This window comes from Anopheles maculipalpis, chromosome 2RL (genome assembly GCF_943734695.1).
Source record: "Anopheles maculipalpis chromosome 2RL, idAnoMacuDA_375_x, whole genome shotgun sequence".
Classification (NCBI taxonomy): Eukaryota; Metazoa; Arthropoda; class Insecta; order Diptera; family Culicidae; genus Anopheles; species Anopheles maculipalpis.
The window spans coordinates 3,797,457-3,868,977 of record NC_064871.1 but is presented as its reverse complement, the minus strand read 5'-3'; the positions used below and the strand labels follow the sequence as shown (position 1 = coordinate 3,868,977).

The 71,521-nt window shown below is 44.0% G+C and overlaps 4 protein-coding genes across 4 annotated transcripts; 2 read left to right on the top strand and 2 right to left on the bottom strand.

Moving 5' to 3' along the window:
- Positions 1 to 869: 869 nt before the first annotated feature.
- On the bottom strand, positions 870 to 12,897 carry LOC126556553 (histone-lysine N-methyltransferase ash1). Its single transcript, XM_050211851.1, has 7 exons — positions 12,662 to 12,897; positions 11,838 to 12,576; positions 3,334 to 11,335; positions 2,125 to 3,257; positions 1,835 to 2,038; positions 1,301 to 1,372; positions 870 to 1,129 (listed from the first exon to the last, which is right to left on the bottom strand). Exons 1-7 carry the CDS (start codon positions 12,883 to 12,885, stop codon positions 962 to 964), a joined length of 10,542 nt encoding a protein of 3,513 aa, XP_050067808.1. The 5' UTR covers positions 12,886 to 12,897; the 3' UTR covers positions 870 to 961.
- Positions 12,898 to 16,664: 3,767 nt separating this feature from the next.
- LOC126556996 (lysosomal alpha-glucosidase-like) lies at positions 16,665 to 19,566 on the top strand. Its single transcript, XM_050212609.1, has 3 exons — positions 16,665 to 16,782; positions 16,853 to 17,596; positions 17,657 to 19,566. The coding sequence occupies exons 1-3, from the start codon at positions 16,665 to 16,667 to the stop codon at positions 19,564 to 19,566; spliced, it is 2,772 nt and encodes a 923-aa protein (XP_050068566.1).
- Positions 19,567 to 29,760: 10,194 nt separating this feature from the next.
- LOC126559661 (rab3 GTPase-activating protein regulatory subunit) lies at positions 29,761 to 34,466 on the bottom strand. Its single transcript, XM_050215831.1, has 5 exons — positions 34,391 to 34,466; positions 33,521 to 34,304; positions 30,478 to 33,457; positions 30,215 to 30,412; positions 29,761 to 29,991 (listed from the first exon to the last, which is right to left on the bottom strand). The coding sequence occupies exons 1-5, from the start codon at positions 34,464 to 34,466 to the stop codon at positions 29,761 to 29,763; spliced, it is 4,269 nt and encodes a 1,422-aa protein (XP_050071788.1).
- A 7,816-nt stretch (positions 34,467 to 42,282) lies between these two features.
- Positions 42,283 to 67,842, top strand: LOC126557569 (adipokinetic hormone/corazonin-related peptide receptor variant I-like). The gene is made up of 9 exons (XM_050213380.1): positions 42,283 to 42,483; positions 57,987 to 58,177; positions 59,459 to 59,686; positions 61,903 to 62,104; positions 62,800 to 62,953; positions 63,067 to 63,263; positions 64,399 to 64,542; positions 65,717 to 65,976; positions 67,528 to 67,842. The coding sequence occupies exons 1-9, from the start codon at positions 42,291 to 42,293 to the stop codon at positions 67,726 to 67,728; spliced, it is 1,770 nt and encodes a 589-aa protein (XP_050069337.1). The 5' UTR covers positions 42,283 to 42,290; the 3' UTR covers positions 67,729 to 67,842.
- Positions 67,843 to 71,521: the final 3,679 nt, after the last annotated feature.

Sequence of the window (71,521 nt, the reverse complement as noted above, 5' to 3'; positions counted from 1 at the left end):
TTCTCGCTCTCTTATGCTTATGCCTACAAGTATGAAAGTTAGAAGGTACAGTTGGGATTAAAAAGGTGCCCAGTTTCTAGTTGAAAGTAAGGTTAAAATCATTTTTCAAAAGACACCCTTTAAAAAGGAGAAGCAATTTTACACTTTAACGCGGATAATAATAGTTATACGAATAATTATTAACAAATTTCTACATCAATATTAACGCAAAAAACCTAACCGTGTTCAGAGTTCTCTGTGTGTAATTAACTCCCCTGTTCGTACAAATAAATAACAATACGGGCACGGAATTGCTCGCGGAGGTAGCACACCATAAACCCGGACAGATTATTCTGCTTCATTTATCCTTTTTTTTTTGCTCTCGGGGTGTAGATAAAAAGCGGGAAATGACTCCTAAAAAAAGTAAAACAAATGCCAACAAAAGCCTAAATCGCGTCTAACAATAATAAATATAGGAAAGTAAAAACACAAACCTAAGCTTATCAAAATAAAAAAAGGTACGTAGCATATATGTTGTGTGCATGTGTGTATGAGTATGAGTGTGTTACGTATGTATGTTAAAAGTGTGAGTATAGATGAAAATCTCCTAATGTTTGCTTTCATTCGGTAGCATCCTTCTTTGGGATGTTTGTGAGTCTGTCTGTATGTGTGAAAAAGGAAACATGCAAGAACGACTATTAGTCCTTGAGTGCTTTTCTAACCGTCTATAAGCCTTCGTCCAGCAAGAACCAACTCTTTCACGGAATAAACATACCGAAAACCGGGAGAGTCTATACAGTGAAAGAAAACAGCTTGCAATGAACTCTTTGTCCCTTCTTTCGGTCCATCTATCCCGGTCCGTTGTAGTACGATAAGGTGTCCACGAGGAGAAACCACGATGAGCGCCCTGCTTGCAATCAGGCGCTCAATCATAGCATCGCTTCCATTTGCGACGCCGTTTTCTCCTCTTCCGAACCCACTCTCAAATAACCGGCACCGGTGTCGAGTTGTTGGTGCGTCGCAGTCGAGCACCACGCCCCGTCAGCAGATAGGATATGTCCACCACCGGTAAAGCGTTCGGGTTGAGGGTTAGCTTTTGCATTAACCGGGACAGCACCTGCTCCAGTCGATTGCGTTTCTCTGCCAGCGTCTAAAGAGATTTAATGGGAAAAAAATATTTTTATTAGAAATATTATTTGATTAAGTGGATCTTCTGTGGCGTGATCCTCTTCTCGATCACGATCTAAAATTAGTTGACCTTCAGAAGCAATCAGAAAGAAGCTAAGAAAAATGACAACTTATCAAACGAATGTTTATGGACCTTTGATCTGCTCGGCTTTGCCTCCACCGTCGGAGGCTGAACCGCGACGGTTCGTTCTGTGCTCAAGCCAGTCTTTGCCACAGGGTACAGGGAGAGAAAAGACACGGGAAGAGAAATGTTCACGTTATGTGTGTTATTAGCATAGTTTTGGGGGGTGGAATGTTTGAATGATTTTTAATGAATGATGATGAATTCGAGCAACACTGTTCATTTCAATTAAACCATTTCTTGTAATATTGATTGAACAAACCGTCCAAATCGTATGGCATTTAACGAATCAAACGTTTGTTAAATTGAAATTGCAAAAATTGTTTTCTTCAAATGGTAATATTACTATATAGCGTTAATTATATTTATTAAGTTACGTTGACCTGACAAACCATTTCTAATATGTGAAATGTGTGTCTGAACTCAATGATGAATTTTTCTCCATTTTTCCCGCCATGAAAAGATGAAAAGTCGTGTATGATGTATGTAAAGAAGTGAACCTCGTTTGAAGACTCACATCCGATTCTATCTTCCTTCTTATCTTACCTTCGGCGGTGGTGGCAGCAACTGTATGATCGGTGTCATCTTTTTCGATCCACTCGAATGGCTGCCTCCAGATGCACTGAAACCGGAAGTGCTACTAGCCGATCCCGCTAACGTTTGTCCACCGTTCCCTTCGTCCTTCTTTGAGCCCTTCTTTTGCCTATCACGAATCGACAGCAGATGTGCCAACGACCCTAGATCATGAGGCTGCAAACAATTAAAAATAAAATGTTTAGAACCAAAAGTCAATCGCGCCACAGCGCAGTCACACAATCGAGGGACAATCCACTTACCGCGAATGTTTTAGCTATCTTAAGCTTCTGCTCAAACTTGTGGAACGCGTACGACTTCATGCAAACCGGATGCGAGTGGCGCGAAATTTTCGAAAACAAGCGCGCACTCTTATCAACGCGCAGCTCGCAGATGTAGACGTGCGGCTCGGAACTATCGACCGGCCGACCTTTGCAGAATGTGATCGGATCCAGTACCCAGCACCGATCGACCACCAGCTCGATCGGGATCACCTCGTACAGTGGCACCCGCATCACCTCGTTCGGATAGAAGCGGCGCGTCGGCTCGTGGTACGTTTCATGCGGTCGCAAATAATGATGACCGTACACGAACCTTCGTCCCTCCTTATCCTTCCACAGGCTCTCCACGCGAAAGATGTCACACTCACTGTACTCGATCTTGCCAATCGTTTCGTACGTGTGCTTCCGAACCGGTGCACCCGGATTGTCCGGATCCGGTGACATCGGAATGTCCCGCAGCACGTACACCGTGTCCGTTTGGCGAATCTGTAGCTTACCACGCATAAGCGAGATATAGTACTGATAACCTTCCTCGGTGAACTCGTTCAGCGGAATCTCGTAGTTAATCTCGCGTGGATCACACTTCTCGCAGAGATAGTTCTCTACTGCCGGGTCTGCCTTGGTACACTCGATGTGTTGCCAGACGAGACACTTGGAGCATTGAATCATAAGACCCTCGTCCTTGAACAGTCCACAGATGCAGCGTATTATATCTTCCGTCTGCTCCTGTCGACGACCGCGTTTCGGTTTCGATGCGCCAGCAGTAGTATCTTCTTCGGGTTCCTTCTTCGGCACGAATCCACGCAGCAGCTCGTTCTCTTCACCGATGTAGGCCTGCAGCTTCGGCACCTGTTGCTGCTTGCATGTGTAGTAGTGAGACTTGAGCGCTTCCGAAGCGATCCCTTCGGGTGAGTTAATGCCGTAGTATTTGATCGCGTTACTGAGCATGATCAGTAGGTCATCTTCGAAGATCTTTGGCATGCGGTACACACCCTGCTCGATGTTAGTTTCGATTTGCGTCAAATCGATCGGTTTCGGGATACGTTCGTAGTAGAGTGGAGTTTTCTTCTTCGACGGAAGTTGAAGTTTGCTTATGTAGGGTTGGCCTTTGTCATCTGAGAGAGTGCAACATTAATATAACGTTAATAGGCTGTAAGAAAAGACATTTAACATAAAGATTCTATACTCTACCTTTCAAAGTGGCAATTTCGGTGCATATATCCTTCAAGGCCACAGCGATCCGTGCCGTCTTCTCCAGCTCTGGGTCGTCCTCGACGAAAGCGAGTCCGCGGGTGCGTATATTGCGCGGACAACGCAGCGCTGATATCTGAGATGCCAATGACGGCTTACCAGCTTGATCAGCTGCCGAAGATACACCTGTTCCGCCTTCCGTGGCCGACGTCCCCGCACCACCAGTTGCACCACCTCCTGCCGACACCATCGCCGCCGTTCGTTCCTTCTGACGACGGATCTTGTTGAGATTTCGCAACAAGAAGCAATGATGTTCGGCAATCAGCGCACGTTCTTTGACGGTTGGTGGATGGAATGTTGGTAGAGGTGTACCGTTAAGATGTACGATCGGTTGATTCTTCTTCGCCTGTCGTTTCCGAGATCGCGCCGCACTACGTGGACTCAATTCAACTACCAAAGCGCCACCACTTCCTGGTCCATTTCCTCCCGAAGTGCCATCGGATCCACCCGACTTGGTTGGATCCGTGTCAGCTCCTGTCTCTGGTGGATTGCGATGACCAGCTGTGCCACTAGACGAGCCAAGTGGAATCGGTTTGATGCGTTGTGACTTCCCACCGATCACACCTCGACACTGTTCCGATCCACATCGACACGGTTGTCCCTCGGATGGATTGAAAAGGCTAAAGTTGTAGTCATAGCACAGCTCCTCATTTGGAGGAATATCTCGCAACGCAAACAGTGCCATACGGAATAATCCATTTACGGACCACTTTTGCATTTCGCAGTTTGGCGCACAAGAATGGTTCACGAACCGACAATCGCTGCCCATTCGATGTCCATCGATCACAAGACCTCCGTCCAGATTCAAGCAGTAGTGATGCGTATCATTCAGATACAATGTTCGCATACGCTCTTTGAACTCTCGCTCGGTCACTACCTCTCCAAGATACTCCATGATAAAGCTTCCCTTACAGATTGGTTCTCTCGATCGTATGCCCCATCCCTTTTCCTCCGTCATGAACCGTTCCAGTCCTGGTGCGTACTCATGGCGCTGTATGCTCGTATTTCGGCAACGATCTCCACACGGACAGTGCTCCGGTACACACTCGGTGTACACCATCCGATTGAGACAATCATCCTGACAACCACTGTCCGGCTTACAGTTGCACTGCGGATTATCCGTCGAAGGGTTCGGCTTAACGTCATAGTACACGTTGGTCCGAATTTTACGATAATTCCAGCTAGGTACAGAGTTCCGGCCGGGCAATTTTCCATTCTCCTGCAACCACCAAAGATCGTACGGTAGCTGAAAGTCACGCACCGTACGTCGCAAAAATCGCTCGCAGTACGCTGGTGGCGGGAGTAGCGTTTCCGGTAGTGTTTTCGGCCCCGAACGACCCTCCCCACCGGTACCATCGTCCTTGTAGCAATCGGAGAAGAGACCGGCGGAGATGTATTTCTTCCGTGGAAGCTTTTTGCCTGCAACACGTCCAGCAGACACTCCGACAGGAAGATCACGTGCTTCTCCGGAAGAGGTTGGTGATGGAGTATCATTCAGCCGTAGGAAATCGGAAGGACCCTCATCCGGTGGAAGTGGATCGTGCTCTAGCTCTTCTGTGGAGGTAGCCGGTTGGAGGATGTGGGCCGTTTCTTCGGGCTCCACAGGTTCCACGATCGGGAGACGCTTGGATGCTGAAGATACCGTATCGGGGGATGCTTCGGTCGAGGCGCTGTCCTTTTTAGCCTTCTTGGCGGGCTTTTCGAGTTGATGAGCACGTAGTAGTTCGTCACTCTTACCACGCTTCATGCGCGTTGGAATCACAGTTCCAGGTGGTGGAGTCGGTGTAACAGACTTGGAGGAGCTAATTCTGGTTGCTAGGTGAGCGCTCTCGATCGGTTCGGCAATGACGGGAGGAACAGATTTACGACCATCTCGGCGTTGCTTCTTTCTGCCCAGAGCAGCTGCAGCAACAGCCACCACTCCAACAATCGGACTCGAAGTTGGTGAAGATAGTGGAGAGGACGAAGCACGTTCTAAGGACGTAGTCGAAGTGTTACCAGTGATTGCCAGTGCTGTCCGTGGACGCCCACGTCCTGTAGTCGGCGAGTGCGGAGTTTCCGTTGCCGTAATGGGTGAAGTTGTTCGTGGACGGCCTCTTGGACGACCGGGAGTTTTCGGAGAGGTTGCTAAAGGTTCTAGCAACACTGTCGGCGTACACACTGACTGCAAGCGTGATATTGCCCGCGAATGGATACGCTTCAACAGTGGCATTGAGTCTAGGGACGTGGAATCTTCGTTATGAATACCACCAATCGCAGAATGTAACCGGACAGGCGTACTTGACTGGGACGTACCCTTTCCTGTGGGATCTTCAGCATCTTGGTGCAGCTTCTTAACCTCTGAAGGATCAAGTGCTATCGAGGAACTTCGAGTTCGACGAATAACTCCGGCACTATCACCCTCTGGAGAAGTATCGGCACTCGAGACGGGTTCAGGTTTGCTAGATTTCTTCCCAGCAGTGGATGGTGGTCTACCGGGTGGTAGCTTACTGTTCTCTTTATTCTCCTTAGCCGCACCCTTCGATAGGGTCTCACTTAACCGTACGATGTTCGGCAGTTGTTGCTGTTCGGCTGTCGCCGACACACTCTTGCTGCGATTACGTTCCTTTGTCGAGCGGTGTGGGGATATCTCAACGTCCACTGCTCCTTTACGCTTGCTCGTAGTAGTATCCGGAAGTATCTGTTGTACTTCATGCTTCCTCTTTCCTTTCCTACCCTGGACAACTGTTGATGATTCCTCTTTACGGCTTTTCTCCTGTGTTTTAGCCGTCAGCTGATGTTCTGGAGCAAGTGGATTTATGACCGATTTTCGACCCCGACCACCAGTCGCCGGTGGTGTTGTTGCCACATCGCGGGTTCCTGCCGCGAGTGGTAGTTTTCCCTGTAACTTCTCCAAACTAACCACAGATAGACGAGGCCTACCAACGCCCGTATGACGCTCGATGAAGCTATCCGTCGGTTCACCCTCCTTTGGCACACGATCGCACGAAGCGTTCTTGCCAGACTGTTGTTGTTTTTCCTTCAAACGGGTCTTTTCCGCTTCCGAAGGTACGTGACGCGTTAGGTTGGATGAATCGAAAAGATCCGGACCCACTTCCGGCTTCAGATCAATCACCGATTCTTCCAGTGGGTCACTATCCGGGAGCTTCTTTTTCTTCTTCTTCACCGTTGGGAAACCGGTCCGATTGGGTTTCTTGCGCTTTTTCTTCAGCAGCAAGTGATGAGCGCCCGTTTTGGTTAGCAACTTCTCGAGCACCTTCTCGGAGGCAGAGGACGTTGCCGTGACGGTTGAGAGAAGTCCACTGCCAGATGTCGCCTTTCGCTGAGCGGCAGTTAAGACTTGAAGTTCGTCCGATTCTAGTTTGGTGGTAACGCTGCCAGATCCGATGGCACCGGTAGAATCCTTGCCAAGACGGGGTGAATCTAGCATCTCTACCTTGGCGATAAGTGAAGGGATCGATGAAGGAGGTGGTATTACTAGCTCCAGATCCACTGTTGGTTCAAAGACTCCCGGCGGGGGGCCTGTCGAGGACGAAGATAACCCACCGGAGGAAGCTCCGGAGGGGAGAGGCACCGAGGCCGACGATTGTATGACCGACGGCCGGGCTGGTGGTGTCGTACGATGATGATGGTGATGGTGATGGCCTCCAGCAGAGTTGTGAGCTTCAGCCGTTCCAGTGTGACTCAAAGCTGTTGTTGCTTCCTGTTGTCGATTATGTTTCTTCTTCCCTGCACCAGAACCAGTATTTGAATGTCCGACGCTACTGGAGGGACTTCCCGTGCCGGTAACGAAATCACTTGTACCTTTCCGTCCAACCGACAAACCATCAGACGGAGAGCTTCCAGAATCTCCAAGCGTACCCGTCGCTCCTCCATTAACGATCGTCAAAGGAGAGTTACTCGATTTTATCTGCTGTAGCTGCAATTCGGTGTCCGTCGGAACGGGCCCTGGCTCAGGAGATTTCAAGAGATGACGTTTTTTCGGCGTGACGGCCTTGGTAGCTGCTCCGGACATGGATGAACCAGCCGCACCAGAGTTTGCCGACATTCGGCCGCTGGTGAAAGCGCAAGGGTTTAACACTGTATGGCTACCGGCAAAGCTGGAATTCGCCGAACTTGCGCCACCAGATCCAGCAGCTCCCGGCCCACTAGCGCCACCATTAGCAACTTCATCCACTCCACTGTTGTTATCACTATTGTTGCCTTTCTCACCGGGCGTTAGCAGATAGTGACGTTTCTTCAGCGGCAGCTTGTGATCGTCCGGGCTCTGCGTTGGTACGGATTTCTTGTTGCGTCGTTTGCCCGTTCCACCACCGCCTCCTCCTCCACCTCCATTCCCTGTCATTCCACCAGTTGCACCACCCCCCGCGTTACTTCCTGTTCCGGTCGTTGATGGGGAATCGGTCACATGCTCCGAGGCTTTCCGTTTCTTGACTGAACGCTTCGTTTGATGGCCTTTCCCGGAGGATGTTGTTGCAGCTACTGCTACTGGAGGAGCAGAACTTGTTGCTGACGCGGAGTCTTCTGGAGGATTCCCCGATGCTCCTAAATCATTCGATCCACCAACAATACGACACATTCCATTAAAACTTTCGCTCAGACGATCGATCTCTACATTTAACTTCAAATCGAGTCCGGACGAGCTAGCAATACCCCCCGCGTTGAGCATATCCGCCGTAGCCCCGGGTGCAACGGACATCGAACGTAGACGCTTCTTCCGCCGCCTCATTCTAGCTGCAGCATGCCTCGAACCAGCCGACCGGCTACTACACCTGCTCATCGTACTCAACCGTCGTTGTCGAATCTTGCCGCAGCTACCAATCACCCCGTAGCTCTTCACCGACATCACCTCCAACCGATCGCTGGTACAACTCTTCCTTCGACTTCGCTTCGAACAGACCGATTTCGTTGGAGAAGCTTTAGGGATCGTACCGTCCGCGATTCGTGCCAGCAGATCAACCGATCCAGCAATCCCACCAGCACCACCGACAGTTAATGCAAACGAAGAGCTTGACTTTTGAAACCTACGATTACACTCCTCCGAGTTTTTGATCACGTTCGCTTTCGATAGGGGAAGTTTCTTGACCGTCATTAACTTCCCGCCGTCGTCGTTGTCTTCCTTCGGACCACCTTCCGATGCGCCACGTTGCAAAAACGTCGCAAAAGCGTTTTTTGAGCCTACGGTTGAACTGGAGAAGGTATAGATAGCCGATTTAGACTCGTTGGTAGACCCTCCACCCGTTGACTGCAGACTCTTGCTGTTGCTCATCGAGGCGAAGACTCGATCGAAGTTGTTGGTAGGCAGTACAAGGGTCGATCGATTCTTAGGAGCGAGTAGAGCATTTAGACTTCCAAGCGATTTACTTGAAGAGGCAGCAGCAGCAGTAGTTCCCAATGCTCCTGCGGGTGGTTTTTTCACAGACGGTGGACGACCTCTAGTGCCCGGTTTCTTTATCATCGCGGACGATTTTTGCTTCAGGGCAACGGAAGCTGTCGCAGCGATGGAAGGTTTAGGAGTTGGTGGCGGCGGAGGTGGCGAATCCTTCACAATCGCTTGTGAGGATTTCGGACGCACCCTCTCTCCAACAAATCGTCGTTCGATCGCATCCTCGTCCGATTGGTCCTCGTCCTTGCTGTAATTTGTGTGAACAGACTTTCTTCTTCGATCGATCGTCGGTGTGGAGGGTGCATTCTTACCACGAATTGTGGCTCTTGTGGAAGCCTTAACGACGCGCCCTTTAGCGACAGTCTTCGGAGGCGTTGGCTTTCTCGGTGTCCTCTGCGCCTTAGTTTTCGGTTTTTCCTGCTCCTTCGTGCTAGCCTCTTTCCGGCCCTTCTCAGGCATCCCTGATGTCCGTTTACCTTTGTCAATCGAACTTTCCGGTCGATCAATCCCCGAATGATCCGTAAATAAACTCTCACGACTTTCCGCACTGCTACTGCTTGTGCTGCTGCTCGTACTGCTACTATCCTCATCGCTCGTACTTCCCAGTGTCAGTCCGGCCATAAACATGATTTCCAGCTCCCCAACTGAGGCCGATTTTGTGCTTCCTCCGCCACCACCATCACTCGAAGCGTTGTAGTTCTTGCGATCGTTAAGATTATTATTGTGATGCTGCTGATCGTGCGGATGCTGGTGTAGTTGCTGCTGCTGATGGCCCACTTTCTTGCGCCTTTTCCGCCGTACCTGCTTTCTATGCCTGGTACTACAATCACTTCGATAACCACAGCTTTTTGCCCTTCCGTAATCACTCCGGTAGCCTCCAGCACGACTGCAACTTCTTCTAGACCGTGTACTGTAGTCCGATTTGTACCCGGAAAGGCGACTTCGACCGCTACTCGCTCCAACACCACCATAATCACTAATATAACCACTCTGCGAGGCCAATCGCTTACTGCAACAAATCGTCGAATGTCCACCATCACTCTTATAGCCACTAAGACTCGGTTCGCGGAACTTTTTGCTTATGTCAATCTTTTGCCAGTGAGGATCGAGACGATCCTCTGGTTGTGACTGTGGTCCATTCACCGAAGCTCTACCGGAAATGGATGATTGTTGCTGCTGTGCTGCCGTGTCCTTCTTCGGGGGACGACCAACTCCACGCTTCTTTGGTCCTCGAGGAGGATAAAGAACGCGCTCGGTCGCGTACGTGTTTCGATCGAGGCAGGAGGAGAGCGAATAAGCCGCACTTGACGTTCGCGTACTACCTCCGGATGATGATGATAAAGGTGGTGGTCCCAGTAGTGTGTTTCCACCGGCTGGAAGAATCGTATTCAAACTGGGTGAATCTCCACTTCGAACTTCCGATTTACTGCGGCGAGTCGAGGACGAACTGCTGGTTCCAATGCTGGCGGTTCTCGCGTGTGAACTGGGTCTCGTCTTATCCGTTTTCGGCGAACCAGTAGAACTATGCGTAGAAAGAATTCCCGAATCGGGCGATTCAATCACCGTCGGAATGGAAACCGAGCGGGAAGAAGCGGACGGTCTTGCTCCAGCAACTGCAGGAGGTACAGCCGTTAAACTAGCTTTTGGAGGCCTACCACGACGCTTCGCGACTGGAGCCAGTGGCACTTGTAAATCGGATTTCATGCCTGCCGTAACACCGTTTACCATTGGCGTACTGCGACCGGCGGAAGATGTTACGGGAGATTCAGTCTTAATTTTACGCACATCCAATTCGAACTGTCCACCACCACCACCACCACCCGGCCCTGGGCCAGCACTTCCTATCGCCGGATCTGCTCCCTCTTCCATTGAAGAAGATGACGATGAGGATGACGATCCCGATGAAGAGGACGATGAAGATGATGAGGATGGTGATCCACCACCACCACCATTACCACCTCCAGCACTATTACCGCTCGATCCACCAACGCTCGCAAGAGCAGCATTCCCACCAACGGAGCCAAGCATTTGTGTTTTCACCACAAAGTCTCGTAACAAGCTGGACGTGTACTGTTGCGTCGGAGCGGACAGTCCACGGATACTTTCCGCATCCGATCCGCTCTCCACACGGCGTATCGCTGCACTGACTAGAGCCGGAAGTTCATTGTCGCTAGAGCACGAACCACCCTCGGCCGTAAGTCCTCCGTCTCCTGCCGATGACGACGGTGGAAAAGCTCCATGTTGTTTTGCCGGTGTAGATGTCGAGAGTGGTGGCCTGCTAAGCAACAGTCCTCCACCTGTTGCCATCGTTAAAAGTCCACCATCTTTAGCAGCTTTTGCGGTGGAACCAGCACCGGACAGTTTCGAATTTGGTAAGCTCTTCGTCTTTGTTCGGGCGGATGAGAATCCTTTCCCATCCTCGTCGGAGGAGCTAGAATCGGAGCTAGTGAATTCGTTCGTTCGACTCGCCGCACCACTTTTGCTTCCGCTACGTCCACTGCGGTGTTCGTCGTCGTCCTCTTCATCGCTACTGCTGGATGAAATGGTTCGATTGGCCTGGAAAAAAGGAAAATGAAATCATTAATGAATTTTTTTTTTCTTCTAACTTCCTCTTGAATAGCTGGCCCGACAGTATTTTACGGTAAACGTTGTTTCAACAAGAGCCTGGTGAAAAAGAGGCTTTTATTTTTTTTTAAATCTCAACTATGATAGAAATATTAAAGTCTGGGTTTTTTTTTTCGTATTTTTTATTTTTATCAAGTGACATTTAATGCCTTCCGGTAATTAAATCATCACAAACAAACTCGCATTCTGTAGCGTGCCTGTGTGCAGCGGTTGAATTAGTTTGGTAAAAGATATGGACATAATGCACAGCAAAACGTGTAACCTATATTTTCATTATCAGGAGCTAATTTGTACGGATTATGAAACTTCTAAATGTTTGAACGTATTTGAATGCATTGAAATGCATTTAAATACGTAAGCCTAATTCTACAATATTTGGAAAAATGCATTGCCCTATTTCTTTAAATAGGTTATCCAATGCCTTCACACGTACCTTTTTCCGTTTGAGAATTTTCTGCTTCTTGCACGCTGCGTTAGCGTTCCCAGTCGCTACGCCGGTTGCCGACGCTGACCTTGCACTTGTTGCGGCAGTTCGTGCTCCTGTCGCTGGTTTAGCTTTATCGCCCGCCTTACGATTACCATTGTCACCAGCGGTACTGCTCGAATCGCTATCACTATTGCTCGTGCACGACGAAAAGGATGAGCTGGGCGAACTGGAATCACTTTCGCTGACACTTTTTTTCGTTCGTCCGGCGCTTCCACTATTCCCCGAGGAGGAACGTTTGTTGGTGGCTTTGTTGGGGTGAAGTGTTCTTAGCCGCTGCTCGTGAACCCTTTTATCGGATACTTTGCCATGCTGCCTATGAACTTTGACAGCTCCTTCCGTAGAGACTTGTTGAGTGGTGGGTGTTCTACTGCGGCTCGATGAACCTTCCAGCATGGCACTGTTTTCACTGTTCGCGCTGGATGCTTTTTTCGCACTTGGATCACTAGCGGTAGCGTGTGGCGGCACCGTTAACGGAGCAGTTGATGCTTCACCTGAAGGATTCTCAGCCGATTTCTGTCTCCGATCAGTTGCACCCGAAGGTGATGGGAGATCCTGCTGTTGCTGTTGTTGCTGCTGCTGCTGCTGGAGGTGATTTGAGCCGAGCGACGTTGGAGAAGGCGTTGGAGTCGCATTGGATTGGCTTCGAGGAATGGCTATTTTCATTCGAAGTCCGGCACTATCGGAACTGTAAGCAAAACGGGGAACAGCATTTTTGATGAATTATTTCTATAATTACTGAATAGAAGAAAAACGATTTAAGCTTCCCATACCTCATAACACTAAACTGTTGGGGCTTTTCTGGTGGTACACCTCCACTGCTTTTCTTGCTGCTGGCCTTACTCGTGGACGCCGACGAAGAGTCGGAATCGCTTGACGAATCCGATCCATCGTCCGAGTCGGATGTGGAGGATGATGACGATGATGATGATAGAGGCGATTTGGCGTTATCCGCAGGATTAGTTGCGTCGGTTGTATTGCTTTTTACGATGGTCATTTTTGCGTAGAGAAACGGTCGGTTGATCGTCAAAAACTATACACTTCCTTGAATTAGCCGTTCTCTTCTATTCATAAGGAACGTTTTATCACAACTTTATCGACTGTTTGAACTCTGAAATAATATTTAAAAAAATCAATTTTAATATATAGGTGTTTCTTAAGCCTACTATACTAATAAATCTACAATTTGTCAACGAGATAGCCACCTTCTTCAAAACCGTATTACGTGCGGATGCACATGACATGACAACAAGTAATCTTTAACCGAGAACAGTGCCTTCCTTACTCAATGAACATCTCAACTGAAGGGATTGGAAGGTTTTTTTTTGTTCTTTGAAATCTTTCTAGGCACGTTCCGGGTCTGTCCATTGCCCTTAGAAACAGACATAAATTCAACTAAAAGAAAAGTTTGTTTGGCAGGTAGCCAGCCGGCTAGCGGTAAAAGAGGCTTTGCCCTTTCAGCTTTAGCCGCTTAATGGGACCCAGACCGAGATGTTATCATAAATCATCATGCTCTCTTCACAACAAGAAGGAGAGGGCATAGAGCAAAAGGCTGGAGGGTACCTTCAAGGTCGTAGTCCATAAGGATGGGATTGCAGGAGATTCGAAAGTACGTCCTTGGATTACGTCACGTAGACACCGCTTATTAGCCTCTTGCTTCACAGCTGATTTTTAATGGACACGCTTAGAGTTTCTCAAGAGCATTTTGCTGTTTCTTCTGGATAATTAGTCCTGTTTTCGTGTGAAAGGTACACGAATGGGTTTTGACACCGATCCTTCCGTGTGAATCTCGATCATCGTAATTTAGGTATCTACGCACGTTATGTGAAAAACTTGTTATAAAAAATATCCAACTGGATTTAGTTATCGTTTTTTTCTTTTCCGACCATCACTAATTTCAATCCCTTCCAGTGACCGCGATTTTCTCTCTATTTCGGTATGCTAATGCGCAAATGTACATCCACATTCGTAGAAAAAAAACCAGTCTAAATTCCATTCCCAACTTCTGTTACAAGTGAAACCGGTGGCAAATATTTGGGTCATAACAGTACTGGGGACAGTCAGTGCTGTGGACACGTTTCCAAAGAAGATGGCTGCGAATGTGTACGAGGTACATCTCTTGTATAGTTTTTAAGCAAAACTTTATTTACACAATCATTAAATATTTTAACTGCATTATTCAGATATTATTTTTATGCTTCTCTGAGGCACTAGACAGCAGTATTGGCGCGTATGTTTATAGCACAGCTCAGAGCACAGAAAAACATAAACGTACCCGCATGGAGCGTAGTAAGCCAGTGCAAATGCACTCACACACGTCTAGCATCCGTGTAGTGGTGTAGCGACCGCCTGTTTTGACTGGTACGTATTCGACGTTCGACCAAGCAACACACCAACACACACTCAACCAACGATGACAACACAACAAGTACGCCTTGTCAACGATCAAAACAACGGAAAACCGTGTCACGGCGCTTACGTATTTCTGGCTTATTTCTCAATCACTGCAATTCACTTTCTTATTAAAAAAATACACACACTTGAAACTGCTGCTACTAGAAACGCACAAATAATGTTATTAGAATGAGAGTAAATACATCGCTCCATGTATGCAAAACAAGCAAACTCATCTGACAGCTGCTTGAGCTGTCTGTCTGCTGTCGATTCTTTTCTCGCACATTTTCTACAGAGAAAGGAGACAGGACACACGCGGAACGCATTCACAAAAGGCGCACAAGCACTGACTTTCTTTTAATCACGTTCTTCTATTCTATTATCAACCTTCGTGGTACGCATTCTTCCAACGTTGCGAAACAAAACAAACCACCAGCTCAAACTCTCCACACATACACACACACAAACGCACGCATCTAAACTCCCGTCAACGGGTGTTCTATCTCACACACACACACACATACTTGCTCTCTCTCTCTCACTGAGGTACGAGCGAACGACCTCACATTTCTGCGTGTTGATTCATCTTGCTCACTCACTCGCACCCTCTCTTTCTCACCGTCACACTCGCCAATCTTCTTCCTTACTTTGCCACACAGCACTTTCACCCGAAAAACTGCATCCAATTATGTTTTGGATCATTCCAATTCGTCGATATGACTCACTCTACTGCTCACCTTTCAAGGCAGAAATTACCCATTTTATCATCAGCACACCAGCGAGCATATCGAAATGCCCAGAAACTAGTTACTTCTCGTTGTAAAAATGCACCCAATAGCAACACGCACACGCACACATACACACAGCTTTCGCATACGCACGCTGGGTACACACAACGTACGTAGTACGGACGGGGCATGCAGCTGAAAGGTTTTTTTTTTGCTGTATAAATATCAATTCTAAAATGGCGTCTCACCGTCGGACGACACTCTGATCCGTGGGTAAAATAACAATCCGAATTGCTTCCCGATTGATGATATGCAATCCATTTCAATCGAATTAGGGACACTTTTTTATTGATGGTACGGAAGGCCACCTTTTTCCGGAAGGAATAATACGCTGACTGGCGGTTAGCGAAGGTCGTCGTCTAACCAGCAGAATGGTGACAGTGTTATGACGGCATCTGTGGCGCCTTCGATATCGCCACCACACACTGCACAATTCACTGCTTGGATAGAATTTCTGTTTTCACTCACCGTGTTGCTTAGATAACAGCAATCATTCAATCAATGTAGCCATCGTATTTTTCGAGGCTAGTTTCACATCTTCCGAATTAGCATTTTCTCAGCCCGCACTCTCTCACTCACTCACCCCGGAGGGCCGTTGACCACTTTTCGTTATAACATCCAGCCTTACCTAATTTTCAACCTTTCCCGTTATAAACTACCGAAAATCATTTTCGCACTATTCTCCACCATACTTCGATTGTTAACCCGTACGCGCTATGCAGATTTGCATACGACCGCCGACCAGCGATGCACCCGAAAACCGTCCGCGATCGCGATTTTTTTCTTTCGATTAGAGCACGGCGCGACATTCGCGATGGAAAATATTTTTTCTCATTTCCACCGTGCCACTCTGAGCGCGCAGTGGAAGAGTGCAGCTCGAGCTTACCAACACTATTAAGCGGCGGGCCCCGTTTAATGTCAAATCGATTCTACACGAACTGTCACGCACACACACGTGCGCTCGCCGGACCCGCTGTACAAAAGGTTGGTTCATGACAGTTTCGCGCCATATTGACGGGGGGAAAATTTGGAAAACAAAAACAAAGTTTAGTTGCCATTTTTTCAGTATAACAATTTGATGAGGTTATAAATGGATTTTACAGTTAATTCTTTGAAGAACTATATTAAATTTCTTAAAATACTGATTTTAACCAAAATAACAGCTGTCGAAACAATTCGATGTTTTTCTATGTTTTTTTTTCGAAATTGTTGCAACCGCAGAATGCAGTTCTGTAGTGGATCTTTTCCTACTGCATATCTTTCCTAATCAAAAATCTCTATATTCCTCTATGGGGTGTATTGCTCTCTCCCACATTCTGCCAGCTCTTTGACTCCTCCCGTCCCCGATCATTCTTATCGCCGATGTTTCCGTCCGTGATAATGTCTTATCTTTGAAGACGGTGTTCGCTCCCACTCTCTAACGGCCATCATATATCGACGAAAGTAATTAATAGCCAATCAGTAGTAGTGATAGGTGTCGGTTTATTGTCTTCTGCCAGTCGGAAAGAGAAATCTCGCTTTGATTGATTTAAAGCTTTGAAAGCGCGCGTGCAAACTGTTCCAGTGTTCAATAACCCTACTCAAGTGATCCGCCATGTTCCGTCGGCAGGATGGAAACGATTCCAAAATGCCACGCCAGTACAATTCCGGAAACGATTTCTCCACCGAGATGCGTTACGACAGCACGACCGTGATTCCGGAGTTTGATAAAAGTGAGTTCGCGTGAAGTCGCGTAAATCAACTTGAACACTAGAAGTGCTTTTGCGTTCTGCTTTCTTCTAGGACCAGCTCTGATTCACGTTCTACTGCTGAACAAAACAATCCGTCTGTTTGTGGTGCTTGGTTTGGCCAGTGTCGTAGTACCAGCGTTTGCGTATTTGTTTTTCTTCTCGAAGGAAATCGGTCACGGGACTAAGCTTGACATACTTGGTACGTGTGGTCACCCGACGCTTTATCACATACCCTGCGGATATCCTTACAATCTGACACAGGACGAATGTCACCGGTTGGGATGTTGCTATACTAGTTTGGCCACCTGTTACCATTCACTGCCTTCAGAGCATCAGTACATTATAGGCAGTGATTGGACAATTGGTGAACCTGCCATTCTAACCGCCTACCGACCTGTAACGCCATACGAAAAAGCGGCCATCCAGGAGGTTCGTTTCGATGTCAGTGTTACGGAGGATACTGGAGGACGCTTTAGGTTCTTGCTATCAAAAATGGAGGGTAATCAACAGCCTCCACAGTCCAGCAGTTCCTCCGTGACGATGGAAACGGCTGATCTGAAGGTGCAAATCTACAGTCCAACGTTCTTCATTGAGGTGAAACGAAAGATCGATCAGGAAGTGATCTTTTCCACCGCACGAGGTCCACTGATAGTGATGGAGAACTTCATCGAATGGACACTACACTTGGGGGCAGACATTTTGTTTGGGTTGGGTCGTGCCTATCTCGAACCGGGCACCAAGTATCTTCTACTGAACAATCAAAACACGTCTGCAGTTCCTATCGTCATGGGTTATAGTAAGTGAACGCTTTTCAATTCCAATGTGACACTTGCTATAGTTGGCATTTTCATTCTAGACACAAAGTTGAAATCGTTCAACGGACTAATGTTCAACACGCCCGGACTTACGGAGGTAGAAATAGTTGGATCACGGCTCATCATCGTACGGGCACAGCTTGGCGATAGTTTCGAACTTCAGTTTCTGCCTGGACCTACTCCAGCCATGCTCTACCGACAATCGAAAGCAATTCTACAAAACCACTACACACCACCCTACTGGGCGTATGGAGTGCACGTTTGCGATCAGTCCGAGAAGCGCAACTTAACGATCGTGCGCCAGAACCTGGAACTTCTGCTCAACGATACCGTCATGTTCGATTCTCACTGTCTGCACAACGATCTGTTCTGGATCTCCGACACGATGACGATCGACAAGGACGTCGAAGCGATGCTGCAGATGCTTAAAGATGCTGATAAAAAGTTTGTCCCTTCGCTAGTGCTTAGCGTAGGATACGTCGGGAATCCAACGTTTATAGATGCACGAGAAAAGGGTATCCTTTTGCGGCATCCAGGCAATCAGCTAGCTTACACCGGGCGTGTCAGGAACCGTACCGCTGTGTACGTGGACTGGAGAACAAGTAACTCGGCCAATCTTACCGATTGGTTCAATTCGCAGTGGGAGAAAGTTTTGAACTTAGAGGCGGATGGATACGTGCTGGAGGAAGCTAGTCCACGGGATGAACGTAACAGTACGTTGCCGCTTCTAAGGCAATTAGTCTATCAACCGGATCAGTTGAACGCGACCTTAGAAGCGATGTTGCCCTGGAACACATTGCTGTCAGACAGTCAGCAGCTTGTACTTTCACAGCACAACTTAATCGGTGTTCAGGCGCTAGAAATCGTACAAAAGAAGATGGCTTCGTCGAACTCATTCATAGTTACAGGAGCGTACGATATATACACTCGAGCAGCGTTACTTCCCTCGAATATCTCCTCCACGTGGATATCGCTGCGCAGCGAGGTGGATCGTTGTATAGGCCACTCGGTAGTCGGTATCAGCTTCACCGGAACTCCGGTCTGTGGTAATGCTCCTGGGCGTGCGAATGTGTCGGAGGAACTCTGCATCCGGTGGTACCAGTTTGCGTCTCTATTACCACTGTTCCGAGTAACGGCCGATCGGGCACCGAATAAATTTAGTGGCTTTGGACAGCGCGTTATGCATGCCACTGTTCGGAAACGTTTCGCTCTGCTCGAGTACATGAACACCTTGCTGCTGGAGGATGCACCGTACCTGCGGCCAATGTTCTATCACTTCGAAGAAGCCGCCAACTACACCATGGATCTGTGGGAACAGTTCATGGTTGGTGATGCAATATTGGTCGCCCCGGTACTATTACCTCAGATGATTCAGATTGCCATCTACTTTCCCGATACGTTTTACGAACTTTGGGCCGGTCAAAAGATCGACGGGCATGATGTGCTTCAGTACGCGGTGGTTGAGTCCGATTTACCGATGTTTTTGCGTCCTGGATACATCGTGCCGCTGCGTGACATTGTTGAAGAGTTGGTAGAACTCGCCAACGGAACTTCGATTCCTTTGACGGCGGAACTTTCGCGTCTAAAACCGCTCCATTTGATAGGAGCGTTCGAATGTAACGTTCGCCGGTGGAAATGTTCGATGACGGGTCATGTTTTGTTTCAGCCCGGTTTTCGATTGGACTTTGGGGTGGAGCTTGATGAGCGTGTCGTAATAAGCGTCGTAGCGAATGTTACCTCACTCGAGGAAGCTCAGCAGGTGGTCTGTGCGGAAGGTGCCACCGTGAATGCTACCATCGCGAGTGTGCAGTTTTACGGCCATCCAAACACAACGCAAACGTTGGCGTTTGATTTCGACTATGACTTCTGTCAGCAGGATAGCAAACGGGTGGAGTACGTGAACGAGCACCGCAAGGGACCGGAGACGGACCAGTTCGGAAATCTCACCTAAAAACCATACAATCATGCTGGAGGAGAGAAGGATTAGCGTAGATGAAATACATTTTGCAGAGAAAATGGTTAAAACTGTCCATACTGTTGGCCCCGGTGTGCGCTCTGCTGTAGCTTCATATTTTTCTGTTGGCTTTGTGGCTGAGTTTTCCAGCAAAACCCAAGCCCCACGTGTTCTCTTGGATGCTTAAGCAATTCGCCGTGCATCCGGTATGTCATACACAGTTATGGTAATTGGATATTTTAATATGCATTCAGCGTGCTCAATCCGGCCAGCCGGTTTCATCTCTTATCTTCAATGCTCTTCCATTCCTTCCTGCGTTGGTTTTAACGCTCTAGACTTCACCGTTAATTCCATTCCTTCTACAGCCGATTCGAGCAGCTCGGGCAGCTATTGCACTTTGGTTTTAGGTGAAAAGCACTTCTTTTTTAAAAGACAACCGCACATAATTTTAATAACGGTACTCGGAATGAAAATAACGAAAATAGACACCTTTCCCCGGGTGGCAGGATGGACTGGTGGTTTTTTTTTTGTCTTCGCCTTCTAGAGGTTAAAGTTTATTTTGTCAGGTCTCTTGTTGAATTAATAAAATTTGCTTTTTCAAAAGGTTTTATATCGCTTGCATCATACTCTTGTACGTTTGATGAATGGTGCTGGATCCATCCACCAACGAACTGTCGACCATTAACGCAAGCCATCATATTCAGCTAACGAGAGGGTCATCATGATTCGCTTCGAAACGCACGCGATTCATTAAAGGTATATAATTTTACCGTTGTTGGTGTTTTACAGTGAATTAACATTCCATTTTTGGGCGCAGATCACACGGGATGCATTATTTATGCGCAATAACCCCTAGGGAGGTGTATATGTATGTCGTCCTGAAACCTGCTGCTCCCTTGGTCTTGCTGTGATCCTTCAATTAATCAGACTTCTACCAGAACACAAATCATCCATCTTTCGCATAATCTGACGTGGACCTTCTTTGCCTTGCGTCACAAAGTCCTTCCGGCACTGGCCATTGACTTTAGCGAGCTAGAGTTGAAGTGCGTGGGAATCGCTGCGTAACGGTTCGTTGGCTAATTTATACGATACCCGGATAAGGTAGCTCCAGTTGGGGTTCGTAACAAAAATTTAAATATACATTATTTCTCAAAAATAAAAAAAGAACTGGAATCAAAATTGGTATCCAAATCGATGTTTGGCAATTGCCATTAAAGACTTTTTTCCTTCAGGTAGTCGTTTGGATTCAAAGTTAAAGTTGAATGAATTCTCCCCTCGGAGGTCGGTAGAGGAATAGCGCAAACTCACCACTCCGGAATCGAAACGGGGAATCGGCATACCTTTTCCCCAGTCGAGTGTTTGAGTGTCTATTTTGTGCTCGGGTTGGGTTCGGATTCCGTTGAGTCTCCAGTCTCCCTACACAATCGAGTGTCTGTCTAGTATATGCAACAGGTGTGCCCTTCGAGCAAGGGGAGACGATGAAAGGTACCACGCAACGGGCAGACAGGCTGTACTGATGACAAGTTCAAGTTCGTCCCGGCTGACTTTCGATTCGACACGCGTCTGGGCGTCCCATCGAGGACATCAACTTTAATGAAGGGCGCAGGATGTGCATGGCGGCTTGACTGCTTAGCATCATGATCAGGTACAAAGGATTCTTCGAATCGGTTACCGGCGATGATGCTGTGTGATTCTATCTTGCTAATCGGTTCTAGGGAATATACGATAAAAGTAGTTAAGGATTACATGCCCTAGGCTCCAAACAGGTATAAAGTATGTTTTGTAGCTTAAAATACTTGCCCAAAAAAGCCTTTCTTTCCCTGACATTCTTGAAACGTGAGAAAACTGAATGAAACACCTTCCATCGAACTTCATTCAAAAAAGTGCCACCCAGACGAGGAAATCTGAAACTTACCCAACCGGCTAAGTTTACTGTCCTGCTGTCCATTTTTTTGTTGTTCTCCCAGAGCTCCACAGTAAGCCTTTTTCGGACATCCTTCTTTTAATGCTCTTCCAAGCTTATTGGTTGTGATGAATGTTTTCCGAAGGCGCCCTACGAAAGCCTCCCCGTAACGTGATAGGATTTGATGTCATCTAGCGGAAATTAATCGAATTCCCACGAACTCTGGACAGTTTGTGGAGGGTTATTCATAATTGGTTCGTTTGTTTGGAGGGAAAAGAGCTCGCCGATTTGAGAGGTTTGCTGTTCTTAGTTACGGGGTTGTTGCGATTTCATTTCATCCTTCCCTAGCGTCATCGTTGTTCTGGAGCGATCGAAATGTTTTTGTCCCTAAAGATTTAAATAAATCGTACCCAGTGGGTCACTTCTGTTGCTCGCCAAAAGCTCGCCTACCGTACCTGAGACAAGCGTTTCGAGCGTTTTGCCTGGCCAAAAAGGTTATCGGCGGGTTTCCCACGTGTCGAAGCTTTTCCAGGAACACCTGCTGAGCCGTTGCGAACCTGGAGGGGCTATCTTAATTTGCCATTAGCCATCAGAGAGCCATCGTTGGATCTTCATCAGCTCTGCCTTGTGCGCTAGTTGGTTGAAATTGTTTGCATTGTTTGCCCGTTGCTTTAATTGCGTTCGGCATCCATGCAAATTCCCTGGGTCAGGGGTTCGATTTCCAACGAATAGAATTAAACTCCCGGCACGTCCGGCTGCTAGCAAGTTAACAATATTTACTCTGCGAAAATGTTTGAATGTATAGAATTTTGGGCAGAGTGATTGTGGTCGAATCTGAATGCTGCCTTGGCAGGATCTCATTGTTCAGTCTCGCGTGCATTTTAACGGTTTAGAAAATAGTTTGCATACGCTTTGTTGTTACCCATGCTTCCGATGCACAACTCGTGCAAGGAATTTCAAAATGAAATACTGTGAAACTCTACTACAAAACCTCAAGCTTCCAATATTCTGCACGAGAACAAGAGTTTACGCCGGCAGAGCATTTTTGATTATTGTACTTCATAAATGTACCAACATAAAACATTTTCATACATATGTTTTGGTTGGTATTTACTACCGCAAAAAAAAATTTAAGCACGTGGACACGTTGGACCATGACTTCTACACTCTCATCAAATAACCAATCAAACACAGTACGCCCCAACACCACCGACATTTGGTGTCCTTTGCTAAACACCAACATGAAAGCTTTTACACATTTTAACACCCCAAGTTCAACTGGTTGCAAATACTGCTAAATATAGCATCGTCGGACGTGCCGTGCCTGTGAAAACCATTGTTTTGTTGTTACCACTCCACACAACACGCACACACACAGTTAACTTGAAACAAGGCAAGTTTTCCGGGCCGGGAAATTAGCATTTTTCCCTCCCTGTTCTCGAAAATATGTCGAAAAAATGGCAAATGTAAAATTCATAATTAGTGCCCTAACATCGGCTGGGTAAGAAAGCGATGGGAAAAATCAAAGCAAAAATGGTGCTTTTCACAAAACTTTTGAGCGTTTCTTTGCCGATTTTTGAGTGTCCCATACTTTTCTGTGTTTGGAGATGGGAAAAATGAAGAATCTAACGGGGTAAGACAAGCTCCAGATGGCACAAGCAACGTGTCGAACGTGTGCTCTACGGTTGGCGTAGCTCTGGGATCAAATTTTAAATGCGCAACTGGCGGGAATGTTTATACGCGTATCACGCGGTGCGTAACGCAATTCTGGTTGGTAGCGTAATAACAATCCTCCCCCCCCAAGGAACAACTTTTCTGTTTTGTGTTAGCCTCCCCTTCCTTACTTTCGGTAGATTGTTTTGAATATGTCCTAGATAATAGGGAACCATTTGCGCGGAGGATGAGCTTTATTTTTGTATCTCTCGTCCTTGCGGCGAACCCTCCAACAAACGATCGTGTGGTGGGCAAATGTGGGACAAAACTTTCAAAAATTATGCACACTCCCTTGGGTAAACAGTGTGCGTTTTCAATCTATATCTTGTGGCTTGAAGCACGTCAGGGAATCAGCATAATAAGCTCGCGTGCCTCATGTGCTGATAACATATTTAATGCTGAGCTAGCTGGTTGTACTACACCAGCTGTACCAGCAAGATGAGGCGAAGTTTTTCTACAGCATAATAAATCCGCGTGTATTGTAATTGCTGCACACTCGAAGATCGAACGGCAAAACGCCCTTCAGTATGCAATACGCATTACACCACACATGCTTTTCGAGACAGGATGTTTTCAAATTGAAATATCAGGTGAAAAATGCCATACAATTGTTTGATGTGTTTCACTCATCACACCTCCGTTTGCGGTTTGTTGGAGCAATGGAGGGAAACAAAAACGATCCACTTTTTGTTTGATACACGTTCTCATTTTGCACGCTTCGTTAGCTTGTCTCGCACAGTCAACTCACACGCTTTTGTGGGAAAACATGTGTGGAATGGGAAGCTATTCCTAGTGGATTAACATGTCGCTCTGTTCGGCACACGGATACACCGACCGATGTGAGTGTTTCGAGTTTTATGGTCACCATGTCCTTATCGCTTTGATCCTTGTGGGATAGAGTTTTGTTTGGCGGGGTTTTTTTTTTTGCATTATTATTTTTTGTAGGCCAAATATCACACGAACGGAGGTGGATCGAAACTGGATTGTGGAAGGGAAACATGGAAAAGTTGTGAGAAAATTAATTTTATCTCACATGAAAAAAGCGGTTGTGGTTTTGGAAATAAGATGAGCAACGATTATTTGATCCCACGTTGATGTTGAGATTGGTATGACGTTTTTTGTATGCTTGATTTAAAGCACCTTCAAATGTAGCTCGAACAAGGTTCCTTAAATATTTTGAAATAATTGAAAGTTTTGTAAAGCGAACAGTATCAGTGCTCTAAAGTATGCAATAAACCCAACAAAACATCTAAAAGAAATTGCTCCGACGTTACACGATTCTCAGTGATGCGTAAATTACTCCAGATTGACATGCATTTCCGCCAAAGATCGGTTCAATCCGTTCAGTTTACGAAACACTACCGTCTAAGTTTAAGTTGAACGAGAGAGGCAGAGAGGGAGAGACAGGTCGCAAAATATTTGGCCTGTCTGCAGCTGCTATTTGTCAGGACAAGAATTTCGTTTCCGGTTTTGCGGTACCGGTGTTCGGTGCCGGGGGCTTGTTTCTCACACAATTCTCCACGCCCTGCAACGGAAATGAGCAGCCATTTGCCGTTGAGGGAATGATTTTCCAAACGTGAAGAAGACGAACTTGCTTGGGAATGTGTGGGCTTGGACCGAAAGACCGGAAGATATGTTGACGCATACACGGTCATGAATATTTCATGTGCTGTGGTAGTTAGTAAACGATCTAGAAAGCAGCTTCCAATACAATTTTTGTTTGACTCTCTATTTCGTTCCTGTAAAATCCTTTTTTGCTTGTTAGAATTATATAAGTAGCTATTAATAGAAGCTACATTTAATTCTACTCAATTTCGACGGGAAACCCGTCAATTGTACACGTGACTCATCGATAAAGTACTTCTCGTCTCTCAATTGTAGTAAATCATTTTTTACGTCCCTTTTTAATGTTCCTTTTTCGTACGTGCACACACCTGCAAGCAAAGGAAATGCTTTAAATAAATAATATACTTACTCTTCAGGCTGTACCGTCATCTGTCCATCACTTTTCACACATACGTTTTTCCATCATACATAATTCAGCGTATTTTCGGTTTCACATATATGTATGTACGCCGATGCTCCATGTGCTGCCTCCCACACACTTTGGTGCGCGAGTCGCGGTGTTATTAACGTACCGGTGGTAGACTCTTGGATGCGAAATGTGCCCACGGGGAGTACATTTTATTGAAAGTGTCGCCTTTTGACGCATGCAACTGAAATGATGCTGAGCTGTTTCCGATTGCAGTAGGAGCATGTATGCGTGTGTGTGTGATTGATACAGTTTTTTCTTGGTTTTAAATTTAATTCAAAGCCGCTTTTTCGAGCCAAGATTAAAGCATATTGGAAATTAAATTATATAGTTGCTTAATGCAGCGTATGGAGGCGTTCTGGCGAATTCATCCTCTTCAGACAGTTTAAATTTTCAGACCGTTTAAATCCCCTTCAGACAGTTTAAATTTATTTTTGATTTTTTTTATGAGATTTGTAGTCGATCCTCCAGAAAGAGATGAAATAGTAAATTTTCAAATAGCAATTTAAGCTCCTCAGCAGTAGAGGAAACAGAGCAAACGATTTAATAAAAAATAACTAATTTAAAACAACTTCTCAGGGACAAAACTTTAAAATACTTAGTTGAAAATAATAGTCATTGTTGATTTACACCCTCCCCTATGGTTGAAGCTTTGCTGATCTTGAGGCTATTTTTGACTGTTTACTTGCTTACTAAAGCAAACGAAAAAGACCCTCGTCCCCCACATAAAAGGACTCCAATCGGGTGTGGGTAGGGGGAGAGCGCACCGATGTGGAATAACTTCCAATTGCGGTTACCACGTGCTACCAGCGTGATGGTGTTCCCCTGTGGTTCCATTTTAGACCTATTTGCGTGCGTGATTGTGCGGTAGCAGCATATCGATTGCCATCAAAGTGGTTCGATTTAACGCTTAATTAGTGCAATGTTGAACCCATTTAACCGGAATCCGGTGCTGGTGGTGGTGGCAAATCCTACCGACAAAGGGTTACCGCACCGCAACCGTTGATTTATGGCGTGATGGCAGGGCTAATGTTTTTCGTCTGCCCACTGTTAATGGGTGGCGACCGTTAGTCGAGAAGGTAAAAAGTTACACCCTCGCGGTGTGGCTTTAAGCTTTGCTTTCCGCAGTGTAAACATGTCATCTGGTGGATGGCTTCATCCAACGCGAATCACGCAGAAGGGGACAGACAGCAAACTCCAATTTGTTGCTTCAACAGAGCGCAAAATGTGTAGTATCTCGCTCAGCAAGGTACTTAGCCGATGGGGAAAGAGCAGAAGTTTCCAAAAGTCGTATTTGTTTGTTAATTTTTAAGCGATGACAGCATCGCTCAGCGGCTTTTCAACGGGGCAGGAGATTAATGCTAACGCCTGCAGGTATGCATTTCGCTTCTCGCTACACTATTTTGCTCCTGTTTGGGGGAATGATGTGGTCAATTTTGAAATTCATCATGTACTTATTAATTAGTTTTCAAGATAATTCCAAGGTCTGGGGATAGCGATAATTTTTTAAATGTAAATTGATTATAGATTTACCTTAAACTCAAGGTTAAAAAGAGCATATTTTCCTTTAATGGCAGTGACTTTTTACTTCCTAGTTTTTTATCAGTTTTTGTGATTGTTTTTTTCTTGCTAATAAAAACCTTCTTTTAGAGGATTTGCATGCAGTCGTCAAAGATGAGGTGATTTTTTGTATGTGGAATAAGTAGATGGAGGCGCCCGGTACTTGAACGGAATGACCAATAAAAATGAAAATTCTATCCAGTTGAGAACAATCGGGTCTCCAAAACTCAATACAAGACAAGAAGACACATACTTTTAAAGATCCCTTCCTTAGCAAACGAATCTTTAGTCGTTGGCGTACAATACAAACAAAACTTTGTATGACCGCGTCTCACCAGATATGCTTTCCCATGACGATGCGTAGACTATCAAAAACAGACGCGCTCACTTCGGCGAAAGAAATAATAATACGCATTATTAATTCAATATTGTTTCTTCCATTCCTTTATCTCTTCTTTGCCCAAGCCTTGGAGATGTGTCACGACGCAACATGGACGGACAAGTAAATGACATTTAGCATTAGCACGCCTTCCGAAAACAGACAGCTGTATCGTCTTTACAGCATCGCCATCTATTGCAAAACAAACGAACCTTTTGGTGGAGAGCACGAGGTGAGCCTTAGTAGTTGGGATTTGTTTATTCTTTAACGAGCTTATGGATGGATGGAGCGGGATGAATCGTGTTCTGTCGGTACGTACTTTAAGAGTTGCTTTTTTATCACACTCACCCACGGTATGGACAACGGTTTTTGGCGTGGGCCAACACAACCCTTTAGCGATAGTTTTTTTTTTGCGTCCGGTTAAATAAGACACGCCACCGCACACCGGTTAAGATAATGCGGGAAAGAGAGTGTCTTTGATTAATGAGAAAACTTGATTAAATACTTGTCAGATGCGCTCGCTACGTTTCGGCTTCGGAACGATGGAATCCAAGCTTCGGAGAATGTCACCGGTTTGGTGCACAAATCGATCCTGGTTCTGCTGACGCAGTAAAAATAGAGACTCTTCATTACGGTAAGGGGTTGTTGTACTTTTAATGATCTTCCATGTTAAAGTAGATGATTGGAAACACTTCATTTGTCAGTTGTTTTGGACAGAAATCAGATTTGCCAGATTTGCCGATATCTCCTTGGCACATCGTTTAGGAAACGATATTTGGCACTCTCGTAGAAGTTGTGTTTCTCGGTGTCTTTCACTGATTCATGTTGAAGCTTTTGATAAGCAAGTAATGCATTACGAATATTCAGTGGCAAATTAACCAATGGGCAAAGTTGGCAGCCGCCGGTCAGGGGGTTCTTGCTAGAGAACCCTTATGGAACATGTACGGGCCTCGTCTATGACCCACCTAGGGCCTTGTTAGTTGCCTCGTATAAGGTCCCCGGTGGCACGATGTAGATCTACAGGGGTTCAGTTTGAAGAAAGATTATAAAAACTGTTTGAAAAGTTTGATGATCGTTGGCAGAGGTGCATTGTATCGTGAGACGATTTATGTGTGATGTGTGATAACTCGCTCAGCTATGGTTCGATCCTGGCGATCCGGCATACCGTTGGAAGCGTCTTTAGACCGCGCATCTTTTTGCGGAACACCCAACCCGATCCATCCACTCCTCGCCAAGTTATCGCGGAAAAACTAAAGCATTCCCGTGGAAAATCGATCATAGCTCGCTCGGTTTTGGTCTCACCCTCGCGTCCGGCATACCGTTGGATGCGTCTTGAGGCCACGCATCTTTTTGCGGAGCACCCCAACCCGAACCATTCACCTTCCTCCCAGTTATTGCGGAAAAACTAAAGCATTCCCGTGGAAAATGTGTGATAACTCGCTCAGTTTTGGTCTCGTCTTGGCGTCCGGCACATCGTTGAATGTGTCTTGAGGCCACGCATCTTTTTGTGGAACACCCCAACCCGATCCATCCACCCTGCGCCCGGTTATTGCGGAAAAACTGCATTCCCGTGGAAAATGTGTGATAACTCGCTCAGCTATGGTTCGATCCTGGCGTGGATGCGTCTTGAGGCTGAGCATCTTTTTGTAGAACACCTCAACCCGATCCCTCCAACATTTACTTACGAGTTTATCTCTTAGTCAAACGTACCATATTATTATTTCTTCTAGAGCTTCCTCAAAACCAAGCCTTTCTGGGCTGATAATGGGTTTAATTTCCCGGAAAATCTGCCTCTATTTTCTTCGAATACACCACTGCAACACAGCTAACCGAAGAAAATGTAATTAGATTCTGGCTAATGTTTACCAACATTTAAACTCCTTTCCCCGGCAAGCTAATTGCCCCGAACGAACGAAAGGAAGAATAATCATATCACTCGCCCCAAACGATTAGTATTTCTGATTGCAAGCATGGTGCACGAGCAGAACCAATGCCACACAGTTCAGCTTGGCCAGAAGCCAGAAAGCACCAACACTCTCCCGAATCAAAGTATGGCAGCGAAAACGCAAATATTTGCTATGCATAATTGAATCACCTCACGGGAGAGGAAGGACACGGTGGTACGTCGGCCAAACCAAAGAGAGGCCTCCAAATGGAAGTTATTTGCAAAAAAATGCAGACACAGAAGAAGTTAGATTAATACTCACACTCACTCATTTTGCCTCCGAAATCACGATATCACCGTCAGCCGTACCAGGCCAGGCCAACTAGAATCGATAATTAGAAGGTACGTTTTGTTTGAGTCAACAAGGCTTTTTATTAACATTTTTTCGAGAAATATGATTTAACGTGGTAGGTTCGCCTCCAAATTGGTGCCAATTTGGTTGTGTTTTTTAAAGATGTTCCATTGTGCGGTGCTGTAAAATTTGGAAATCGATCAGCCAGCGCGCACCAAACGCGAACAATCCTCCTATTAACCTTCTTTTTTGATAGATTAAAATTATTTAAAATAAAAAACAAATGAATCAACACACCTATAGCTTTGCTCTGTAAATCATAAAATAACTATTCTATCCAACACGTCGATATCACGCAGCTTTTGTCCTAATGTCGATGATCTTTGATGGTGGCGCAAGCGTCAAATATTAGACCTGCCACACGCAGCTCCTTCGAGGTGCCTTTCGCATTCACTGCCAGCGTCGAGAGGCAGTTGAAGGCTTTCTCCGTGAGTTTGGTTATCTTTTCGATGAACAAATCACTGCCGGCCGCCGTTGCCAGCATGGTTTCGTCTGTCTCGACGGAACGCAGCGGTGGTCCGTAATTGCTGTTGCTTACCTGCGAGACAAACCGCGATTGCAAGGAGGGAAGGTGATGATGGAGTGGATGGAACAATGGGAAGAGGATGATTCAGGGATATTGTGAGTAAATAGAGAGAAAGAAAGAGAGAGTGTGTGTGTAAGTTCAGATGAGAATGAGTAACGGCGGTCAGGTCGACTGCCGTTGTTGTTTGCTCGTGCCAGATTTAGCGATTCAGCAAGTAAACCTGTCCAACACTTACGAGCGTATCGAGATAGTCGGTGAGCAGTGGACCGACAGCAGCGATCTGACCCCAGGCTGTTGGATTCGCTTTGGTGTACAGGGCCAATCGTCGGCCTGCTATCGTGAGCAGCAGGTTCGAGAAGCTTTGGTCCGGAATCACGTTTTCAAGCAGCTCGTGTGCGTATGTGTCCCATCCATGGGCGTACAGTTCAATTATCTAAAGAAAAGGAGAAAATGTTGAATAGGAAAAGTCGAAATAATTATTTGTCTGAAAACACCTACCTGATGCTTCCGGATATCCCCAAACTCAAGCTCCCAGGCACCCGCGAGCCGCTCGCACGTGTCCATCCAGCTGTTATGATCCGTGTAGAACACCGTTTCCATATCTTCATGTATCAGATCCATCGTTGCTGTTACCGTGCGGCATAGAAACTCGAGACGCGTTTTTCGCAACAGTTGGTCCGCCTTGGGCAGTGCATTGGCCGTGCTCTGTTGGCGATTAATTTCCGTGAAAAAGGCCTGATTCGACATCCCATCAAACAGCTGCTGGATGGGTTTGCTCGTATAGCGCACATTGAACGAGGTCAGTATCAGCAGCACGGTCGTTAGCTCTTGGTGCAGCTTAAGCAGTGCCATGTTAGCGGACGATTGTTGAGTTGCGAGCGTCGTTAGTGGAACCGGACCATCCTGTAGAAGATCCTCGAAGCGTAACTCAAGCTTATCGTGATCAATACTTCCCGCAAATTGGTCAAAAAATTCAAGGCAACATTCAAGAAATTGTGGCACAAGTGCGTCACTAACACCGATGTCCTGCAGGCAGAGCTTTTCCTTCGGCAGTCGTCCCACTTTGTTGACGAGTTTCTTCGTTGCTTCGAGTGGGATTTTGAGATGAGCGTTCCATATCATACAGCACAGTCCGTGCTTGATGGAGTACTGCAGCCGGGGGATGGCTTTGAGCGATGCTAGTCCGGCCTGTAGACACGCTACGTTTGCCATATTTCTACTCCAAGCACCAATATACTCCCAAGCGAGCTGTGCTAGCAACTGACCAGAATCGAGACTGAAGGGAAAGTGTAGCCGTAGAATGTTCAGGTTGTACAGCACCGGATCTAGCTCTTCCTGCTCACCGTCCTCTTTGGATGGTCCGTACTCGGATGTAAGCAGAAGATTGGCCTTCATCAACGCTAGCCGTCGATTTCGTTCACGTCTGCTATGCTTCTCGGAGTCTTTCTCTGACGAAGCTTCTTCTTGGCCCACCGGCTTTGGGTCCAGTTCGGTTGCTTCTGGTGGTACCTCGATCACCAACATCGGTGGATCGATCCCCGTGGAGGAAATCCATTTCGCAACTAGCTCCGAAACGATTCCTTTACCACCGGTTAAAATTTCCTTCAAACTAATGATCGGTTTTTGATACTTTAGGGTGGGCCAGCGCGGACTACGGCAACGGATATTTTCGACCAGTATCTTCCCAAGAATGGCAACGTCCTCTAGCTTGTAGATCAACAGCATCCACTGGCAAGCTTCCTGCGAGACCTGCTCGAACTGTTCGCTTGTGATCTCTTCCTCATCGCTGCGGCGCCGGGTTTCGTGGCGCAGCGCTTCATTGCGACACATCAGTGCTGCCAGCAGACCACGCAATGCACAGGGTGATTCTAGCAGATACTCTCGCACCGATTGCCACCACAGACAGATGGCATTGTTTTCGAACAGGATTCTATCACGAGCTAGCAAACAAATCTCGTGCAGCACAGCATTGAATCGAGACAAATCTTCGATCAAGCTAGACATTTCGTGGTAGTTGAACGGTAATCGTAACCAGTACGCGAGGAATGTACGGAGTAAATCCTCGGACATCAGACCACAAGCATCGGCCGCATCCACAAACCCAACCAATCGGTTCGAGGAGATCCGGTAAAGCTTCTCGAAGATAATTTTGCCTAAACTAGCATGGGTACTGGCGCCACTTTCATCTCGTAACAGGATAAGATCCTCATTTGTTACATTAAACGAGGAAAGATATTCCATGAAGCTGGAGTTCCGCCCACCCGAGCTTGCACTTTCGTCGAACTTTACGCCCTTCGATGTGCTGTTTCCGGTGGTTCCAATTGAAGCGTTAGCTCCCGTCTGTAAACCTTCACTCTCGTTCATTCTGATCAGTTCTATCAATTGCTCGATCACTGTTAGCTCCTGCTCGGCAAGCTGAAGATTCATTTTTGTTTCTTCGCCCTTTCCCGGCACAGCATCGTTTCCTTCCTCGATCGTCGGCTTATCTCCATGAAGATGCAGATAAAACATGACTAACCGTTGATAATTCTCACACATCACACGGAGTGGACTTTTGCCAGCTGGTAAACACATCGATTGCGTTTCCTGATCCTCTCCAAATCCATCCTCCATCAGTCCAGAACATTCAGGCGGACCAACCGCACTCCCAACGAACGATCCTTCCACAGCAACTTCGGCGAAAATGTCCACAATGGCTGCAAACAGTTTCGGGCGTATTTTCTTCTGCTTGGCCAGCATTTCAACACACTGCAGCCGTACCTCGTCCGTCTCGAAACACCGACACATATCGGTCATCTCCTCCAGCTCTTCCGCTTCACTGCCATCGCCCGACTTTAGACAAACTTTCAGCCGCTTCAACAAATGCAAATCTTTGGCCAGCTTAGACTTAGAATCACTCAGCGCACAGTGAAATGGGATCACAATCTCCTTCAGGCTGCTGTCGGACGGATCGAAAAACGTACACCCGTGGCCAGTGTACTTCACCTTGCTTGCCCCACTCGTCACACCCATCTGGCTGTGCGTGTTGTAGATGAGCTGCCCGTTCTTGGCTGCACTGAACGCGGCCACCTTTGGACCACCGGAACGAAGCGACCAAATCTCTAGCACCGAACGGCGGGGAGCATAAATCACCAGGAATAGCGCTTTCCGGCGGTCTATCTTTCGACCCGGTGGTGGAGGGACGGATGTCGATGATTCTTTGGGGAGTTTCTCTGCCACCTCCACAAACCCACACTGAGCGTCTCGATAACCTTTCCAAATGCGTAAAGCGATTCCACGCTGGCAGTCGACGAGGATAATGCGTCCGAGATGGTCCGCTACGGCTGCTAGCTGGTAGTTCGGTGCAAGCCACACGGCAAATGCATTTCGCTGTAAATCACATAATCCGAACCGGCATATTAGGGGTTCCGAAGGTGGGAGTTGTGGTTCGGGAGTGGTTTGTTGTTGAGCGGAAGAACCACCACCGCCAAGCCAGGAACTATAAGAACAAACATTATGAAATTACGAACGGAATGGCACAGGGAATAGTCAGAGCACTTACGGTAAGGCAGATTTGATTTTGCTAGCAACAGCCCGGGCCACATCCGCCAACACCGGTTGCGTGAAACCTTCCTTGGCATAGTGAAAACCAACGTACGGCTTGCTTCCGGCAGCAATAATGAGCGAGTTTTGCGGTGCTGAATGTCGGTATTTGGCGAAAAAGCCGCCCTCCAAGCTGGCCGTCAACAAATGATCGAACGTGCAGCTTTTCTGCGGTCCAACAACAACAGCATCCACAATCGTCATACCCTTCTCGTAGCTCCACTTGCGACAGGCGATCGATTCCTGCGCTTCGTTGACCTTCGGACTTCCCAACCCGTACCGGTTGATCTGTTGCCGTAGGCTGCGCAGCAGTGGAAACACCTGTGCACCCTGCAAAATCACACTGCACGAAGGATACAGCACGTACAGCTCTTCGTTGATATGTTTTCCGCTCTGCGCTTTGATCGCTTGTATCGGTTCCGGGTGGAAAATTTGCGAATGAACAAGCGTACCGTTCTCGCCGTAAAACAACACCTGCCCATCGTCCAGCCCTACAATGATGTAACTAAAGTCGACCATTGTCTGCGAGCTTTGGCCCTGGCCAACGATTGGCGTGCAGAGTATGCTGGTGATGATGCAACTGGGGCTATCGATCGCCCCTCGCCAGGCCGTTTTGTACACATTGAGCTGACGCTGACGATCCCAACGGGAGGCCAACACCACCAGTATCGAGCCGTGCCCGAGGGCCAGAATATCTCCGGCTGGTGAGAGCGAATAGCAAACTGCATTCAGCCAGTTTTCTTCTGTGGAGATGGACATGAAAGAAGGAGAGAACAAAAAAAAATTAATCTCGTGTGTGTTGGACATTCTGGCTGCTTCTTCTACCAACCTGAACTCAACCCGAACTGTTCCTGCACTTCGGAGAGGTTGTCGATGCTGGCGAGCACTTTCACTTCGCAGGACATTTTGCAGATTACAAGATCAACGGGGCCTTTTCCTAAATGGTTTTCAAAGCTATGAAATGTTGGTAGCAATAGCAACAATCATTCTTCCCAAGGGGAAAACAACACAACCATGACCAATCACTTTATTTTCGACACTCAAATCTGATCTACACTGCGTTTAACTTTTGTCTTTTATTTATGCATGCGCTAGAAATACTCTTTTACTGAAGCTTCGTATTGAAAAGAACGTATTTTACATCCGTTAATTGATTGTTTTTGGATAAATTCTTTATCACGTAGCGAATGTATTTACGCAAACAGTTCCGTTGTTGTTGACAGTACAAATGGGCGATGACAGTGACTTCGCACACTGGGACTGCCTTCGGTGAATTATTTTGACGTAACTTGAAAATTTGAAATTGTTATTTTTTTTAACGGCCGCATCCGCGTGTACAAGGAGATACGTACCGGAATATAATTTTTTTATGAAATAGTTTAAAAAATATTTATTCATTATGTTATGCTTTATGGTAGTCATTAATATGATACAGAAAAAAATACTTTAAGCAGAAAATGTGCGTAAAATAACGTATGAAAAAAGTCATGTTTAATCCTTTTTGAGAAAACAAGTAGAAAACAGAAAATCGGTATCGAATTCGCGATTTCCGCAGCAAAACAATGAAATAACTTTGAATGTGTAAGGTTTTTTTAAGCTTTCATCATACTCACTATTTCAATTCAATTGTGGGAATTCAAACACTGAAGCTCTATCAATCGCTAAATATGAACATTAGCATTTTTGCCAAGTGAATTGCATCGCCATTGTTATGAATTTCTATTACTAAAAAACAGCAAACAACCTACATTTATTTTACAAACGATGTACAACACGTACAGCAAACAAGTTTTTTGGCAGCCTGTAAACTTTCCCGCATGCTAAAATTATACCCAGACTATGAATAAATATGCCCGATTTAGCCATTCATTCCGATGCCTCGGTATATGGTTCGGTTCGTTTAGCATCGATGGATGGCTTGTAAACAAACCATTACAACATAATCTCATTATTTACAAATTATCCTTCGTTCGATGTTCAACCATCTCGACTTGCTAGCCGGAAATCACTTTCTCCGAGTATAAGATGCTTTCCCCATCTATTCCATCGATGTTCGTGAAGTTGGATCTACATACTATAGAGCTGCAATCCTTTCTTGTGTTTAGGTTTAGCTATTTACATTGAAAGGTTCTTATTGATGCAGAATAAAGTCTTAAATCAACAGCAGAAACGAAATGCTAAAGGTAACCAGCGGTTGTGCCAGCTTTAAAGTAGCGTAGCTATCAAGTTTACAGCTCGATGGAGACGCCTGGTGCTAGCAGAATTATATTAAATTTCAGCATTAACAAATACAACATAATCTTATAGTAACCGTACACCCCAGGATCCGAGTATCATCATTAGGAGCTCTGACCACGAATCTGAAATGCAGCATTGTAATTGTTGCTTCTAGAAACCGATCCAGATTTCTCGGTTTCCCACAATTTGCTTACTTGACACGTTTTGGGGGAAAATTTCACCATAACACTAAAGTTGTATATTTTCGTGTTGTTCTCAATTTTTTGGGAAAAATGTTCTTGAATTTCTAAGAAGCTGATATATTTTCTAAGCTTCACACAATGAACAAAGCGACCCTTTTACCACACAACAAGGAATCCCTACCCTTGGTGTAAGTGTAAGGTGTTAGGAATAATTTTTAGAATCTAAGAAGCATTTAAAACAGCTCAATTACATGTAAAGAAAGTACATTGTATAAATGTCAAATAACTCTGCGACAGCAACCTCCTCTTTTAACGAGTTCTGCGATCCCTCAATGGATACCTTACTGCGCCACCCAGTTCGAAAAAGAACCGCTCTAAACTATGTAAATTAAATTCACCAAACCCTTGTCGTAACGCAGTCTACAAAACCCGTCAATATTACTTGGCAAAGGTTTTCGCTGCGTAGGTGTCTGGCCACGGAATGTGATGATGCTTACGGAGGAAAATCTCGTCAACGTTTCCCGGTACTGTCGCCAGTCGTCGTGGCAATGCCATCCGGAACCATCGTGCACTTGAGAGAGTGTTGTAGCTTTCACTTTTTGCGGGCCAATATACGAATAAAGTATAGCAAAAGGCGCCCATGAATGAAGCACAGGTCGGAATCGAAGGTTTGACGCTATGCTATGCTTAGAGGCTTTACATTCAATAAAGGTATGGAACAAGCAGTAGCTAATTTGATGTGGGTCTGTGGGGCGAATGAATGAGGCCCAATCCCAATATCCGGTCTAGTTGAGAAAACGGGCTCACTCTTGTCCTTCCTACGCTGAAATTGTGTCGGTTTATTCATAGTAAATCAGCCCCACAAGCAAATGATTTTGCCTAGAAACATTCCAGAGAAATAGAGCTGTACTACAGTAACATCGAAGTATGCTTGTTTTTTAATTCGATTATTTTATTTTAAGACACATTCCGAACATTAACCATACAGCAGCTGCAAGTTCTGAACAGATTCAAAATCGGATTTAGTTCGAAAACAACTCCTCCGATAGCATAAATGCAATTTAAATGGAGGTTAAGAAAAGCTCTCCCTCTCCCTCTCTCTGCCTTTCTTCCGTTCTTCTCCTACACGGTCGGTCGTTCCAGTTTTATTGAGCTTTAAACTATGCAACTATGTACGTATATGTGGGCATCAAATCGAATCACTCACATGTGTTGCGGTTTGGTGCCAACATCCAATCCATCCTTCCGGGCAGCAAATATCATCACCACAAAAACCAAACCATCCGTGTTTTGCTCACGAACCACCCGGGCGGGAAGCTTTTCCGGGAAAATAAGCCATTAGTATTCGGTGAACGTCAAATGCTACACGAGGCTTTGTTTCCGGAAAAAGGAAGCCTAGCTGCCGGAATGTTTAAACCATTATGTTTTCTCACACCTCGAAGGAACATTGTGATCCGACTGCCATGCGGGGTACAGTTCTTATTCAATGTTTTAGGAGAATTTTGTACGCATTGTCTAACATTGTTTCTACCAATTCTCACTCTCACTGTTGCTGGCATCATTGGGAAGCTTTACACTTTGTGTAGGTGAAAGAATAAAATTATTATTTAAAATTTTATATGTTGGGAATATTTTATTACACTTCTTTTGTAAAAATTTCCACATCTTGTTGTACTTTGTTGTACTGTGATCGTTCTGTGAACGTTTTCATCCAAATCCTCGTTCCACAACATCCCAAACCAAAGAATGTTTAGCGTTTCTAACAAATATTCTTTTAAAACCATTTCACGGAAACTTTTTGACGAAATTTCGTAATAACACTGTCAAGAGCCGATCTTCACAGACCGCAACGTAATGGAGCGAGTTGTAGAGCAAAATAGTCCCAACAAACAAACAGTTATCGACACAGCTTCGTTAGTTCGGTGTGGTGAGTGTATTATTCAACGCCTTTACTCAGCCACTTGGCAACTACCCCGTTACACTTCCCATCTATCAAGCAATGCGTACATTGCCCTATTCGATTGTCCTCAGCGAAGATCCTTCGATTGTCTTTCAACCAAATCCTTTCACTCTCCGTAGCAATCGTCGGACACGCACACGTGTCCACTTTTGGGATGGAAACATTTCTTTAAAGGGTTCGATGATCGATGGACGGCATATCGCCCTATCGTTGTTACAATGTTGCATTGGGGTGGTAAAAAGACGAATCCTTAAATGTATATTGTGCGGGCGTTGGAATACAAATGGTTCGTTACGTTTGTGCCCCGTATTTTTTTTACTCATTTTTCGCCGTTAATGCAATTTTATGAATCAATTTATCTGTGGGTTGTGAATGTTGTAATGATTGAAGTTGAAATGGCAATCCTTTGTTTGATTTTTGTATGAGTATGAATGCGTTTCCAATAGCGAGACGGGGGCAATTCAATATACATTTTTCCAGAGACGAGCTTTTTAAAGTGTGTCATGCGTATGCGATTGTATAAACTTGGGCGAGTGAACAATTTGCATACTTTACTGCTTTATGTTGCTATCAAAAAACTTAATAAAACATTGACCTTAAATAAAATACAAACTAATCCATCTACAGTGCAATTTTAGAACACAAACAACAGAAAATGTTGGCCTTTTGGCATGACCTTTCACGATGGCCACTGGATTTACTTTGCCACTGTTCATCTAAGCTATTTTCAGCTTCGTCGCTGAGTTGTTCAAACAATTCAAAACATTTCGCCATCCTGCAGCTGGCAGACGATACCCCACGGACAGTGGTGAAAACTCTCAGAAAAGACAGCTCAGCCAACAACAGCCGTGATTAAATTGTGTCCTACCATATCAACAGTATTTTAAACAGAACAAGGCAATAACTATCTCTAGCGAGCAATGTGTGTGTGTGTGTTTCGAATTCATTGCTGTCACTAAGCACAAACCTTTCGAACGAACATTCGATAACATATTCCAGCATTAAGTTTCTACTTCCGTCATTTTATAGGATTAAGCTCCGTATTTTCGAAGCAATCAATTATCACTAACGAAACTGCTCTCTTTGGCTCTTTGCTCGTTCCGAAACAGGGCTTCGAAACAAATCTCCCCAAGGGTCTTCCTGCTTAGCACACAAACTGTTCGACAAACTCCCAACGATCCATCATTAGTATCCATTAATTAGCGATCGCTTCGAATATTCGTTGACCGTACCGTAATAGCGCAGTAGGCAGTATATTGATTTTGCTGCTAGCAACTGCACTTCTTGACTGTTGTCAAGCTCGTAGCAGAGCTTCTGTCAATGCATCAATGGATATACGCCTGCAAGACTATTCAAATGATAGCAAATGCACAGCGCTTGCATGTCGTGCTCGCTTGCCATCTGAAGCTTTCGTCTGCTTTTGCGACCGCTTCAAATGCTATTCTAAGTAATCTGAAGCGGCATTTCCATTAACCTTAGGTTCGTTACGCGACACACATTTGCTTTGAACGGAAACAGAACCCGTAGTCGCCGATAAGCGAATGAAGTTCGGGGCAAGTGAACAGTATTAGTATTCATTCCATTTTATTCTTTTGCCCTGCCAATTGTTGATGAATTTTTCTGAATCGATAACAGGTACTATCCTGTTATCGATCCCACAAAAAAAAAAACCGCTTGAAAAACATTATCAAAAGCTAGTAACAGATTCAACAGATTCAAAAACATTATCAAATGCAAAGCAACAGATTCTTGGAAAAGAGCTCGCGCCGGTCTATATTTCAACGACAAAATCAGGCAATTAAATTATTCACACTAACTGGCCACAAAATTCCGTGTAAAAGTCACGCTACATCTGCTATCAAATTTAAAAAAAGATTATGAACGATTATGCACAAACATAATTGTTGCTAATTGATGTCAAATACGTTTGTAATATTTTTAAACTGATTCCTAATAATTGGAAAGAGCTTATAGGCTTTTTTGAAACGATTACTGGAGTGACACGTGCGTGATGGTACTAACCACTAAAACGTTTTTTTTTATAGACAATCAGTCAGTTTGTACGATATGAAAAGCCACCACAAAACGAGTATTTACAGAACTCTATGCATCGCATCAACAGTGACAACAAAAAATCGATTTAAACTAATCCTCACCCGCAATTGCGTGCGTCATACGTTTGGAATGATGGGCTAGATTTTTAAAGTTGCCATTCAATTGAATGTAATTCAGCACACCAGACTTCCGAGTGACGTAGTGCAATGATGATTTTGTATCGTAATGGATAAGCGATGCTTTAATAAGAATTTTAAGAATATATTTAAGTGACTTAACACCGATAAAGTATCAACGCACGTACAGCACACATACAGCCAACTAATAAAGATTGATTGAGGGCCCCCGTCAAAGGCGTCGTTCCGTTAACGTTCCATCCGATGATATTGCATAAATTTAGGCGCTGTAACACTTGAAGATCGGCTTGATGCTACAATACCATAAACAACATTCGATTGCGGTGCTTGCGAAAGACAAAGAGAGTGAGACCAGGCCTGGCCTGTTGGCCAATTTCCTACAACCAACAAATCGCTGCGTAACGAGGCAATCACGTTAAAGCTAACTACTGTTCGTTACCTTTCCGCAGTAGGAATGGCCTCTCCTGTGGTTTGTGTGACATCGCGAAGAAGGAGGCCACAACGGCCGACTTTACAAGCACATTTTTTATGGAACATTCCATATCCGAGCGTGGTGCTGCGTGTGGTTTCGCGTCGATAAGAGTCAATCCGTTTGCTGGAGCCCAACACCACCACCGGAATCGGCGGAAAAGCGACCAAATGCTTCGACTCAAGTGGTCGCAATAAAAATTGTACAATTGTACAACGATAACAACGCGATCGAAATATAATAAAGAAGCGTTTCAGTAGCGGAACGGTTCTTGCCTTTTACTTGCCAACAATAGTGTCGTAAAAAAAAAACTTCGAAACTGTGAACGAAGGATATAAGGGCTAGCGTAGCTAGTTCCTGGAAAGGAAACAACAACGCCGGTCGACTTATCGTGCGAACGGAGCCATTTCTTTAGACGGACGGTTCCTGCCGCGGTAGCAAAAAGTCCTCCCGGAAGCAGGGATTATACTTTACTGTCAACATCAATCAATCCTGTCAGCCAGCGGGGCTCGATTGTCTGCACGGATTTAAACGATGTTTTCGATCAAACTTGAGCACCGTTCTCCGTACAATAGGGCAATAATGAACCTTCCGGGTTGGGTGGGCAGGCACACGCAACAGTTTACTGCGTGGAAGGGGACGAAAAAAGGACGATTCCAACTTTTAAGTAAATGTGGGACATAAAGCGACAATCGACGTTGCTTCCCCAACCCAAAGGACACCAGACACGAGTTGGTTATTTCGCATGCGCCATAAGGGGAGTGTCTGTCGCAGAATAGACGAGTCTGTTTGGTGAGTTCCGTTTTTCCCCAGCTTTTAAATCGCATCTCGCATCCATGCAGCATCCAACTGCAATGGTGCTCCTGCTCCAGTCATCCATCGGACTGCGGCCTAGCAGTGTGTCCTTCTGTTGCCGGATATAAGGGATGAACGCGCCGAGTGAGCCTCGTGATCGGTTTCCCGCGTGAATTCAAACGTCTAACGGTGTGAAGCGCGTGTCAGATTTCCGTATCCGACTAGCACAGAAGCTCTTGGTGTTTAATTCGATTGTGAAGTGAATTGCAGCGATATGTCCTCACATGTGTCGATATGATAGCGAAGAGAAGCCGCCATACGATTGCAGTGGTACAAGTGCGTAAAGTGACAGTGAGTTCGTATGCAAATTGGTTTAATCGAAAGAGCCCAACCGCAGTCTATACATTAGCTTGCTCGACGACATTCATTTCCGCAAGAAGGATCTGGTGGAATATGCTAGTGGCTAGCATATTATCGTGTTTTAATTGGTTTCTTCCGTTGTTGGGGAGATGGTGTACTACATGCCATAATTGGGTGCACTAGTGTGAAGTCTCAGTGAATTTAGAGTATTCAGCTTCCACCAGAACCGTGTCGGTGCATGTGTTTGTGTTTGTGAAATGGTTCTCGGAAATACTAGATCAACCGTGTGTGATGCCGTTCCCGCTGTGCGTCGTCAAAGAATTTCCCCCCCGGGGGGGCTATTAAGTTGTGGAATGGGATCCGGGGTTCCGGGGTGTGTTTGTGTGAGTGAATAAGTTACATTAAGTGGAGCAAATTACCTTCGTGAATCCTTCGTCCGCCCCGCCGTGTTGTATTACCCACCCAAAAGCTGGGGTTGAATGATTTTGTGTGTTCGCTGGTGAACTTGCTGCCGGTCTAGCCGGCCACTCTGGATGTACCTGGCAGCTGGATTACTTAACATCATGGATATCTCCCTACAGCATGAACATCTGCAGGAGTATCTTCAAAGTGCGGCCACCAATGGGAACTTTACCGGACCCAACCCGTACGGGCTCGGGCTGAATGGGTCCGCCCTGTTCGGTGGGCTCGACAAGAATGGCACGGAAGTCACCATTACCGCACCAGGTACAGTGTTCACCAGCATTTTGGGTGAAGTATAGAAATTATAGACGCCGGGCATGTAACATTTCACTCACGATGCCATCAATCTCCAATCTTGATGCGAGGGTATTTTGTGTTAGTGTGTTTGTGTGCGATACGCCATAACTACCTCTGCAGGCCGAGTCATAAAACTCGTCCACCAGGTACTCCCGATTGGTGCAGTACAATTATACGCGGAAGAATTCTAACGAATCGTCCTCCGAGGACTATCGGAACAATTCTCGTCCAAAGGTCGCTCTCTACTGTCGTACGACCGTGTCTAAAGACGATTGTATAATGTATACAAGTTTATTTGAGAACATAAATTATATGGCCTCCTGCTTGTTGGCAAGCGCTCCGGTGCAAACGACGCGTGCCATTTTTCCCAGATGTTTACGGGCTCGGTCGTGGTACGACGAGCCATAAGAATAAGTACCGTAAACTCGCTTGGTTGCGAAATTCGTTCACTTATTACGGGAATGTTGAACGATCCAGGTGAAACTTGGTACAGGTGAATTGTTGCTAACCGAAACTATTGTTTTAAAGTGGAGCTGCAAAGTTGATCCACGTTGCTTTTAGTCACGGTTGTAAGGTTTGCGCGCTGTTTGTAGTGTAATTTCGGCGTCTGAAATTCTCTTGAAATTCTAATTACTATTATTTAATTATTTCAATTGTTTCATAGTTCTACATACAGCGAAAGCGAGAAAGTTTGAGTTTAATAACATGAATTTTGGGTATTTTAATTAGCAGACACAAGTTTGTGCTGGCGTAAAATTTTCCAACAAGCAAGTGATGCAAACACGTCAATTCTTTGCCATACCTAGGTCAATCAGGCGCATCGAAATGTGATTATCTGAATGGGTTAGGGTTGAATAGTTCATGATGTTCCTGACAGATAGTTATCATAATAAATTTTTCTGCGTATTCAACCATTTCGATAGATTCATTGTGGTCATGATCGATATTTATTATCCACACGCGTACATAGAGGCGTAGAGCACATTCTATCCAGAACAGCGAAGCCAAATGTTGGACTAGGCTTACTGTTCGGATTCCGTATAGGTTAATTATAAAGCCATTACACGCTAATGAATTCAATTCGCATTTTACCGTTTAAATTCCGGCCGCTAAATTCATAATGCGATGAATAGGATGATTAGACATATTGAATTCCCGATTCTGTACTGACTCAGAACTACCTCAGTGTCGTAATTTATTGACAAGCAATCAACGTTAAACAATTGACCAACGGTAACAAAATAGATTATGTTTAGAAAATTACGGTTTTGAACCTTATTTGCACAACTTCGGGCGTCTACTTGAACTGAAAACGCCTATAGATATGCAATTTCATTACAATCTTGTGATTTCTATTAGCTAGCAGCACATCTGGCCCTTTCAACAGCACTCTTACCTGAGACATATTGACAACTGATAACCATTCAGTGTCTCCATCCTTTCAAAAGTGAAAATATCCATCGCCCATCGGAAACAATCGGGTGGAAAGTTGGAACGATTGTCTTTACTAACCATAATGGGATGTATCTTAATGGCTTTCCGATACCTTCAGATCTAATTTTCATCGTCGTTCAAAGTCATGAATGACCGAACGTGGGTTCTGCTACGCTATCCCAGAGAAGCGGATGTAACTGACGGCAGCTGACACAATCACGGAAAGGAAGCCACTCTTGGCTAGCTTAATGGGGTAGTTTTGAATCTAACCGTTGCCGTTGACTCGGTATCGGTCGCTTCGCTTATCTGAGAAGTGGGAATAAACTTATGTTTCAGGAAAATAGGTGTGGGACGGGTATGAAAAGAAGGATGGCACGATTTCCGGACAGGATAAGAAAATCGTTTACGCAAAGTATCAAGCCGAGTTATCGGAAACATTGAATAGCTGCCCGATTCAATTCACCGCTATTCAGTGCTCGGGGCAGGTTTGAACTAACTGCTGATATTGATTAATTGGATGAATCAGCAAAACAAAATGGAATTTCATTTTCAACTACATAAGATGTACACCGAGTATGAACTGTATTAATTTATATATATTACCACTGTATTAACAGGGAACATCTTATTAACTGTGGTACCTCCGTGAAATTATCTGATGTCTTTGTCCTATAATTTGATGCCTTTCCGACCGAAGTGTTATCTCTTTTCTATTTTCTCTCCTTATTGTTTGCGCTCATCTTCAACAGCATACAGTAATGACAGTTCACTGATAAGCAGTAAATAATGTACAATAAGCACGTCTTTTATCAGAATGCTCTGTCTGATCTCAAGATCAGCCCCTGCAAAGGTTATTAAACCCCCCGAGTGTCATAAATTATCAAGAGACAGCTAAGTGCCAACGGGCAAAAACGAACATGAAATTAATAAGGAATATATTATAGACGCTTGCAAGAAAAAAAAAAGGAACGTCTTGCAGGAATATTCATGCGATCCACGGTAATTCTGCAAGACCCAAGATTGCACCATTAACTGCACCATCAATTGGTATTAGATGATACTTATCGTACAAGCGGCAAAACTAGTTCGCCAGTGTTGCACGGTGTTAAGCCCGGGGTGTTTTTATTACCCAACATCCTACGCGAGCAGTACTTCCACGGGTCCCATTCTGCAACCAAAACGTCGCCCATAAAATATGTGTGCTTTCCGGCAAGGAACAGCTGGTTCGGAAATAAAAAACCCGTAACTCCCCGTCGTTCTCTGTGCGCACTATTCTAAAGCCAGCAATGCCTCAGCTTCGACTCAGCTCAGGTATGTGTGAACGATGTAAAAGAAGCCAAACTGTGTGTCGGATTCAGGACCCAGAGCGTTCGATGAAGACTTATGTTTAACCCATTACCCGAACGCCACACATCGATCTTGCTATGGTGTGTGCCTGGCTGCATTTATCATGTGGTATCGCAAACTCGTACCCTCAACCAACCACAGAACCCTTTTTTGCATCATGTCTGCTATAGGCGACATAGTGTTTGGTCCCGAAAAAACACGGTAGACAAGAGCAAGTTCTCGCTCGCTCAACAGATACAAGCCGGAGGTCCACTGCCAGGAGGTGCTATCGTGCACCTCGTGCAAGCATGTATTTATCTTTTTCCTCTGCACAGCTGCGAGGAGAAAGTTTACACAGGATGTAATGAAACCTTTTTACGGTCCAAAGCGAAGGATCCAAACGGATACCCCGAACTGCCAGAGACAGCCAGCCACTACCACCATAAAACATATCAATAACCCACGTACGCAAGTATAAAAATGAATGTCAACAACCCGTTTTTTGTTGCTTATTTTATTTAAGGATTATTTATATTAGAACTGTAAGCTTTGGCCTGGCACAAACCCCTGCCCATCTTCATCTCAATCTGCGTGCTGCTTCATCCACCATAAAGCTCCTGCACGTTGAAGCCCGAAAGGTGTAAGAATTATTTCGCTGCTTATCGGTGTTCATAGCGGGTCGGGATAATAAATCAGCTCTTGAGACGCGTTTGCCACTCAGAAGCATGTTTAATTTTTATAGCAACATTGCTTCGGGTTGGTTAGATTGAATGGATGGATCTGGTAGGAGGGATATGGCGTTGACAGGGAGTGCTTAAGAACGAGTCGATTTTTTCAACACGTGTGATTTGGGCGGTTTTTTGTGTTATCCAATCCAAAATCGCACAATATTCAGCAGTACGTGCCTTTTTCGGTGCGTGGAGTTACCGGTGAAGATTAAGTGGAGAATGGTACGATTAATAGAATTAATTTACACCTCCATTAGAGTTAGTGGTGGGAGAATTTTTTTTACCTGTAATGGAAAGTTTTGGAAAATAAAGTTTTGATGGGAAATTAAATATAAAAAAAACGAATGTTTGCAGAGTCAACTCGTTTTACAGCGCCTGAATGTATGCAATTTTGAATAATAAATTGACTTCTGTGATGTTTGAACAGCGTTTTCACACTTTAAGGCGTTACAAATACATAATTTTCGGCGCAACCGTTTCTGTTTAATTCAACAAGTATAGCAACAAAAAAAACACTAAAATTAATCATCAACAATAACCTACTCATTAAAACACCCTTTTCATCACTTACTTCTGCCACACTGTTTTTGTGCATCGCACCATGACGCTCGAACGCATGCTAATGAAGCCATTTTTCCATTGTTTGAAGCCACTTTCGCAAAATTGAAGCATTCACGCCTATTAAAAGTATTCCCATTAGTGTGTAATTGTTTCATTGATGAAAATGACGAACAAAACGAAAAGAAAACAACAAAAAAAGCAAGAGCAAAGGCATGAAATATCACCGTCACGTCGTTTGTTCTTTTCCATCCCAACAGCAACCGATGGCTTTTTTTTATCAACGCCTAAGCGTACAATACATTAGCAAATTTTTAGCCTCCAGACGGACGGGCTTTCGTACCCGCTGCCCGCCAGGCAGAAAGCGTCTCTTTTATAAATTTCGCAATTAAAATGACTAGCAAAGACGCACCGGATTCACTTCGATGATGGTGCCTGTTGGGTGCACAAATCTCGGAAAGCTTGGAAAGAATAAATTAAATGCAAAGGAATTAGCACCGTCAGGCATGGGATTTCGTTTTCTCGCGAACGTTTTTGTGCGTGATAATCATAATTGAGTCTATTTGGCAGGTTGGTTTTGGAGATAAATGCCAGCTGCTGTTTGTGTGGTACGTGTTGGTGAGTATCACGTCTACGCGGTAGAGTATTGTAAACGAAATCTTATAACTAATGGTGATTTATTCGCACCAAACGTGCAAAGATCGCCATATTGGATGGAATTCTTGCAGCATCGTGATCGCAGCGTCTCTTTAATCTTTGTCGTTGAAAGATTAAAGCACCAAGCACCTTCTTCAAAAAGGGCTGTTAATGTTTACATAAAAGAAGGTCACACTTACACTGCAAACACCCACGAATTGTGTAAATGTTTAATAGAACCATTCTCGCACGGTGTTATGTCAACAGTAACGATTTTAATGAAGTGTTCATGAATGTCCGGTCATCTTTTCCTCGGAAAACCCCATTCTGTATCAGTGTCACTCTGTGTATGCGTATGTGTTTGAACTTCAAGCTGCGGAAGCCACAGCATCCGACCGCAAGACAAAAGCAAACAAGAACAAAAAGGTCATAGGAGCTCATCACGAAAAATACCATTATTTTACCGTTTTTTCGCCCATGAAGCGAGGCTTTTATCCCACGACGGTGGGTATTATACAGCCTCAACCGGAAAACGGCCTTTCAGCTACGTGGCGGAACTTTCGAGTTGGATTGTAATGTACAAAAGCAAAACATGCATTCACATTTGGCTTTGCAGAGGCGCCGGGGCACACTCACGCAATGGAACTTTTGTCCATTTTTTGATAACGATATGGTTGAAAGTGTTTCAACACCGAATTTGGGATGAATTTCCGTGCTCGGTACAAATTTCATCCAACAAAAAAAGGAAGCTTTTGTTCCTGTTTTTTGAGTGTGCAATTCACTTCCCGACCAGACTTTCCATTTCGTTGTTTCAGTTCAAGGGATGACTGTTTTGTCTTTCCATTAATGATCAGCTTGAGCAGTTTCCGTGTGCTCATCCGCGGTCTAGCGGATACAAAGCTCTTGCCTTTTCAATGAAGGGGCTTAGTTTTTTTTTAGCAAAAAGCTTATGAGTGTGAAATATTACGCTTGAACTCTTTGCTGGTGAATGCTTCAAACATTTGGCACTTAAAAGCAGACGATTTTGGACATAAAAAGGGTATTAATTGGGATAGTGTACTATAAGCAAGGCGAGGAATGTTTGTGTAGCGAATTGCATACCCAAAGGCGTATCTTTCTTTTTCCTACGTCGTTGGTTTGGTTTTTAAAAGTACAGTCACATTTTCTTCTCATCTTGTGCCTTCTGTGCAAGTGACAGGCAGTAAGCTAACGCTACTCACTGTCGGCACCTTGCCAATGTAAAATTATTAACTATCGGCTGAAAGCGGTGGCTAAGACGGTGAAAAACTCTTTTGCGACGTGACTCAGCTCACCTCAAGCACCACGCAGTCTAGCTTGCACCGTGTCCAATTTATTTGTCGTGTCATTCGCTTCTTTCTACACCCAGAACCATGTTCTAATCCTTTTTCCTGGTCCACCAGCCGTACTGAAACCATTCCAGTAGGCCTTCCATGCTGCTGAGGGTAGCTTGCGGCTGAAAGCTGATGACATGTGCCTTGAGGTTAACATGATCTAAGTAAGAGCGTAGGAGAAGCGGAAAAACGTGTAGGATCAAGTTCAAAAGTGATGTCGTGAAGGTGAGGTTCGCTGTTGAAACCAGTTTATCCACACGTATGGTATGTAACCTAAGAGCCGGCTTCTGTTCGCGAGTTCTTCTATTCTGACGATGTCTAAACATGTTACCAAGAGATGACTTGGTGAGTGGCTTTTTCTTTTTTGGTGGCATTTTTCCCTCCTGTCAAGAAGGTAACTTTCAAGCAGGACGGTTGAACAGTTTGGAGCGTTTTGATGCTGTCTACAACTCTTTACCCGAATGGGAGTAACATGTGAGTTAGGTGAAGAGTCTCGTAAACGAAAGAGCTTCTGTGAACGAGTTTCAGGACTAACTTATAAGCAATATGTGCGTGTGTGAGTGTTTCGGATATGTGATTTTCTTTTGTTGAGTTGAAAGAAACAACAAAAAACGGCTCCATCTAAAACGATGGTCTGCTCTGCAAGGGTTAAGATAAAAAAGTTACGTTTCCAACCAAAACCAGAAGCATGTGTCCCTGCGGGTGTGTCGCTGGTGCCGGCCGGCTGTCTTTACCATTTCACCCAACGAAATTAACATCTTTTTCTACACTGGTGACAACTTGCTCGTTACGTCGAGCTCGGCGTGTGACGGCACGAGAAAATGAGATACGTCAGCGTACATTAAACTTAACAACCATAACGATAAAAAGCTGGTGAAGCTCGTAAAACGGTTGTCGCATCTCATCGGCAAGTTGTGTGCAATCAATAATTACCAACAAACAACCAGAACGATCTGCGTCATTTGTTTTCATTTGATCTGCACATAAATTGAATGAGCTGTTTCCACGTATCACGTGTTACTACCGATTTAAAGCAATTGATAAACACGTCTGTGAATCGAGCAGGACATAATTTCCGCATCCGCCTCAAAAAAAAAAAAAAAAAACGCTGGATACGGACGTCATCAATCAAGACGCACCAGATTAAGTGCGACCGAGCGTGGATGTGTTTAATCTCGTTCCGAGACTTCATAAATTATTGCTAAATGGAAACCATTACGCTGAAGCGGCAGTTTAAACGAGAAATGGTACGATCGTTTTGAACATTCTCAGCCGCTCAGACAAATTGTTGTTCGCCAGCGTTCGCGGTGCTCAAATGATTGATTTAGGGAGTCCACGAGCTTAGGTAGATGAAATACAAATATTAGCTTTTGGACAGCAGCAGTTTACCAACTCGGGCGGTGGTGCGGGCACAGTATTTATTTAGTCTGCCAAGACGAACGATTGCTTCACGTTTAAAAACAAAAAAAATACATTAAAAACGATGGTAACGAAACATCTAGGATTTTCGTGTTCGGTGTAGCTTTTTTGCTTATGATTAATATTTTTATTTTAAAAAAAGTAAAATTCTAGAAATCATAATCAAAGCAACGATTGGATTTAGTGAAAATCGGACCAAGCATACGAAAACAAAAAATCTGTGTATTGCTGATTGCATACATTTAGGCGTTTTCTTTTTTAAAATGTGGAGTACAATTATTCCGCTAAAAAAGGGAATAAGAATTGCAGTGATAAAGCACCGTAACACATAGATTTTGCTATGAAAACCATTACTATAAAAGCCACCGGTCAAGTCCTTACCGGAAATAATCCACTTTTCCTGGTTTGGCATTAAAAAGAAGAACGAAAAATCCTATTACTGCTGGTCAACGATCTTCCCCATCTGCACTCGTGCTTTTCACTTTATCCAACGACTGGGTCCCAGGAAACCTCCTACCGGATTATTTAATCGCTAGAAGAATTATTTCTCTCGGCGAGAAAAAAATCCTTTGTCCGCTTGCGAATTGTCCGGATGGTCGGACAGTTAAAACAGGCATACATTGAACATCTTTCGCATGTGTTACGGCGGTCCATATTATGGCGAGTGACAAACAAATTAAGTGCCAGGATAGCCGGCAAGTGCGAATGCGGGCGCACAGCGTATCGCACAACCGTTAATTAAATATCCATCCCTACGGTGTGGTTAGATTATCCGATCGCAGCCGGAAACATGGAAATTATGTTCGTTTGGTAGACAAGCTGGACACTAAATTCTGGAGCTTTGTTGGTATGGGGGAAAAAAATAAATGGCCGGCAAACTGCTGATTACAATTAGCAGACTGTTGTTAGCCACCAGATACACCGTGCCGCTTCATTAAGAAGGACATATTGGTTCTGGTTAACGTGTGAGGCGCACATAATGATGACCCGGGTGCAAATATTGCGCAATTACTTTTTCCTAATAATAAAGTGAGCTCAGGAAGTTGGTACGTAAAATTCAAGCATCGTAAATAGAAATTCATGCTATTTTGGGAAAGCTAATTTGAAGGTTATTTGTATGCAGTTTTGTTTCCAACAAACGCCACATGTATGCCACGCGGAATCGTAAATCTCTTCCTAATTTCCATCGCATTAATTCAGTGGTCCAGCTCGAGTGCATCAAACAGTCCAGCACCTTCACACACGCACTTCTCAGCATCGCCCAGAATGCATAGCAATGGACGGCGAAAGCACGTCCTTCTAAAGTTCCAACTGTAAAACTAATTCAGCAAAGTGTCGAGCGCAAAGGGAACCCCACTAAATGATGGTCGCCGAACCTAACGTGGACACATGCAGGACCCACATGATTACCGTGCGTGGGTCGAAGTTTACGGTTGGCGTTTTGGCACCGTCTCGGTATCTACACGGTATCAGCATTTTGGCAGCAGTGTGATGCACACGTGATGCAAAGGACGATAAATTCAACCCCACAAACACACATCCACCGACTGTTTTGGCATGCAATGTTCAGAGAGATTCTGTATCGAGAACTGTGGTTTTCAGGCATGCATAGACGCTGGTCTGGTTGGATGCCAAACAAAACAGCTAAACGATTAGTTTCCCTCGGTTCGGTGGCACAAAGCTCACAATTTAGAATGTTAGAATATATGAGCCGCTATCTGAAATTGACACCTCTAAACTCGTAAGTGATTGTGCTGTTACCTTTTTGTAGTAATGAACGTTCGCATGTTGTGCGTGTTAGTTGTCGCTATCTTTTTGGGTAATTAAAAGCATCTGGAACAGCGAAAGCTATTAAATAGTGAGCAGTGCATGTACAGAGATTACTCTATCTAGAGTAATTTATCTGAATGGCTGTAAAATACACAGGAATAGTTGACTAAAAGGATGTAGAGCACAGTTTAGAGTTTGAAGTCCAATAAGTTATACTAAAGCAGTGTGATTTGCATAACTTCAGAATCAATATTATCTGTAGCGATATGACAAATTTTATTTTCTCTCTTATTCAATCTCTTTCTTGCTCTCTATTGTCTCTTTCTCTCATTCTAGAGCGTTTTTAGTCGATGATATTTAATTACGATAACATTAAATTACAGTGAAAACGTGCCAAATTGCGTACATGTTGTGATTCTATCGAGAATTTTATAAATATAGACTCTCTTCTTTAATTATACTTTCTTCTCAAAAAAAAAACAACGAATGTCTACATAAATATTAGAACAGATATAAATTAAGTAAAAAATAAAAAAAACACAAACTAACATGAAAAAATGGCTTCGAAATAAATAAGAACCATTACTAAAATTTTTGTTATATAAAACCCGCTAAATTGAATTAAATAATCAAATATATAACGTTGCCCAGTTATCAATTAATTAGTCTACCGTAAATGGAATGGCATTGCTATTTTCTACTGAAATTTGAAATTCATTTATACTCGATTCCCTTTGATGTTTAATACAATAAGAGCAACTTTCATCTTGTTATGACACCAGATCGGAACAAGTAGAAACCTCGATTGTGTTGCCAAGACGATACCAACTTTTTGTGTCCGCTTCCCATTCTTCAACCTTCAGTTAGATAAAGCCAACGTACCAGGAAGTAAGTTTTGTACGCTTGGCACCAGGAAATACGCATCCGACTTAGAAACAAGACAAGAGAAACACAATTGCTCGTGGTAGAGATTTACAAAGGACGGGAGTACAACAAAAAAACAAGGAAGTTAAATGATTTATCCGCGATGGTGCATAAGAATTAATCGTTGAATCTCTGCAAAGCGCCTTCTCTGTGGAGAGCTCTTGTACTCTCGATGCAAATGGCGAAACAAGTGTTTTACGAGTTTCGAATAATTTTTTCTTACCACAAGTTTCATGCGCCTTCTTTCCTTCGGTTTATGAGCAATTGAAGGCCCTGCTCGCTAAGCGACAAGCATCAAACGATAATTCGTCAAAAGAACAAGGACGATTAAATCAATGGAATGTTGAAGTTGTTGGGCTGGTTCGCTTAAATTTCGTTTACTGGATTGAAACCGAAAAGCACTTACATTCTCTCACGCTTCTTAGCGCACTAGTGGCCGTGGAATGCGTGGCCACTAAGATCTATTAGGTTCAAAAAGTTTCCAAACAACGGAACAGCATTAATGCACCTTCAACGTCTGCGAAATTTATCGTCAATACATCTTGAGACTGGACAGTTTATCACAGAAGAAAACGAAACGATGAAAACAAAGTTAGAAATTTATGTTTCTCTTCCTAATTGAAAGTAAAAAAAAGCACTGAACTAAGCCATCATGGATACGTAATTTACCCTCGGCATGAAAAGCACTCAGCCTCGATACGCTCGGCTCTTCGTTCCGGGAGGTGTATAAATTCTATCTTTTTTGCTCGTTTTTCATACTCGCTCATACTTTTACACGGAGTTTAATTTCTTTTCCTCCCCACTCACTTTCCCTTTCCCGGAACTGTGTTGAAGCTGCACCACGGATTCTACAACATCGCCCAATCCTTCGACAATGTTGACAGAGATTCCTTACACTTGCTGGAGTAAAGAAAAGAAAACTTTCGCGTAGCGCATACGTTCAAGTTCACAAAAGCGTTGCTCTTTTCGCGACATTTTGATGAAATGTTTCCCCCCACAGGAATGAGTCGAAACGGGGGTGTAGGGGGTGTAGGAGTTTCCAAACGCGTGCAAACAATCAACTCCTTGCCGCGCGCGAGAATTTTCATCCGTGGGCGCATTAGCGAAACCAACAGAAAACAAATAAAAATCCCAAACTTTCCATTTACCTTCTTGATTAGAAATCCATCAATGGGCGGACACATCGGCCCTATCGTACACGAGTTGTGTGCAAGTGAAAACGATCACGTGAAGTTCATTCAAAATTGACGAACTTTTCCGACGCTCCAAACGTTCAATACCATTAAACTTCCAATCCAAGGCTCAACGCATGCGATGCGTCGATAAAGATGTACAATGCTCGAGTATGATCGGCTGGGATAGGGGATAAAGTTGGGAATTTCGGTTGTTTATCTTGAGATACTAATACATTTTCGTAGATTAAAGTTGATCCTGTGTTCGTGATAGATTTCAAGCTTGTCAAAAATCTGGAATAAAATAATGGCTTGAGTTTGTTCAACCTTGTTGGGCAAGCTTGTGTAGGAAAGGAAATTTTTTTTTAAATACCGAAAACTCTTCAAAATGTGCTCCATGTACTTTGCAGCATTTCTTTTCAATTAAACTACACCCACAAGAACACTTTAGCTACAATGTGACGCTAACTGACGCTTATCAAACTCAACAAACTCCAAAACCCAAACTTTATCAAGCACAGGTTTTTCGCTTGATTGTGCACACATTCATCATTTCTCATTTTAAAACACATTTTGCTTGGGAAAGAGAAATTATCCTCTCAAAAAAAAAAAAAAAAGAATGAGAAATAAACTTTTACTCCCAGGTCACCATTAATTACGACTGCAAACTATTCGAATATGGGTAAAGTTTTATGCTTTTCTGCTACCTTTTCAATTAGATCGTGTGTCTCAACTCTCACGAGAGAAAGTTTCGAGCAGTTTCACTGTTGGAAAAATCGAGCCTAATACGAAGAAAGAGGGTGTGCGTATTGCATAACTTTAGGCGTATTGCGCTTGTACGCAGACAACACGATTTCCTGGCTGCTTCGCTGAGAAGCGCTGCTCGTTTAAATAGCAAAAATACAGTGAAAAAAGTATAAATTTTCTCTCATAAATAATCGGTTTTTAAGGGCTACTTTACAAACCTGATTGCATTCGTTCCGTTCTAATAAATGAATGTTCATTTTTCAATTGGCCCAATGTTTCATACCCAATGGCGATGTTGAGGTTCTGTCCCTATTTAGCAATCTGACAAATTGTTTAGATTTTATCACCCATTCTACTCGTTTCGAATAACCGCATGGGGCTAAAGCTGCTAAAACGATACCGTTGGCCAATAGTGGCCAATGTTTGTTGCTTAACTAACAACGACTCAGTGCGTACTCTCGGCAAATAATTTCCCCTGACTTCATCAAACCTTGCGATCGTTCCAAAGCTCGTCCAACAAAACCAATTAAATGTGTATTCAACACACCGAACGAATCAGGCCAGAAAGGAATGGGAACGAGAAGCAAACTCTGTGGTGTTTTTGTGTGCCATCTGTTCAAATCGGTGCCAAGATTTACGAGGTGGCAAACGGCAAATAACGACTCTGAAATCGAAAGACTAATAGCATTTGCCTATTCGACGGTCGTTTGTCTTTACCGGTTTTTTTTTTCATACGACTACCTAACTAACTAACTAAAGCGAAGTTGTCTGGCAAAGTTATAACCCGCATGTGATGCTTGCTTTCTTTCAGCCACTGCTGACGAAGCATTCAATTATGCAAATCTCAATCACTGACTGGCTGCAAATCTGCTCTTTTCTAACCATTTCCTGTACATAAATCAAGGAAAATACACAAAGAGAGGTGCATAAAGTGATAAGGCACTAATTGGAATACGCGGTTGATCACGGTAATGAGCTAGTCTACATTCTGCATTTTTTGTTTGTTTAAGAAGGATAAAAGGGAAGATAAAATTTCTACTTTATTTCCGGTACTAAACGCCACCCGTGGTGACAAGCAAATATATTTCCGAAGCAAGATAATTTCATCAAAGAATCATCGTTCTAAGCGAATAAGATTCCAAACGCTTTTTTAGAAGGAGGAAAAACATTCCACCTCAATAACAGATATCCGTTTGTGTTTGCCACGCATAGCATTACATTGTGTGTAGTGTTTGCCCACGCAGCAGCACAATAATTGGTTTCCAATCGAACGCTTCCAATTGGCCTCCGCTTAAGCTCTCTTCCGTGTGACGTAGGACGAGCGTCGGGCATTTTCCAACTACTTGCGCCGAAACAAGCTTACCGACAAGATCCAACCGTATTAGACAATCTTATAAATAAAAATAAATTACTTTCTTGTCACCAATGCCTACGACTACAGAAGCACGCAGAATACAAACCGTGCAAGGCTACTATTGCTTCTTATACATTCTTCGGTGGAGTTATTTATAGAAGTTGTTGTTTTGTGAGCATTATTCTGCTATTATTCTGCGTGTTATTGAATTCAAAACAACCCCAACTGACAGCAGAAAAGGAAAAAAAAGTGAAGCGTCATTATAATTGCATACATTCAGGCGACATACACGGTTTTGTAGTTTGCTTGTGTTAATTGTATACCTTGATTTGTCAAAATGCTTGATGTATTATGTCTAGTTTGACAGCTTGTTAGCTATTTTTAACGAGACACTGTGGCCGCTGTCCATCATCTGATGTATTTTCATGCTGCTTTTATCAAAGATCTGTTGAAACGTAACACCCTGAAGAATCCAAATTGGTTGTGCAAAGAAAGAAAAGAGAACGTGAAATTGTACATTAACGAACCAAGACTTTACAATTTCAATCCAACACGTGCCCGTAACCATCGTCGTCAAGGTGTTTTTTCGTTCATAGTTTCTTCAGTAAATCAATTTAAATTTATAAATCATGCTCCACTGGGTTACTACAGTGAAGTGGCTTCAACGACAGTAGAACAAGCGACTCCAAGTACACAGGTAAAGATCCATTAAAAAAATACTAAAGATATTTGAATCGTTTCAATCTTAACGATACGTTCAACATATCTCTCGTTTTTGCTTCATTTTTCTCAACGTCCAACATCCAAGCGTTTGTATTTTTCAACAAAATTTTCATTACGTTGGTCGCATTTGTTGACAGTAAGCTTTTACCAGAATGATTGGCTTTTGCTGCTCGACCCGTTCGTTCGTATGGTGCAAAACTCGACCAGAACGATTCGTTCGTTCGTATGGTGCAAAACTGATGTCCCACACACCGTTGTGTGAACGTTCTTGTCGTTCTCTGCACAGGCCAAAGGTCAATTAGGAAGGTTCGGTGAAAGCAAAAACCAAAAAACTATCGTTTATGTTACGTTTGCTGTTTGCTCATCTATCCCACGTGTAGGAGACAGCGCAGCAGAAAATACAAAAGGGCAAGAGACCAGCTTTAAAATATGCTTGATGTGATGTGTATGATAGTGAAGATAGATTTTATTAATTTTTTTTTTGTTGCTTTGAATTTATGGGAACAACGGATGTCTGCAAAAGAATAACAAACGGTCAGCAATATGCATGGCTTCGTGGCATTGTGTTGGTGAGTTCCAGTCTAGATATAGTGTCAGATAAAGGCTTTCCGAACGATCCTCAGTGATGCATGCAAAATCGAGAAAAGAAACAAACTCCTTTAAATAAATAAGAATCCGTTCAACTGGAATGCACGTGAGCATGATATGCTTTGAATAACGTTGAAGAAGAGTATGTTGTACTGCAAATTGAATTAGGAATTTTACTTCTTTTGTTGACAAACATAAATATTGCCGGCTATTGTCCGTACTATCTCGCACTATATCGTTTACCAGGAAATCTAAAATAATACTTTAATCCTAAGAACCCTTTGCGACTCCTTCGTATCACACTGGCGGTAGCTCCGATCGAAGCTTACCACAAACTATGCTTTCACATTGTTAAAATTGTCTGCAGTGCACTAGTGAGGGATGGAGAGCTGTTTAACACGAACAAACAAACTGCCGACTTAAGACACAGCCTTCCATTTTCACTTAAACCAGCGTCCGTAAACATCAGAACGCTTTGCACATCCGGGGCTCGGTTACTCAAAGTCAACAAAGTTATAAACTCAAACCAATCCGCTCTAGTTACTTAGTGTGGCTTCGAGCGTTCCTAGTGAGAAAAAAAACCCCTTCTCGTTCCATTCATCTCATGCTGCAACAGTTTTTAATCACGCCTCTATACCGACAACACATTGTCACATCGAAAGCATATTTATCTCACCATTCACATTCACTATCTTGTCTCTTTCTCTCTCCCTCCCTCTCTTTCTTTTCATTTCATCAGGACACACCGACTCTACCGTGGCCGTCATAATCGTGTACTGCGTCCTATTTGTGATAGCGGCCGGCGGCAATCTGTCGGTTGTCATAACACTGTTCCGCTCCAGACGCCATCGTCGTTCGCGTGTCAGCCTCATGATCTGCCATCTTGCGGTGGCCGACCTAATGGTCGCATTCATCATGATTCCACTGGAGGTAAGTGAAAGTTTTTACCCGTTTCAGTCCTCAGCCGGTCGAAGGGTGGCTGTGCATGTATCACCGCGAATCACAGCGAAACTCAATTGAGCGAATGCAAAACCACAACATGGCTTCGGTATTACAATTAACCCGGTACACATGGCCCAGCTTCACGGATCATTTAGTGCGAGCAGAAGTGCAAACACTAGTTCCTTTCACCATTCAGCTTAAAACGATTGTATTATGTTTGCTTTACAATAGCATTTAATTTTGTATGAAAACATTATGTTTGAAGCTTCCAGTTGTACATGTACTATGTACTAACATATTCTAAGTGGATGCTTTTGAAAGCGCATGTCTGGCAAAAGCGCCATCTGTGAGCAAACGAGAAAAGCATGCAGAATAATGATAAAACAGATTACTCGAATAATCCTATAACACCTTTCAACGCCATTCAATTATCATTAGCCTTGAGAATCTAGATTAATTTTCCTGGAATGTTCATCGGACCGGAAACCACTTACCGTTCACTGCATAATCGGTTATGCAATAAATAAATTAATATCGTATTGACATACGCTTTCTGCACTGCTCTGCTATCACCATTAGAGCAAGGGGCGTTTGTATGAGCAACCTTCATCAATATTAAATTACGCAGAGTCTCCTTCACATTCTCCTCAGCTTATTGCAAGCATGAGCATGCTATTATTTATATGTATTCTACCATTGTTTAACATACTCAGTAAATGTACTTTAACGTGTTGCAAAATTCTATCTATTGATTCTTTTGATTGATTTTTCCATCCTTCTGCTATTCAACGAAATGCAAATCCCAGCAAAATAGACGCTCATGTGATTCGATTGAATGAAGAATGATTTTTGTTGGAGAAACTCTTGACGCGTGACGATTGATTTGATTCTCACTCGCTTCCGTTCACACAGACGGCAAAGTTTTGCCACGGTTGCGGACAAAAACGACACGAAGCTAAAATAGCATTTCTTCGACAAACATTTACTTCGCTCTTGCAGGACGTCTATTTAAGTGTCTTATAATATGAAATAAAACATATAAGAATAATAAAAATAATGAATGGGTTGTTGCAATTGCTCCAAAGAGTTTATTAATGATTGAAAACGCAGCTTGTTTGTTCGCTTCACATTTTTTTGCAATTTATCCGTTAGATTATTTTCTTTCCATTCATACAACAAATCTTCCGCTTATTAAGCTGAATCCTTCTCGTTAAGCCGGGAAAATAATTCACTTTATTGCATTCCTAACGGTTCCTCACATCGTTGCAGGTCGGGTGGCGTATCACTGTGCAGTGGCATGCCGGCAATGTGGCCTGCAAGGTGTTCCTGTTCATGCGCGCCTTCTGTCTGTATCTGAGCTCGAACGTGCTGGTGTGCGTGTCGCTCGACCGCTGCTTTGCTGTGATATATCCGTTGCGCGTGTCGGACGCCCGGAAGCGCGGCAAAATTATGCTCGGCGGTGCATGGTTCATTGCGTTTGTCAATGCGATGCCACAGGTAAGTGAACGAGCTTCAATTTAAATTTGTATTTCTCGTTATTCCGGGCCAATTCCGTCGGCCGGTGGAAGAAACATGCGCCATTAAAAGATTGTAACGAGATTATTAAGATTATCTGCTATATCCTGACAAGCCAGTCATTTACCGTTCCTGGTACACTTTCAATGAAAGGTTTCGTTTCGTTAGATTGACTGTTAAAAAATAAGCGTTCATTTTATTACTTATTTCCGGACTTCAAACGAAACGTTTCCTTACACATGTCATCTCTAACGATGAGGTACGCTTCAAATACTGCCACGGCTATTATTACACCTGTTGTGCTATTTCTGGTACCGAATATTAAGCCCTGCTTTACATATGGCCCCATCACTTTATGTGCACCGAATCCTACGTACCATCAATCGAACACTTTTCCAAGAAAATATTTATTTTCATTTGCTACATTTGTTGAGATTCAATTGCAGGAACCGGCATCCGGTGTGCCGTTCAAGGAGCATAGCGATGATATGATTGCATGTGACATATAGTATTTGTTTTCCGGTTTTGTTCAGTATTCTGAAGAATTCCCAGAATGTTTTAGGACAAAGGAAATGATTCTTGTTTCCGTTACATCTAAATACGATTGTGAAGGCGTGAGCTGTCAGAAAGTAAGTTAAATATCATTCAAAAACAATTCAAATTTTGTAATCCAATCAATCCAATTCAATTCAATTAAGAACTATTCACCGGGCATTGCTAGCTTCTTTGTTTGGCTGGAGCGAATCGTTTTTTTTTCATAAATTGCTAAAACAGATGTACAAAGTACTAGGCGTCTCCATGCATGATCATCTCTTTTATCACATATTTTCGGACTACTTCCTCTTTTTTTTCCTTTTTTACTCTTGTTTGGTAAAAATCTTGTACATTTTCGTTAATGAATAATAAAAGCACACTCTATTCGTAAAATGATACCATTCTCGAGCCGTGTTTGTCAAACCGTGATACTCCATTCCCTCGCTACAGTTTCACTTCGTTAACTAATCAAAGTTTATGTGAAAACACCGTTAATGGATGGTGCTGGCGGATAATAAAAAATTGCGCTTGTCTCATTAAAAAATTGGTGAAATAAAATCCCACACGCAATGCACCTCCTGTTGGCCATTGCCTTTTTTGTTGTGCCGAAAGAATCCAATTAAACTTCATTCAGACATGTTGCGGTGTTGTGCGTTGCGTCCATTCGAAAAAATGGTTCACCAAATCATAAAACGAGGAACGGGGACCAGCACGGTTAAGTAATTAAAAAACTTTCCCAATGCCAATTTATTTAACTCATTTTCCTCAATAGTATTCCAACCGAAAATGCAACGGCTGGAGCAAGTTGTGTACGGTGTGTCTTTTTGTAGCCCAACCACAATTGTTGCTAAGCACCAAACGTGGAGCTGGAAAAAGGATTCAGATTTTTGGGCGATATTTCCATTTATTTTGCTTCGTTTCGTAGCTCACAAGTGCAGAGAGAAGATAAAACATAACCCTCCAACCTCAAGTGCGCAGCTTGGCTGACAGGGATTTAACCGTACCGAAGCTGTATCTAAATAGCAGACCCTCGAAAATTGAAATACTTGCCGACAGTGTCATGGCGAATCCGTATCGTTATTATTTGAGCTTATGCTGCGCCCTTACTAATGGGACCCTGTTGCCCTTGTTGTACCGAGCAACATGCCTAATACGATGCCCGATTCTACGCCCCAAATCCCTGCCCGACCGACGTAGAACAACGAGCATGGTTTGCGGGCTTGAAACGACACACAAATATAAATGAATCTCGGTCGAATGAATCTTCCTGTCACCAACTACCGATTGCTAGAAGCTTGCTCTTACAGCCCGCCTTGCACGTGGACCAGAGTGGCCCGAGAAAGTCCTTCATCATCAAGAACGTGAATAAGATTTTTGGTGCGGCAGCACCATGTACGTGCCGTCCCGGCTATAGCTTTTCCGCTGGTGTGCTTTCACAAACAAAACGAATGAAGATAGCCTTCTCAGCAATTGCAACTTCCCGCCTGTCTGTTCGTCCAGCAACTTGGGTTTTTATATTCGCTCCCATGTCTCCATCTGGTGTACATTTCCTTGCCAATAAATCCTTGTTACGGCAGCGAGGCTAATTTTGTTCCGGGGGGTTTTGCCCTGCTTCCGTGGTTGCGATGGGGCTTTCATCAGATTTTACCATCCTTCTCCGCCAGAGCATCATCTTCCGCGTGCAGCAACATCCGCAAGTGCCGGGGTTTACGCAGTGCGTCACCTTCGGCTTCTTCGCTACGCCAGGTCTCGAGACGGCCTACAACCTGTTCTGCGTGATAGCCATGTACTTCCTGCCGCTGATGATCATCAGTGGTGCCTACACTGTGATTCTGTGCGAAATCTCGAACCGGTCGCGGGAAAAGGGTAAGTCTTTATAACGAGCGAACATTCTCCCCACATACACACATTCACATTCGTTTCATATGAGTATTTTGTGTCCCTATTTTTTCGCTCCACCCGCTCGAGTACTTCATCTCATCCGATTCGGAACCGAATTCGATACGGATGAAATCGAGCCCTCTGCCTGAAGTGTGCTTAATACCACAACGCACCTTTTAGCAAGAAACAAACATCGATAGAGTGCTTCATTCGAGTGGTTGCCTCAAGCAGGCTTCACGTACACACGCATTTGAGCGGAGATAACGCTTAGCGAACAAAACACGAAACGCTTTAATTAGTTCGACTTCTCGGAATGCGTAAAATTTCGTTGGAAAAATAGTAATACTATAGTAATTCCTTTGTTTTTGCTTACATTCCATTCCGAACAGTGAAATTTGGCCTTTTTTGTTGTGGCTCGAATCGGTGTGTTGCTGATTGCATACTTTGGGGCTTTACAAATTGCATAGTTTTAGGCGCACTTGGTGTAGCAAATTTATCTCTTCATTTTACATTCAATCCAGCCAAAATCCAATCTCTAAAGCAATAACAAGTCGTGCCATGCCTCTTTCTTGTCATCATACTGTTTACAGCACAAGCACGAGTTTTTAGAAGTAAACACGCTCAAAATGAGTACGAAATGAAAATTTAAATTCTTTTCCCTCTTTCTGCAACCTCTGCAGGGACAGGCGATTCCACCTCGACCGGCCCAATGCGACTTCGATGCAGCGACCTAACGCATATTGAACGGGCCCGTCAGCGTACGCTACGCCTCACCATCACGATTGTGGTTGTGTTTGTCTGGTGCTGGACACCGTACGTCGTCATGACACTATGGTAAGTACGTGCACGCAACCGGGTCTACCAGCAGATGGAAACGGTTCCATTACTGCGTTACTCCGTTCAAAAGGAAAGCACCACTCAGAAACCACTTCCACCCATTTTACCAGGTACATGTTCGATCGGGAAAGCGCGGCAAAGGTGGATGTGGCCGTGCAGGACGGATTGTTTCTGATGGCCGTCTCAAACTCGTGCATGAATCCGCTGGTGTACGGTTCGTACGCGATGAAATGTAGACTGCCCTGTCGGCGCCGCAACACGCTCGGCGGTGCACAAACACCTAATGCAGCTCAGCGACGCTCTACAGGTACGTACCGTATGGTCGTGGATTGCATGCGAGTGCACGTGTTTTGCTTGCTCAGAACTCAACCCCATAACATAACTCCTATGGGAACGTAAGAGGCCCAACGACTGCAGCTAGAGCTCGTGGTTGAGAATTTAATTTGTTGCGACTGTGTGTCCCTATTTTTTGACAGACAGCCAGCTAGACATGGCCCAAAAGAGTCAACCTCAGATCTGCATGTGTTTGCTTGAAAAACATCCCGTAGACTAATGGGTGGGATACATACTGCATGACAAAAGGGATGGGAATATTGAAGTGGATGCTGTTTGTCACGAGATGCTCTTACTGACAGCGTCACGCTACCACATTGTTTGTGGTGGTCATATCCTCATTGTGTGTGTTCTGTTAATATCGTAGTAGTTTTTTTATTGTAAATTTTTAGATGATATAAAAAATATATTTGAAATTTATATCTACCAACAACTTAAGCTCAAAACCAGACACTAAGATGTTTGAAGCTGAAGTTTATTAGTTTTGCATACATTTCGGCGTAATTTTTCTAGATAACATTGCCTGCTTCGATCGCTTGTTGACGGAGATTTGTTTTTGTTTCACGAAAGACCGACTAGCCGTATTGCTGTGTTGAAGTAGATAATTTAATTTCAAAATGATTGAAACCACCTGAAACTCCCATGCATTGTAGTCCAACATACAATTAATGTGATATTTTTGTTTTCCTCCTGTATGACACTGCAACACAAACGTGTGATCATAGTAAATGTACTGACACAACCCTTAGTGCGGTTTCTCTTCTGCATTGACCCTTTCGTAGTTAGGCTTCTAGCGTTCTAGCATTCGTTCGGCATCTATTCCACTAATCTGCTTGCATTCAAAATAGTAGTACAGTAGGCACGCATGATTACATGATTTCTTTCTTATTGCCACTCTGGTGGATGCTGTAGCGAAATCCGTCAAACAATTCATCCTTAATCTGCATCCACAAATCGAATCCAATTATTTAGCGTTCGATGAGTTGCGATTTGCATTTAGACCGATGTTTAAGCTGTGTCCAGACAAAATACAACATTGAAAACATGTCCAACGCTCCCCCGCATTTGTGTGTGTGTGTGTGTGGCACCCCTACTTTCCCTTCTTTCAGATGCCGTTTCGGGAATCATTGGACCACACTCGGACCGTTTGACCGGACGGGATAATAAGGATGAGCTGTTGGTAGCGGACCACCGGAGCATAACGATGAACCACCTCAACCAAAACGGTACCATTGCGCTGCTACAACCGACAGGTACTACAGCCAACCCGATCAGTTCGTTCAACACCGGTCAACGGTTACCGCAAAATGTGCACTTTCACAATGCACCAGGCGTCTCCATCGGGTGCGCTGCTACGCGTAAGCCACTGAGCGTCTCCATTAACACGCTTATCGTGCCTCTTGGGTTGCTTTACGAGTTTCACTGTCCGCATTGACATGATACTCAGTGTGACATTCGTCATCTTCAGCAAGCGCACTGGCAGCTGGAATGATGTGTTGCAATCACTTCAAATGTGACAAATAATTTATGATCAAATCGAAACACACAACATTTTCTATGCTTGAGCGAGATGTTCTCTATCCATCACCACACACTGGCTAGTGGCACTAATTACAAAGCAAATACTGCTGGAGAACATATGAAACAATGCAAAACAAAGCGACTGATGCATTTATAATCTGCACAATTGCATATTCTGACCATCGTGGAGATGATTGTGGCATCACTTAATTAAAATTTTATTCACTATCAGTCGTACGTTTTACGCTATGATTTGCCACAACCTATTGATGTGCTAGTGCATTATTTTTAATTAATACCATATAGCACTCAACTTTTTATCAGCATCCAATGAACCAATTGTTTGCGCCTTAACCTGCATTAATCGTAAATAGCTACAATTAATTATGAACATCGTATTAATCCTGAAATTTAATTTTCAAAGTTCAAGAGCTATAATAATTGATTCCAAAACGTATGCTTCGAATCATTCATCAGTCATCCATTTAATCCTACCTCTTATACAGCAAGTCTTTTTACCAGGCCGGGCTTATAATGGCTTACTGGACTTATCGATACCAAGTAGCTGGATAGTCAGTCCTCCTTTCTGCGAGGGAACGGTCCGGATTTGATCCCCGGTCCTATCATACAAAGACCGACATACACCAAGTCTTTCGGGTTACTAATAAAAACGTCTGAAATTAACCGGTCGTCTGCTTCAGGCTTCCTTTCGATGTATGACAGGAAATCCCAAGCGGAAGCTAAACTCCTTCTAATCATTTACTCGCTTTACTCAGCAAAAAAAATCCATCTAACGAAAACAAAACGACCATAAACTGACTGTGCCCTATCCGTCCTGTTTTGCTTTATTTTTCCCCTCCATTTCACTATGCCGCACTGCGGGAAACAACACTTTCATCGCTTCAGCATCTCTGCTCCGCTCGACAGGCGGTGGTGGTGGTGGTGGTGGAGCGATTGGTGCGGGTACCAGCGGGGTAATAGCCGGTGGCTCCGGGTTGGCTACGACGGCAACGACCCGTTTCTACAATCGTCTTAGCAGTGGCAACATCAACAACACCAACTATCACGGCAATATGGTGAAACACACGTCAGTGACGGGAAGTAAAGCTGGACTGGGCTGGGAGTTGGGAGGTGTGAGCAACCAGCGGAAGGGCGGTGGAAAAGAGGTAAGTGTTCATTTCTGTGTTCCATGCACGTGTACATGCGTGTTTTGTGTGTGTGTGTTATTACTGATCATCCAGCCGTTGATGATGGGAATTGATTGAGTTAAGCTGGTTCCCCTATTGGTTTGTTCCCGGTTGTCAGCATTTTTCCCAGTACTCTTGGTGACGTTTATTCCAACTTTCCCTTTGGCTGTTTGGCGGTTTGAATTTAGTTCGATTGCTAATTTTACCACCGCTGTGCGTAAAGATGTGTGACGTTGATGGGAAGTTGTGCTTTTTTGGTGGAGTAGGTTTGGACAGAACATAGCGAGGTGATTGCTGTCAGCAAAATACGCCTTCAGAGTGTTGTTCATGCTGACGCTTTCTCTCCTTATTTCATTCACCTTCAGTCACCACGTACCAAAGCGGTGGAAAATAAGGTTGCAACCAAAGCCCGTCACGTTTACTTAAAACAACAAACTCGAACAGCGCTCTGGAAACCTCTGGAAGAGTTCTATGAACTTGCTTAATGACATCACTGAATGAAGTGAGCTAATTGTTGCTCGCAAACGTAGTTCAAACTTAATTTCGGAAATTAATATGCAATTACTTTAGAAGCGCTTCTGAGGACGTACATTTCAGACAACATACTCATTTTGATAATGCTTCCAAATTAATTAAAGACTTAATCCACACTGAACATTGGCGTTCTACGAGCTACACTTCAACCGATCCGTTCTAACGAGGCTTTAAGGTTGAAGCTTTAAAGATGCCAAGGGTATAACACTGTTTATTTAGACTTTGTTTCATTTTTTTTAAGTGTATGAGAAACGGGTTAATCATGTAGATGTATTGTTGTACAAGCATAATATTTTTATTAAAATAAACAAATTTTGTTTAACTCCATTCAGGAAGACACAAATGACGGATTTGAGATCCGAAATCACGAGATTGAAGTGCCAAAGGAGAATAAAACGAAGAAATTTATTATTTTTATAGACTATAATTGATATACTTGTTTTTTTAAATCATTATCTGATTTTAATTTTTGTTATAAAACAAGATTTATAAAAAAAACTTTAGTAAAAATTAGTGAAATATTTCATATATTCATATGGGTATCCGCTCTACTGCATTGCATCATTTGCTATCAACATTTCGCCATATTCGTTCAAATCTACTCCCAGGGATTTATTATGATCATTTCTCAAATCGTTACGATCCGAAAAAATCAAACTAAAACCCCATTTAAAAAAACCAAAATTGCGAAAACCAACGCCCTTTTCGCGATTTAACGAAGCCCTATTCAAACGAATTCCAACGCGAGGCTTTCTCATTTCGATGAAGATGAAAGGAAACGGTTGCAATTTGTGGGTTAATTTTCGGACCATTCTATCATTCCCCATCACATCAACCGTTGGATGTTTGGAACCATTTTTTTGGGGAGGAAAGTATATTCCATCGTCCGACTAGACTTGGGATAGAACTGCGTTAGTATTAGCAGAGAGAAAAGTCCGTTGATATGAAATTACCATAACTGCTTTTACTCTTTTCCGCCCACCTCCTTGCACAAAGCACCATTTCCGGATGAGCTACTGGACCGGTGGCAGCGGGAAAGGATGCAATCCAAGCCGCACCGAGCTAGCCAAGCTGGCCGACGAACATTCGGTAATGCTGTCGAGACCTTCGTTCTACTCTGACCCGACACCGCACGAGCTGGACACATCGGTTGAGTGTGGATTGACACGCAGCCTGGACACTGGCGGATGGCGATGATGATCACAGGGCTGTTGGTGATCCTCGCCACAGTACTACGACAAGGTCGCGATCGCTACGGTTGTAATGGTACGCAACGGACTCATCAAAACCATCGATGCGCGACATCAACGTCGTTCGTCACCGTCACGTGTGGAAACAGTGTGAAAAGGGCCGTTAGAGAGAGAGAGAGAGAGAGAGATAGAGAGAGAGAGAGAAACACGTTAACAAATACTGATGAAATTTTCAATTCAATGAATTCTTATTAAACATTAAGAGTGGACAACAGATTTATGCTTTGGTTTCAGATAATGTGAGGTGTGAAACGTGGCTTGTGATGAGTGAAAACAATTGATACAAATCTTACATGTTAAGTCGCAACAACCGAATGATAGCTGAAGAATGGAATGGATTGTTGGGACAACGCTACGTCGTGCAAGCGGCGTAGCGTCGGTTAGGATAGAGATATTTATATACATTTGCATGGAACAGAAGTGAGTATTTTTCCTACGATAGCTCCTAGTTTAGTCAATGTACAAAGCTCGATGGAAAATTGATGAGTGAAATTTCAAATCAAACTAGATAATTAACTCGGTGAGATGGGGAAATTCGTGGGAAATTCACAAAAATCCAGCACACAACCCCCCTGACAACATCATTAAAATGTAATCCGATGTATTACGCGATGAATTTGTTTTGTGGCCCAACAAACGGTGGGCATGGTGTACTATTCAATACAATGTCGTTTAAAAAATGTCGTATCAATCGTGGTACTTTTGGGGCAAGCAAGAGAGAGAGAGAGAGCAAGAGAGCAAAAGGTAGATAAGGAAAATGTGGCGCGAAATTCTGGGAAATAAAAGAAACTTTAAATAATTCATAGTACTGTGTTGGTTCAATTTCTTCACTTCCTGCTATTGCGAAAGAAACAATAAACAGTTGCTTGACGACGTTATAATTAACTGGACTGTTGGTGGTGGAAAAAGTTTCCCCATTTCTCGAACGTATTGTTTGAAATGAGCAAAAACTTTAAATATCGTACTGCAAATTCCCTGTTCGCCTAAAGGTATGCAATGTGCAGAGCACACTCAAAGTCGTCGCTATTCGCTGAAGCACAGTGCTTCGTTTAATAAAAATTTGTCGCCTGGCAAAATTCATTTATTCTTTGTCTTAGCAACCCGGCACAGAGAACAAAAGCATTCCATATTCCAAGCTTATCTTTTGAATCTCAACGAAGGTAAGATAAACGGCAACCTCTGGCCTGCTACGAAATGGTGGGCAAAAATCTCGGAGTTCGTAAATCGATCGGCTGTCACACAACTTCCAGGAACGGAACCCTGTTCAATAAATTACGATTCGGATACCGTACGGATAACGAAGTCAAATTTGGCCTGCTTAGATTGTGTTCTAAGTTCTATCATCGAAATGCTCATGTCATTTGAAAACGGTCTCCTTCACGACCACAGTCTGCGCCATTGGTTCTTGAGCGGAGAGGTTTTTTTTTGCATATTTATGTTCAAACAATTGGTTGATAAATAAAATATCGTTTGTACAACAGGAACCGTTTGTTGATCATAAATATCAATCAGTGACAAGAAGCACGTTTTAATCAACCAATAATTATCCTTGAAGCTATAAAGCTTTCGCGTGAAGGTATTGCTTTTGCCTCGAAAAATACAATTATTGCTTCTATTTAAACCACAACAACTCCCACAGGGATCAAGCACAGCTCAGCGACACAGATAAAACAAATTTGTTCACCCGCGAACGGCAAGGCTCAGAACACTTACTTACCAAGAACGTACTAACGGTGCAGAAATTCTCGATACACAATAAATTGCCATCGAAATCGCAAAATGCTCGTGCAAAGGCGCCCTTAATCATTTTCCTAATGGCTGATAGAATAAACAATTCATAGTTCCTGCTCCTACATGCCGTTAGCGCTACGAAAAGCCTTGCACAACGAAACGATCAATAATAGATAGGATTCGATTTCCTTTTAGCTCCACGTTTTCAAATCGGTGCATTAATTGGCAATGCTCCAGGGAGAACAACCCGCATCGTGTCTGTGTGTTTTTGTTTCGTTGATTTAAACGGCACATTCTAGCACGTGCGTGGTCGTGATTGAGCATATTTTTTTTCTCCCCACTAACGCCGGGTGCACCGGACTATTATAGCTGTTGCATGAAAAGCTAGTTAAATGCTTTCGAAACCAGAAACAAAATACGAAGGCGATAGAAGATAGTGTAAAAGGGGAGGTCGTTTGAAATATACGAAAAAAGGGGTTAGTGAGTTTGATGTGATCGGTTGTTCGAAAACTTCATTATACTCTACTCTTTCGTTCGGCAGTAAACACAGCATGGCAACAAATGAAACATTTCAATCACTAACGAGCATTTTGTTTGGGTTTTTATAATTAAAAGTTTTACGGTGTTTCTTTCTGGTTTAGAATGTAGGAAAATTATCTTATCATATTGGTGGATGGGTTTTAATTTGCATTAATTAATGGGAGAATCGTTAGAATTCAAAGTTATTCACAATTACAGACAGTTCGAATTCAACCCCAAAAGCTTTGTCCAACGAGCTTCACGGTATGGTTATATCTAGGTAGCTCAGAATTTATTTGAAGTCACCAGAGGCATCATTCGCCTAAAAGGGTTTCGTCGTCCAAACTTCTCGTCTGGTCAGTCTCATGTTTCACGGAACTTTGGCTACCAAGAAGTGTCGTTTAACAGTAGATGAAAAGGCTTACTTTACTAAGCTAACTCTTCGTCCAAGTACTATTTACCAATCGTGCTTTCGAGAGGCTTTCGTCAATCAAACTTCGTCTAGAAGTCAAAGAGGCTTTGTAGTCTTTTAAGAAACTTAAACTACCCCAATACATCTCGTTAAACAAGCGATGCAATGGTGTCATCTAGCAAGAGACCACATTGTCCACGAATTATTTACCATGAGTCCTCGAAGTTCTAAAGGGGCTTCATTGGCCAAACAACGTTGTGGTCGAGTAGGCTTGTGATTCATCGTTTGAAGAGGCTTTGAGAGTCATGCTAAAGAAATCACCACCTCAAGCGTCCTCAAATCCTAATCCACCCGTTTACAGGAATAAATCTGGAACTCGTTTTTACGTCATCTTATCAAAAGAAAATCAAATACCACCCATAATTGGATTCTCTTAGAAGCAACACAAAAACCCCTCCGTTACAATTTACCTTGGCAGTAAAAAGTGCCACAATTACAAGAATCTTAACTATCATTGGCTCCTCACACAAATGGCGAAGGACGTGCCTTTCTTGCTGGCAGAATGTTGCTTTTGTAAGTCACGTTGTAAAACTCCTTCCCAACTTCCCAATGTTGGTCCTGCCCTGGCGGAAGACAGAAGTATTTTCCTTTTTAGCGCAGAAGCGCAAAAACCAAACAAACAAACAAAAACACCTCCACTATCCGAGGACTTCCAAAGATTAAACGCAACGAGTCGTTTTTCCTACTCCCGGCAAACGACTTTCTCGATGGAAACTGGGGGGGTGGAAAATGTTAAGGAAATGTACCCTTGTCATTTCGAGAATAACTTTTTGGCAACGTCATCTGCTTGCTGGGCCTTCCAGCGACCACTCACAACGCATCGTACAGTTTCATTAGAAAATTGTGTGAAAAACCTTTCTCGCCCAACATGGACAACAGCAAAAACTCACCAGATGCTTGCAGTAATGGATGATGGGAAATTATGTTCTATCTTCCGATGCTCGCATCCTCTTACCTTCCAACACTAAGACCGAAGGTGCTTGAAAACGGACGCCAGACAGCCAGCAGAAAAGTGCTC

Coding starts and splice junctions, on each gene's coding strand:
- LOC126556553 (XM_050211851.1), bottom strand. CDS start 12,885: ATGACCATCGTAAAAAGCAATACAACCGACGCAACTAATCCTGCGGAT. Junction 11,336..11,837: donor AAATTCTCAAACGGAAAAAG/GTACGTGTGAAG, acceptor CCTTTTTTCCAG/GCCAATCGAACCATTTCATC. Junction 1,130..1,300: donor CAAAGCCGAGCAGATCAAAG/GTCCATAAACAT, acceptor AAATCTCTTTAG/ACGCTGGCAGAGAAACGCAA.
- LOC126556996 (XM_050212609.1), top strand. CDS start 16,665: ATGTTCCGTCGGCAGGATGGAAACGATTCCAAAATGCCACGCCAGTAC. Junction 16,783..16,852: donor GATTCCGGAGTTTGATAAAA/GTGAGTTCGCGT, acceptor GCTTTCTTCTAG/GACCAGCTCTGATTCACGTT. Junction 17,597..17,656: donor TCCTATCGTCATGGGTTATA/GTAAGTGAACGC, acceptor TTTTCATTCTAG/ACACAAAGTTGAAATCGTTC.
- LOC126559661 (XM_050215831.1), bottom strand. CDS start 34,466: ATGTCCTGCGAAGTGAAAGTGCTCGCCAGCATCGACAACCTCTCCGAA. Junction 34,305..34,390: donor ACAGTTCGGGTTGAGTTCAG/GTTGGTAGAAGA, acceptor CCATCTCCACAG/AAGAAAACTGGCTGAATGCA. Junction 33,458..33,520: donor AAAATCAAATCTGCCTTACC/GTAAGTGCTCTG, acceptor TTGTTCTTATAG/TTCCTGGCTTGGCGGTGGTG.
- LOC126557569 (XM_050213380.1), top strand. CDS start 42,291: ATGTACCTGGCAGCTGGATTACTTAACATCATGGATATCTCCCTACAG. Junction 58,178..59,458: donor TCATCATGATTCCACTGGAG/GTAAGTGAAAGT, acceptor ACATCGTTGCAG/GTCGGGTGGCGTATCACTGT. Junction 59,687..61,902: donor TTGTCAATGCGATGCCACAG/GTAAGTGAACGA, acceptor CTTCTCCGCCAG/AGCATCATCTTCCGCGTGCA.